At 39.4% G+C, this 72,089-nt stretch overlaps 1 protein-coding gene across 2 annotated transcripts; it reads left to right on the top strand.

The window, feature by feature from the left end:
• Positions 1-36,185: 36,185 nt before the first annotated feature.
• LOC107799932 (uncharacterized) lies at positions 36,186-42,763 on the top strand. 2 transcript variants are annotated; one of them, XM_075222917.1, is made up of 5 exons: positions 36,186-37,128; positions 37,763-38,220; positions 41,886-42,058; positions 42,170-42,236; positions 42,314-42,763. In XM_075222917.1, exons 1-5 carry the CDS (start codon positions 36,435-36,437, stop codon positions 42,350-42,352), a joined length of 1,431 nt encoding a protein of 476 aa, XP_075079018.1. In that variant the 5' UTR covers positions 36,186-36,434; the 3' UTR covers positions 42,353-42,763. The 2 variants fall into 2 exon arrangements, with proteins under 2 accessions (XP_075079018.1, XP_075079017.1); XM_075222916.1 differs by having other exon boundaries at positions 41,886-42,073.
• Positions 42,764-72,089: the final 29,326 nt, after the last annotated feature.

Genomic DNA, 72,089 nt, shown 5'->3' with positions numbered 1-72,089 from the left:
AAGGGCATGAGTACACCACAATGGTACCCAGTAAGTGCCAAGCCTAACCTCGGTCGAGTAGTGACGAGAAAGGTCAGGGCTCTACTAGTATATATATATATATAAAAAAACGAGGTAAAACAGTATGAACTGCGATAGTATAATTAAAGACACTAACAATCGAATAAGAGTAAAATCACAGACTGAATATACTAGTACATGAGATAGCAACAGGGGATTTCCCAGGATATCGTCCCGTAGTCCCAAATGTAAATGTATAGAGGATCTCCTGGGATATCGTCCCGTAGTCCAAATAATAAATATGCAGGGGAAACTCCCGGAATACCAATCCGTAGTCCCAAAGTAAATATTTGGTACGGGGGAATCTCTCGGGTGTCGTCCTGTAGTCCCAACGTAAAAGTGCAGAGGGATCTCCTGCAATACCGATCAGTAATCCCAAATTAAACACACAACAGTCTCAGAAAGAATTTACAGTTCTATTCGAGAATTAAACAGGAAATTCTACTCTAACATGCTGCATAGAGTATAAGTAAGCAATTAAAGTAGGTAAGACAATTAAATCACATAAGCATGTTTTTCCTAAACTAAAAAAGATATTTCAAGTACAATTATTGCTCAATTACAAGAAAACATAGGTATTTACTTAATGAAAAAGGGGTTTTTCAACAATTATCACGTGTACGCACTCGTCACCTCACGTACACGACACTCATATAACATCAGTACCAAAATTCTAAGGGGAGTTCCCCCCACACAAGGTTAGGAAAGTCACTTACCTCGAACCGGCTCAAAATCAACCCAAAATCACGCTCTTTCCATGAGTATACAACTTCGAGTGGCCCAAATCTAATCAAATAAATTTCATAATATAAATATAACTACAAACAATGAATTTAGCTAAAGGAATCGAAGCTAAGCTAAGAAAATAGAAAAACGTCCAAAAATCCTCCCCGGGCCCACATCTCGATTCGGCTAAAAATTACGGATTATGAACACCCATTTACTCACGAGTCTAACCATACCAAAATTACTCCAATCCGATACCAAAATCTTGATCAAAACCCCAAAATTAGGCCTAAGAACTTTTCTCAAATTTTCTCCAATTTCTCACCCCAAATCCGAAATTAGATGATGAATTCATGTTTAGATTAATGGGTTATAAGCAAAAAGGAGTTAGGAATCATTACCCAAAAACTTCCTCCGAAAATCTCTCCAAAATTTGCCTCCTACCGAGCTCCCAATTCAATTTTGTGATATGAACTCAAAACCCTCGATTTTGGAATTTATGTTCTGCCCAGACGCGTTCTTCTTCGCGAACGCGAGTCCATTGTCACGAACCCGATGCACAAAAATCCACTGGCTAGTTTTCAACTTCGCGAACGCGAGGGTCCACTCGCGAATGCGTAGGTTACACTGGCGGGCCCTACGCAAACGCGAGGACCATGTCGCGAACGCAAAGGCTAAAAGGTCCACTGTCACGACCCCAATCTGGACCCGGTCATGATGGCGCCTCTCGTGAAGATAAGCCCAACCAACACAATATCCAAATTCATTTCCATAATTTTAATAAGTCAATTTAAGACTTTTTAATTAATTAGATATTGCATAATTAAGTTTAAAAGAACAGTGCGAAAATAGATACAGCCTGACATCGGGGTGTCACAAGTCATGAGCATCTACTAAGGTTTAAATACAATGGAAAGTCTAAAAATGTACTAAATATAGTCTAATGACATCAAGAGGGTGAAATGCAGTGCTGGGAACGTCGGGCAGCTACCTTGCTAAACTCCAATGATTCTGTCTCTGGTCAACTAATACCTGCTACCGGATGCCGAAATACCTGAATCTGCACCCAAGGTGCAGGGAGTAATGTGAGAACTCCGACTCTGTGAGTAATAATCATAAATAAAGGCTGAGAAGTAAGAAATCACGTAAGGCACATAACCGGATATAAGGAAGCAGTAAAAGCCAGTAAAAACAGTGAAGCAGTAAAGATGTGTAAAATCACTGAGTTCCGTTTAAACTTCATAAAATGACTTTTTAACAAATAAGCAAACAAATGACAGGCAAATAGGAAAGATAAACACATAAAGGATCGCCCCTCGGGTACAATGTCAACGAATCCGCCCCTCAGGCAATATCTTAGAAACAAAACCAGCCCCTCGGGCTATATCTCACATCACAATGGGTACCCATGCTCACTGGGGGTGTGTAAACTCCTGGAGGAGCCCCTTACGGCCAAGCGCAATATCAAGCCATCTCGTGGCATCATCACTAGGCTCTCGGCCTCATATCAACAAGCCACCTCGTGGCGTACAAATCTCAGGCCCTCGACCTTATAATAACAATCAGTGTATCACTGTTGCGGCGTGCAGCCCATCCCACAAGTATTCTCATAACACAGGCCCTCGACCTTCTTCAGTCAAAATCTCATAAGCTACTCGGGCAACAGTAAAACATGACGCTCAGCCCAAAATATTATTTGAAATATCATTTAATATGTTAAAACAGAGTAAACATGGTTGAGTTATGAAAACAATAGAATATAGCACGACTGAGTACAAGTTTAAAGTCAAAACAGTGAGGAAATATCAGTAAAAATCTCATAAGGGTTCAAATAGTTGGCACTAGGCCCAAATATGGTGTTGATACTCAATTTTTCCCTATATATTTTCAATATGCAAAATATCTTAAAAATAGCATATATATGCATATATAAGCATATCCAAATGTTTTATTATTTTTTCATAATTTTTAAAGATTTAAATTGATTTATTTTTCCCTCTTTTATCCACAAAATCTCAATAATTATTTCCAAAATTATTATTTTTGATGATTCATTTATTGGATTCTTATATTTATGCCAAAAATATGGCTAAGTTAGTTTTTATATATTTTTACAATTTTATTTAGTATTTTTTAAAGCTAATTGCATATAATTACAATATTAACCATTTTAAGGTTTAATTGCGTTTTATATTCATAAAATCAAGTCTTGTATTTTTGAATTATTATTTAGGTGTTATAAATCATTTTAGTTCTTTCAATTTATCTCAAAAATTTATTTACTATTTTTATAATTTAAAAAGGGGAAAATTGGCTATTTAAATAATAGCCCAATTGTATTTAATTTTTAGCCTAAAATCAACCCCAAATCAGACCCAATTTCCCTGGCCCAATTTCAATTATTAACCCGACCCCTAACCTAATTTAACCAGCCCAAACCCGATTACATAAACTGGCCCACCTACCCTCTTAATCTAGGTCGTCGATCATTCAAATCAACGACCACCATTTCTCCTACCATTTTAAAACCCAAATGACCCCCTAACCTAAATTATTTCACACCAGTTAGCCGCCCTTGAATCCCCTTCCTCTCAAACTCTCTCTGAAACCTAAAGAAAACCCAAGCTGCCGCCACCCAAATCCACCCTAATCCCTTTCAATCCCTACCCAATCCATGGACTCCCATGGCTATTTGAGATGTGTACTCGTCTCCTATGTCTCCTTGTGGCCTGTTTTCGTATTTCCATGGAAAGATATCAAAGAAATCTAATCCAGTTCCTGCTCGACTTCTATCTATGGTCTTTTTCCGGCTATCCATGGCCGATCGAGTCAGATTCATGGCTTTTCCGGCGAGATGGCAACTTTTCGAAGTTTTTATCACTTTTTTGGGTTCTCTGAAACCCTACCTTTCAAGATCTTTCGATTTTCTTTCAGATATATCTTAGATCTGTGTATGTTATGAACCTCGTGGTGTTTTCTCAAAGGTTTTTCGATTTCTTTCAAAGTGACTCTTCGTTTTTAACGACTAGAGTTTTCTTAAACTCTCTTAAAAGATTTCTTCTCGATTTTTTAGTGTTAGCTTATGATTTTACTGTGTTTAGACGGTTTGCTTATGTTTTTCTTCCAACTGGTTCATCGTGCTGAAAGCCCTAAGTGTTTTGGTTCTATCTAGGGTTCTGAACTCTCTTTGTTTATTTTATACGCATGCTTGGTTCGATTAAGTTCTCTGTTTCTGACTCTCTTCTCCTTGTTTGACTTATCTGATTTGAGTTCTTATCATCTCTTAAACTTGACTACTGTCGAAGCCCTAATTTCTTAAAAGTGGTTTTCCTCACTTATTACTACTATGAGACCTATACTTGTTTCTGACTCTCTTATATGTTACTATGTTCTTCTTCACTGTTGATTCTATGTGACTACTTGACCTACTTGACTACTGTGCTTCGAATATTTTTCTTACTGCTGAATCCTAACATATCCCTACTGCTACTGTATGTTTGTGTTGCTTCTTTTTGTCAACATGTCTGTTCATTCCTTGTTATTTATATGATGAGGTGTAGAATCATGGCCCTTTCTTGATTGATTCTGACTCCCTCAAACTTACGACTGATTGCAAAGGGTTCCCTTATAAACCTTAATTTTTTACTCATTGATTTAAAATTAATTGATTCCTTTCCTTTACTGTGATGTTTGATCTTGCTGAATCCTCTCCCAAAACTAAGCATATTTTGAACTTAGACTTGATTATTTACTTCATGCTTTTACTGCCCCTTATATGACAATAATCAATCTGTCTCAAGCTGATTTCTTGCCTTAATTAAACCTGTTAGTATCCGTTAAGCAGTGATTCCTTAATTAAAGGGAATCACTTATGTTAATTGATTCTGATTGTAATTATTTCCATGTTTGTGTTAAGACTTTATTTATTACCTTATTTTTCACTCGTTTTCAAAACTATAAATACCCTCACTCTCTTCTTTCAAAGACACGAACAATTTGAGTTCATAACACACACTTACACTCAAAACTCTCTCTTTTCTCTACTACTACTTGTGCTACTGCTTTGTCTAGCCGGCTGAAAACCAAGGCTAGACCATGGAATCGTGCTTACTTTTCCTTTCTACACTTTGCTTCTCTGCTGGTATGTCCTAGTTAATTTTCAAGCCTCAACAAAAACATGTTTTCTTTAGTTGCTCCAATTTCTTTCATTCTTGTCTCCTCTTGCTTATGTTTCTGCAGTCAAGTTACATTACTAGCATGCTTTAATATGCTCCCTTCCCTTTTAAATTAATGCTTTCCTATGTGTACTCTATCAGTCACTTGTTATGTGTTTGGTGACTTATGAATCCCAAACCCCCATATCCCCTCTATGTGTTTGTGTTCTCTGGCTGGTTTGTGGGCATGCCAGCATCAGCTATTGTTGTGCATGACCAAACCTGACCCCTACTGGGGTCATATGCTTCATGCAATGTATCCCCAAAACCCTTTGACCCCTTTGTGTGACTACTGATTCTGTGTGTTTGAGTTTTGTTCATTACCCCAACTGATTTCAAACACTTCTACTCCTGATTACTTTCAAAATGGACTTGCCAATCCAGTTTTAAACAAACTCCTTTTTTCAACTATGTTCTGCACTTCCACTATATTCTTAGAACCTAAGTTCTGCCCCTCTTGTGTGAGCCTTGCCTTGGGACCCTTGAGCTTCCTCTGAACTTGGACACATAAGGGCTGGCCCTTCCACACTGCACTCATTTCTGTCTGGTTATGCAAACCTGTGTGTAAGCACTGCCCGGGATCCCATGAGGTCCTTAGGGAACTTTGACACACCCAGGTATGAGAAAGGCTTTGAAATTATGGTACTGAAGTGGTTCATTACATAACTCAGAGAGGAAGTCAAGATTAGGCTTTCCTTTGGTTGTAATTTTCGTATTCTTGCATTTCTTTTGTAATTCAATCGTTTGGGCTGTAATAATTTGTAAAAAATATTGGGGCTGGCTAGTGAAAAGGGATGGGATGATTATGCATGCTTTAGCTATTAGAAGGGTAGATAACATGCCTATAGGGTGTATTTCGATGTGATCTGTTAGAGAACATGCCTATAGGATCTGCTTTGGTTAAACAAAATTCTGCATGCTTTACTTTTACATAATTAGAAATCATGCCTATAGAAACTTTGCTTTGATCAAATAAATCCTGCCTACTCCACTTCATGTTCAAATTAGATACCATGCCTATAGGACTAAAATTATCTTTTAATACTTAGATACCATGTCTGTAGGAATTAAAATCAGCTATACTAGAGATCATGCCTATAGGATCTAAAACCAGTTTAGATTAAAAAACTCTGTTTGACTCGTGCCTGTCTGAATCAGATTAATTAACCTACTCTTTTCGTGTTAGTCAATATCATTAGAAAGCATGCCTATAGGACCCAAATCACCTGTTTAAAATTAATCACTGCTTTACTAATCGATATAAACATCCTGCTCATAGGACATCACCATTACGCCTAGGCAAGCCTTAGGTAATTACTTAATAACAACTGGAATTGCCTTTGTTAATTACCAACTGCTACAACTAGCAGGTAGGCCTGATTCAGACTTCTTTTCTGAGTTATATAATGAATCTGGTTCTGACTCAAACTTTACTTTAGGATTTTAAAATTCAGACCTTAACTGTGTTTAAGCCGTGCTATTTATGTGAATTGTTTGCGGAGGTATACATGAGCCTTATAACTTCCTACATGTTTCCCTCTAAATGCAGTCCTACGTGTTTTGCATGTCGCCTTAGCCTTTTTACCTTTAAACCTAAGAGTCAGCCTAAAACCCTCCCTCTTATAGGGATAGTAGTCCTAAATTTCTCCGAGACTGACAGGAATGAGACGGGTAATAGCATGCAATAGAGGTCGAGACTAATCCGCGCTTTAATACCTTAACGGGGTAGGAAGGGTATATATGGATATGATGATCGGTGCGCTAATACCACGTGTATCCCCTCTTCTGAGGAGTGTCATATCGGGTATTACATTGAGGTGATCCATATTATAAACAAACCTAGGACCCCCTTTATTTTTTTACAAGCATGTTTAGCTCATAACTCTTTCAAAACCTTGCCTTTCAATAATTGTTTTCAAATGCTTGTGTGTTTAACTTAAATCCCTTCTTACTTGAGCCTTCATTTGTTTACTTGCTAATTGTACAAATTTACAAATGAACTATCTGGTCGGGAACCACAGTAGTGGATCCTGAGGGGTGCCTAACACCTTCCCCTCGGGATAATTTCAAGCCCTTACCCAATCTCTGGTTATCAAACCTAGTTGTAAATAAACTCTATAGGTGTCCTAATGCTCCTTAAACTATTAGATGACAACTCTTCAAAATACCCAATTCCCAAAAAGGGGAAATGAGTCACTACACCTCATGAATGTCGAAACCCGGAAACTCCTCTCCTAACGGAAGACTGGGAAAAGGGGGCGCGACAGCATGGCGACTCTGCTGGGGATCTTTAGGCTTTTACCATTTCAGACTGTTCTTCTGAATTTGTACCTCCCTTATGTGCAATTACTTGTTTAAATTTCTTTAAGCATTTAATTTCTTTTCAAGATGCGAAACTGACATATCTTCTTTTTCCTTCCTTTATTGTTGCTTTAAATTATGAAACTACTGTATTTATTACTTTCTTAATGTGAAAATACATGTCAACATGTTTTTAATTATTGCATAATCATGCTCAACATCATACTCCACTCGTGCCAAACAAATACTATAGCAACGCTTATAATGAGTGGTTGCGCTCTTCCTATATCATTACTCTTTAAATTCGGAAAGGCATATTTGCGGTAAAACTAGTCGATCAACGGTGCAGTCGACAGTTCCGTGCCTTCCCGCTTGAGTTGTCCGCTCAAGGGTACCAGTCTAAAACCCCATAGAAACCTTACTCTGTTTAAATTGTGCATGCATTATGGTCAAACCTAACTGGGTCAGTTATGTAGTCCACATAATGATCCTTTAAGATAGCCTTGTCCAAAGTCCACCAGGTTTCACTGAACCCAAACGGACACCACCACGTTCTATGCATTTATTTGGAGAACTAAATGCTTCATGCTAATTGTTGGTATTAAATAGTCGAGTCTTGTGGAGGTAAGAGCCTAACCTTATTTGTCTTGCAGAAATATGAGGCACGAATTCCCTAGATTCGGCATGGTCACCAACATCCACCCAAGATTGCTAAGCTGGTGGAGAGATTTACCATCCAGTGACCAAACTCTCGTCCGAAAATATTTGGAAAATCTACCATCCTCCTGGAGATCCAACCCAACAACATGATCATAGAAGCTGCTACACTGTTCTAGGATTGTGAAAGGGCCGTGTTCTACTTTGGGGACATTGAAATGACGCCCTTGCTAGAGGAGATAGGAGGACTGGCCGGTCTAGTATAGGAAACTCTACGCTTGCTAATGTCTGAGAACCGCAAAGGCAGGGGTTTCCTCAAAATAATGGGTCTGAAGAAGAACACAAAATTGACATGATTGAAGGAGTCATACATCCCTTTTGACTACTTGTATGAAAGGTACGGGCACAACAAATCCTACTGCACCTACCTTGACGAGTTTGCCATCACATCCTTGGGGCACATCCATCGAAGGGTTTTCGTCTTCATGTTTTGTTTCCTAGGGTTGATCGTGTTTTCGATGAAGAAAGGGAGAATCCATACCAGGATGGCTAAGGTAACTAAGACCCTAATGGACGGGATTGGTGGGCAGCCATTCAACATCGTGCCCATGATCATTTCAGATATATACCGAGCCTTGGAGAAGTGTCAACGAGGAGCAAAACACTTTGAAGGTTGCAATTTATTACTCCAACTCTGGCTAATGGAACATCTTCAAAAGGGCGAATAACGGCAAGAGATTCAGCGAAGGGACTGGGATGATCACATCGCTTTTCATTATCCAAAGCGAATGAACTGCATCCCCGATATGTTCGCTCAGCCTGAGAATGCCAACGGATGGGTTGAACTTTTTGATAATCTGACTGAAGACAGGTTCAATGGATGTTTGAGTGGTTTCCAACTGAGGAATTCATTGCCCGATCCAGAGATGTACCTTTTCTGATACTAATCGGTCTGAGAGGAACCTACCCTTACGTCCCTCTCTGAGCTATGAGGCAAGCTGGTAGAAAGCAAGTCATACCCATGGTCGACAAGATGAGTCATTTCCAAGCCGACTTCCATAATGATGATAGTCCGTACAAGTGCCAAGCTCAGCATATGTGGTACTACAAGATCATAATGGGGAGAGATACCATCGAACCAAATAGGTATCATGCTGGTTATGCTCCTTTCTACTCAGGTTGGTTAGAAGACAATCATGATGGTCTAGGCCAGTCAGGGTTTGCCCGAAGTCACAGGATTATAGATAAAAAGGTCAAGGCGCAGGTCAAGTACAACCAACTGCACAAAAGGATCCGTGAGTACGAAAGCAAACATCGCAAAATACAAGAGTCCAGCCATAAGCTGATTGAGGAATGGAAGGACATGGCTGTCAGTGCCAACAAGCGGCTGGGATACTTGGAGCGAGGCATAGTGGAATTGGAGAGAAAATTTCTCAAGAGGGTCGAAGATTGTCAAAATACTGAATGGACCGAAGACGGACATCTAGCTAGAGCATACCTACTGCTAGGACTCCGCGAGTTGGGGAAGCTGTTCGACGGAGCCAAGGATGTTGAATCTGGGGAAGGTCCTTCTAGGACCAAGTAGATAAGAGTTTATCTTTCCGCTTTATAAATGTAATAAGGCCAATGGCCATTAGTGACTTTTTATGTAGTGTCAATTTGGGATTCGTACTATTTTCTATCAATAAAATGAGGCATTTAACATTTAATTTCTCCAAAACAATTTGTCGCTAGGCCTACCTAGGGCACAAAGAGGTCCCCAAATTAGGACACGATTTACCCTCCCGCACTATATGTTTAAATATTGAAATACTTTTTATGATCCTCGCTAACTTGGTTACCCTTTTTTATTATATGTTTTTATTTTTATTATTCCCTTCCCCAAAGGTTAGTTCGTGCACTCTGGTATCATTATCCTATTCCACGAGATTTAGGGGGCCTCCACCCACTCCTCATCTCAGTCCTGTCAGAAAAAATAACAAAACCAAGATGGAAGATTCGAACAACGTCAGGAAGGAGAACCCAACTGAACGTGTTGAGGCCACTAATGACCATGATACTCAGGAGAATGTATCCCAACTTGAACAGAAACTGCTGAAATTCCAAGAAGAGCTTGATCAGGTTCAGAATCTGGCAAGCCTATCATTTTCCCTCAGCACACAAGACATCCACTTCCCCAACACTCAAAACCCTACACCTTCTCAAAATATCCCAAAGCAACAGAATCATCTCGCAACTCATCACCATACTGTTCCACCAAATACCCAATGCAACACCTGTCATATCCCAAACAACACTCCACTACTCATCCCAGAACCTCAAAACTCCACAAATGACCATTTCTACACCTATACACCAGGCCACCATAGCACTCCTATCTACGTGGAGACCATGCCACACTCCATCCAGCCTATCTCAAGCACACCTGAGTCTGATGAAAAAGACCTGCTTATTAGGAACATGGCTGAGGAACTTAAGAAATTGACTAGCCAGATTCAGGGCATTGAGGGAAGCAAGGGAATTGGAAGGATGAACTATGAAGATCTTTGCATACAGCCTGATGTCGAACTACCCGAGGGGTACAAACCTCCTAAGTTCGAAATGTTTGATCGTACAGGTGATCCAAGGGTCCATCTGAGGACATACTGTGACAAGCTGGTTGGAGAAGGAAAAAACGAGAGAATCCGCATGAAGCTATTCATGAGGAGTTTGAAAGGAGATGCATTATCTTGGTACATCAGCCAAGATCCCAAGAAGTGGTCAAGTTGGGTAGGCATGGCATCCGACTTTATGGACAGGTTCAGGTTTAACATAGAGAAAATGCGCCATATGTATTCTATATACAGAATCTAAAGAAGAAGCCCACAGAGACATTTGGCAAGTATGCTACTCGCTGGAGGTCCGAAGCTGCTAAGGTCATACCTGCCTTAGAAGAGGAACAAATGAACAAGTTCTTTGTCCGGGCTCAGGACCCGCATTATTATAAACGACTGATGATGATCGAGAACCATCAATTCTCCGACATTATCAAACTGGGTGAAAGAATTGAAGAAGGTATCAAAAGCAGTATGGTTACAAACGTCGAGGCTTTGCAAGCTACAAATAAGGCCCTACAGTCCGGTGGTGTGTCCAAAAAGAGGGATGTAGGGGTTGTGATGGTTGCACAGAGGACCAAATCTCCCCTCAAATACCAAACTTACCCAACACCTCCACTCATATACCAGCCAACCCCAAATTACCAAGCATCTTCACCCCCATACCAAGCTCCGCCACCAACTTATCAGTCACCTCCACCTCCAACATATCAACCTACTTCACCTCGATACTCCCAACCCGCTCATGTCTACCAAACCTATAATTCTCAACCAACCCACTATCAATCACCTCCTTCATGCCAAAACTTCCGTAGACCTCGACCAAATTTTGATCACAAACCTCCAAACAATATACAGCCATTGCTGAACACATTGACCAGTTGTATGAGAGACTCAAAGCTGCTAGTTATGTCACCCTCGTCCCTGCTGCAACCCCTGAGAATCCTTCTCAGTGGGTTAACCCAAACAAATCCCATGCATACCACTCTGGCATGAAAGGGTACACCATCGATGAATGTCGTTCTTTGAAAGACAATATCTAGTCCTTGATTGATAACAAGATTATTGTGGCAAAGGAACTCACTCTAAATGTCCGCAACAACCCTCTACCAGACCATAAGGGTGGGGGTATCCACATGATTGAAATAGAAGATGGCTGGGATCCCCGAGGGATCAATTGGGTTGATCGCAGAAGGCGATGATCCAAAGAAGCCAATAGTTACTCTCAATCCAATCATAGTCTAGATTCAACCATCTGAGGACGCTGAGGTGAAGATGTCTATGCCACTTGAGTTTAAAGCAATGTCATCTGCAAAGGCACTGGTGCCAATTGAGGTCAAATTCGTGTGTCCAGCAAATGCACCCGCACCATTTAAGATTGCAGTTTTGCTACCCAAGGCACATGATCCATTCGGAGTAAGGATAGTCATGGCAATCCCAGTGGCAATGTCGACCATGACACCATTCCATGCAAAGGTTGTACCCTGGGACTATACAACCGAGGCGAGGAGAAAATGCAAGGTTAGGTTCGAAGAGACTATTGCAGCACAGGGTATGATAAGAACTGGTAAAGTCTATACCCCTGAACATCTAGCTGAGTCAAGCAAGCAGGCCTCCAATCGGCCACCCCTCATTGAGACAGGCCCAGACGATCTTTAGAGAAAGATACAGGCCAAGGAATACTCAGTCATCGACCAGTTGAACAAAACACCAGCGCAAATCTCCATTCTTGCTTTGCTACAAAATTATGAGGCACACAAGAATGCTCTGTTAAGAGTGCTGAGTGAATCATACGTACTAGGTAACATCACTGGCAGGGAAATGGCTAACATGGTAGGACAATTTCTTGAAAGCCATAAGATCACCTTTCATGAGGACGAACTGCCACCTGAAGGGTTGGGGCACAACAAAGCACTACACATCACCGTGCAATGCGAAGACTCTTTTATCACCAGAATCCTGATCGATGGAGGTTCCAGTCTCAATATTTGTCCGCTAGTAACACTCAAGAAGCTTGGTAAAGGACTGCATGAGATAAAAGATGGAGCAATCAATGCGAAAACCTTCGATGGTTCGCAGAGGTCCACCATTGGTGAGATTGTCCTATGCTTGCAGATGGGACCAACATGGTTCGATGTCGATTTCTAGGTAATAGATGTGCCAGTATCTTACAACTTACTGTTGGGACGACCGTGGATTCATGCTGCTAGGGCCGTAGCATCAATGCTGCACTAGGCAGTAAAATTTGAATGGAATCATCAAGAGGTAATCATTCACGGTGACAGTAACAACCCTATATACAATCGCCAGACCATTCTGGCAATCGAAGGGAGAAGGAAGCAAGGGGGACAGACATACCATCACATTGAACGGGTAAATGCTGTTAACAAAGACAAGTGGTGGGATAACAAGATCGAGAGTATACTGAATTGGAGTGGGTACGAACCTAGCAAGGGGCTCGGCAAGAACCTCCAAGGAATCGCTAAGCCTATAAAACTCAAGAAGCATGGCACTACCTTCGGTTTGGGATATGATTACACCTGGGAAGAATTCAACAACTGGTCGCCACCATGGCGTGGTCCTTATTATCCGCTAGAGAAGCCAATACCATGTATGGAGTAGACTTTCCAATAGGCTGACATTGTTTATGGGTTAGATGAAGAAGAAGCACTTGCATCGGTGAAGAATTTGTTCCTAGAAGACAATGATACACACTTTTGTGTTGTTCTCAAGGAGGACGGGGAGGAAGGCCCTTCCATACAGGTTGTGAGAAGAGGAGCACACATCAACAATTGGACCATCAGGACAACCAGAGCGAGATGAACCTCGGGCATTACTATTACTTATCTTGATGAACCAATGACTGTGACATGCAATGAGACAACGCAACAAACGGACATTGATTTAGAGGAAGATGACATACCAGATGGGATTGTCAAAGAAGTTGAGAAATTTGAGAACAGACCTAAGTCCAACCTAGATGAAACCAAAATTGTTAACCTGGGAGATGCAGAAAACATCAAGGAAACACGAATCAACGTTCACCTATCGCCATCAGAAAAGGAAGAATACACTAAATTTCTAAAGGAATTTGAGGACATATTCTCCTGGTCGTATAATGACATGACTGGGCTGAGTACGTCTATTATGGCTCATAAACTGCCAACCGACTCGACGTGCCCACCGGTAAAACAGAAGCTCAAAAAGTTCAAACCCGATATGAGTCTGAAAATCAAGGAAGAAGTTACCAAGCAGGTCAAAGCTAAGGTTCTCAAGGTAGTAGAATACCCGACATGGTTAGCCAATATTGTGCCAGTGCCAAAGAAGGACGGGAAGGTCAGAGTCTGTGTCGAGTACCGGGATCTCAACCGGGCCAGTCCAAAAGACGACTTCCCTTTGCCAAATATACACATCCTGATTGACAATTGCGCCAAGCATGAGCTATAGTCATTTGTAGATTGCTTCGCTGGTTATCATCAGATCTGGATGGATGAAGAAGATACTGAATGGACTGATGACTGTCAAAAGGCCTTCAACAGAATCAAGGAGTACCTGTCAACACCACCAGTCTTAGTCCCGCCCGAGCCAGGCCCTAGGATTGCTAAATCATCAAACATACTATATACCCATGGGACAAATAGAACCGTTGCACTTACCAACATTTGCTATCCGCACACACCAGTGATTTTCCATCCGAGACAATGCTCTCAATATGCTACCAGCTAAGAAAGCTCTATTATCATTCGTTATTTCGTTTTGCATAAGGCTACCTTTCTGCCTTCCGAGACTAAACGTTGTCTCCATCTGCATTCCTGCATAAGGCTACCTTTCTGCCTTCCGAGACTAAACGGTGTCTCCATCTACATTTCTACATAAGGCTACCTTTCTGCCTTCCGAGACTAAACATTGTATCCACCTACATTTCTGCATAAGACTACCTTTCTGCCTTCCGAGACTAAACGTTGTCTCCACCTACATTTCTGCATAAGGCTACCTTTCTGCCTTCCAAGACTAAACACTGTCTCCATCTGCATTTGCATTTCTGTACCTTTCCACCTTCCGAGACTCAACGCTGTCTCCATTTGCATCCTGCATAAGGCTACCATTCTTCCTTCCGAGGTTAAGCTCTAGCTCTCTCTGCATTTGAATCTTGCATAAGGCTATCATTCTGCCTTCCGAGGCTAAGCTCTACCTCCCGTTTTCTTCAAAACTAAGCACTATCCCAAGCACTATTTATTTCGTTTTTCTTACGGGCTAAGCTTTGCCCTTCAAATCGCAAGACTAAGCTCTGTCTTGTCTGCATCATGCTACTGCATCCTTCATGGACTGAAATATCACCAACTCATCCAAAGGCGTCATCATTTGGAGGCACCATCTTCATAGCCTGAGAACACCATGTCATGTCCTGAGGATCCCTTTCAATCTTTTGCATATCATTATTCAAAGGCATCATAGTTCGGAGGCACCATCCTCATAGCCCGAGAGCATCATTTCATGGCCTACGAATCCTTTATCATACGCTTTATGGCCCAGAACTTCATGGTCTAAGGACGTCACCCAAAATGTCCAAAGACAACATTCATGGTCTAACGAGAATTTGCATCATGTTTAAATTTATGCACAGTATACGCTTGTATTGTTTCATTGCAGGTAAACCAGCAAGCAACAGCCATCCCGGTAGGAGCAATCCCGCTCCAGTTCCTGCAGCCATATCAAACCTTAACCATTTCCACAAGCCGTCCACCCACCCCGCCCTGGATATTGCGTCCGTTCTTGAAAAAGTCTCCATCGGTATACTCTGTCGACGGATCCTGAACTACATACGGCCTGATTCCTGTAAAACCAAGGATATGTAAGCAGCTCAAAAGCCATGGTGCGGCCTAAAATCTTCTTCAAACCATTTCACTCGGTCAAAATTGGCCATCATTTCTTTACCCGAAAACTCCTTCATCCTTCCCCGGTAAAGAGAGGCAGTTGTTGATACCCAATTTTTCCCTATATATTTTTAATATGCAAAATATCTTCAAAATAGCATATATATATATAAAATATCTTAAAAATAGCATATATATGCATATATAAGCATATCCAAATGTTTTATTATTTTTTCATAATTTTTAAAGATTTAAATTGATTTATTTTTCCCTCTTTTATCCACAAAATCTCAATAATTATTTCCAAAATTATTATTTTTGATGATTCATTTATTGGATTCTTATATTTATGCCAAAAATATGGCTAAGTTAGTTTTTATATATTTTTACAATTTTATTTAGTATTTTTTAAAGCTAATTGCATATAATTACAATATTAGCCATTTTAAGGTTTAATTGTGTTTTATATTTATAAAATCGAGTCTTGTATTTTTGAATTATTATTTAGGTGTTATAAATCATTTTAGTGCTTTCAACTTATTCTCAAAATTTTACTTACTATTTTTATAATTTAAAAAGGGGAAAATTGGCTATTTAAATAATAGCGCAATTGTATTTAATTTTTAGCCTAAAATCAACCCCAAATCAGACCCAATTTCCCCGGTCCAATTTCAATTTTTAACCCGACCCCTAACCTAATTTAACCAGCCCAAACCCGATTACATAAACTGGCCCACCTACCCTTTTAATCTAGGCCGTTGATCATTCTAAAGATCAACGGCCACCATTTCACCTACCATTTTAAAACCCAAACGACCCCCTAAACTAAATCATTTCTCACTAGTCAGCCGCTCTTGAATCTCCTTCTTCTTAAACTCTCTCTGAAACCTAAAGCAAACCCTAGCCGCCGCCAGCCAAATTCACCCTAATCCCTTTCAATCCCTACCCAATCCATAGACTCCCATGGCAGTTTGAGATGTGTACTCGTCTCCTATGTCTCCTTGTGTCCTGTTTTCGTGATTCCATGGAAAGATGTCAAAGAGATCCAATCCAGATCCTGCTCGACCTTTATCTATGGTCTTTTTCCGCCTATCCATGGCCGATCGAGTCAGATCCATGGCTTTTCCGGCTAGATCGGTAACTTTTCAAAGTTTTTATCACTTTTCTGGGTTCTCTGAAACCCTAACTTTCAAGATCTTTTGATTTTCTTTTAGATCTATCTTAGATCTGTGTATGTTATGAATCTCGTATTGTTTTCTGAAAGGTTTTTCGATTTCTTTCCAAGTGACTCTTCGTCTTTAACGACTAGAGTTTTCTTAAACTCTCTTAAAAGATTTATTCTCGATTTTTTAGTGTTAGCTTATGATTTTTCTGTGTTTAAACGGTTTGCTTATGTTTTTCTTCTACCTGGTTCATCGTGCTGAAAGCCGTAAGTGTTTTGGTTCTATCTAAGGTTCTGAACTCTCTTTGTTTATTTTATATGCATGCTTGGTTCGATTAAGTTCTCTGTTTATGACTCTCTTCTCCTTGTTTGACTTATCTAATTTGAGTTCTTATCATCTCTTAAACTTGACTACTGTCGAAGCCATAATTTCTTAAAAGGGGGTTTCCTCACTTATTACTACTGTGAGACCTATACTTATTTCTGTCTCTCTAACATGTTACTATGTTCTTCTTCACTGTTGATTCTATGTGACTACTTGACCTACTTGACTACTGTGCTTCGAATATTTTTCTTACTGCTGAATCCTAACTTACCCCTACTGCTACTGTATGTTTGTGTTGCTTCTTTTTGTCAACATGCATGTTCATTCCTTGCTATTTGTATGATGAGGTGTAGAATCATGGCCCTTTCTTGATTGATTCCGACTCTCTTAAACTTACGACTGATTGTAAAGGGTTCCCTTAAAAACCCTAATGTTTTACTCATTGATTTAAAATTAATTGATTCCTTTCCTTTACTGTGATGTTTGATCTTGCTGAATCCTCTCCCAAAACTAAGCATATTTTGTACTTAGACTTGATTATTTACTTCATACTTATACTGTCCCTTATATGGTAATAATCAATCTGTCTCAAGCTGATTTCTTGCCTTAATTAAACCTGTTAGTATCCGTTGAGAAGTGATTACTTAATTAAAGGGAATCACTTATGTTAATTAATTCTGATTGTAATTATTTCCATGTTTGTATTAAGACTTTATTTATTACCTTATTTTTCACTCGTTTTCAAAACTATAAATACCCTCACTCTCTTCTTTCAAAGACACGAACAATTTGAGTTCATAACACACACTTACACTCAAAACTCTCTCTTTTCTCTACTACTACTTGTGCTACTGCTTTGTCTAGCCGGCTGAAAACCAAGGCTAGACCATGGAATCTTGCTTACTTTTCCTTTCTGCACTTTGCTTCTTTGCTGGTATGTCCTAGTTAATTTTCAAGCCTCACCAAAAACATGTTTTCTTTAGTTGCTCCAATTTCTTTCATTCTTGTCTCCTCTTGCTTATGTTTCTGCAGTCAAGTTACATTACTAGCATGCTTTAATATGCTCCCTTCCCTTTTAAATTAATGTTTTCCTATGTGTACTCTATCAGTCACTTGTTATGTGTTTGGTGACTTATGAATCCCAAACCCCCATATCCCCTCTATGTGTTTGTGTTCTCTGGCTGGTTTGTGGGCATGCCAGCTTCAGTTATTGCTGTGCATGACCAAACCTAGCCCCTACTGGGGTCATATGCTTCATGCAATATATCACCAAAACCCCTTGACCCCTTTGTGTGACTACTGATTCTGTGTGTTTGAGTTTTTTTCATTACCCCAACTGATTTCAAACACTTCTACTCCTGATTACTTTCAAAATGGACTTGCCAGTCCAGTTTTAAACAAACTCCTTTTTTTCAACTATGTTCTGCACTTCCACTATATTCTTAGAACCTAAGTTCTGCCCCTCTTGTGTGAGCCTTGCCTTGGGACCCTTGAGCTTCCTCTGAACTTGGACATATAAGGGCTGGCCCTTCCACACTGCACTCATTTCTGTCTGGTTATGCAAACCTGGGTGTAAGCACTGCCCGGGATCCCATGAGATCCTTAGGGAACTTTGACACACCCAGGTATGAGAAAGGCTTTGAAATTCTGGTGCTGAAGTGGTTCATTACATAACTCAGAGAGGAAGTCAAGATCAGGTTTTCCTTTGGTTGTAATTTTTGTATTCTTGCATTTCTTTTGTAATTCAATCATTTGGGCTGTAATAATTTGTAAAAAATATTGGGGCTGGCTAGTGAAAAGGGATGAGATGATTATGCATGTTTTAGCTATTAGAAGGATAGATAAAATGTCTATAGGGTGTATTTCGATGTGATCTGTTAGAGAACATGCCTATATGATCTGCTTTGGTTTAACAAAATTCTGCATGCTTTACTTTTACATAATTAGAAATCATGCCTATAGAAACTTTGCTTTGATCAAATAAATCCTGCCTACTCCATTTCATGTTCAAATTAGATACCATGCCTATAGGACTAAAATCATCCTTTAATACTTAGATACCATGTCTGTAGGAATTAAAATCAGCTATAACAGAGATCATGCCAATAGGATCTAAAACTAGTTTAGTTTTTTTTTAAAAATCTGTTTGACTCGTGCCTGTCTGAATCAGATTAATTAACATACTCTTTTTGTATTAATCAATATCATTAGAAAGCATGCCTATAGGACCCAAATCACCTGTTTAAAATTAATCACTATTTTACTAATCGATATAGACATACTACTCATAGGACATCACCATTACACCTAGGCAAGACTTAGGTAATTACTTAATAACAACTAGAATTGCCTTTGTTAATTACCAACTGCTACAACCAGCAGGCAGGCCTGATTCGGACTTCTTTTCTGAGTTATATAATGAATCTGGTTTTGACTCAAACTCTGCTTTAGGATTTTGAAATTCAGACCTTAACTGTGTTTAAGTCGTGCTATTTATGTGAATTATTTGCGGAGGTATACATGAGCCTTATAACTGCTTACATGTTTCCCTCTAAATGCAGTCCTACGTGTTTTGCATGTCGCCTTAGCCTTTTTACCTTTAAACCTAAGAGTCAGCCTAAAACCCTCCCTCTTATAGGAATAATAGTCCTAAATTCCTCTGGGACTGACAGGAATGGGACGGGTAATAGCATACAATAGAGGTCGAGACTAATCCGCGCTTTAATACCTTAACGGGGTGGGAAGGGTAGATATGGATATGATGACCGGTGCACTAATACCATGTGTATCCCCTCTTCTGAGGAGTGTCATACCGGGTATTACGTTGAGATGATCCATATTATAAACGAACCTAGGACCCCCTTTATTTTTTTTACAAGCATGTTTAGCTCATAACTATTTCAAAACCTTGCCTTTCAATAATTGTTTTCAAACGCTTGTGTGTTTAACTTAAAACCCCTCTTACTTGAGCCTTCATTTGTTTACTTGCTAATTGTACAAATTCGCAAAAGAACTATCTGGCCGGGAACCACAGTAGTGGATCCTGAGGGGTGCCTAACACCTTCCCCTCGGGATAATTTCAAGCCTTTACCCAATTTCTGGTTATCAAACCTAGTTGTAAATAAACTCTATAGGTGTCCTAATGCTCCTTAAACCATTAAGTGGTGACTCTTCAAAATACCCAATTCCCAAAAAGGGGAAATGAGTCACTACACCCCATGAATATCGAAACTCGGAAACTCCTCTCCTAACGGAAGAGGGGAAAAAAGGGGCGTGACATATGGCATTCAGCCCAAAACATGATGATAGCAAATCGTTTTCAATCAAATATGCGGTAAAACAATCATTCGAGATGGACTAGGTCACCATCCCCAATAGTACACGACCCCACACTCGTCATCTAGCATGTGCGTCACCTCAATATAGTAAAACGATATGCAATCTGGGGTTTCATACCCTCAGGACAACGTTTACAATCATTACTCACCTCGATCCAGTCCAAACTCTAGCCCGTGATGCCTTTGCCCTCACGAATCGACCTCCGGATGCTCCAAATCTAGCCACAATCAGTACATAACCATTAAAATATGCTAAGGGAACAAAGCCCACTCGAAAATATCCAATTTACATCAAAAATCCGAAATTGCTCAAACTCGGCCCCCGGGCCCACGCCTCCGATAAAAGTCACATCAATCGAATCCTCATCCTCTCAAGAGTCTATACATACCAAGAACATCAAAATCGGACCTCAAATTCCCAATATACACTCTCTAAATTTAAGCCCTAATTCCCCAATTTTAGGCTTTAATTTCCATATATTTCATGATTAAACAAGTAAGAATCAACATAGGATCGAGTATAGAGTTCAAAAATCTTACCTCCAAGTGTTTCCCTTCGATTCCCTTTTCAATCCTTCTCAAATGCTCCAAAAAACGTTCAACAATGGAGAAAATAGACCAAAAATCGCGAAACTCACTTTTAAACATTCTGCCCTAGGTAAATTTCCTTCTTCGCGAATGCGACCGCCCTCTCGCGTTTGCGTAGACCAAATTCAAAGCCTCTCCACTTTTTCCTTCGCGAACGCGGACAATTCCACGCAAACGTGATGCTTCTCCATACCAGGCTTTCACGAACGCGATACAACTCTTGCGAACGCATAGCACATGGGCCTGGGGTGCCCAACGACCTTATTCCTCTTCGCGAACGCGACCCCCGTCTCGCGTCCGCGATGCACATGAAGACTCCACCTTCGCGTTCGCGTCCTCTTCCTCGCGAACACGTAGAACAAAAATATCGTCATATAAAAACACCCTTCGCGAATGCGAGTCCCTGATAGCGAACGCGAAGAACAATTCGTCTGCAACAAAAACCAGCAAAAACTGTCAAGTCCAAAGTCCAAAATTGATCCGTTTAACCACCCGAAACTCACCCGAGGCCCTCGGGACCTCAACCAAACATGCCGACATATCCCATAACCTTATTCAAACTTGTTCCAACCTTTGGAACGCTCAAAGCAACATCAAAACACCAAAATCACATCAAATTCAACCCTAAGACTTTCAAGAACTTCCAAATTACGCTTTTGATAAAAAACCCAACCAAACCACGTCTGAATGACCTAAAATTTTGCACACTCATCCCAAATGACACAACGGAACTACTGCAACTTCCAGAATTCCATTCTGACCCCTATTTCAAAATCTCACCTATCGAACGGATAACGCCAAAATCTCACTTTCGCCAATTCAAGCCTGAACCTTCCACGGACCTCCAAAATGTATTCCGATCATGCTCCTAAGTCCTAAATCACCTAACGGAGCTAACCAAATCATAAAAATTTCAATCCGAGATCATATACAAACAAGTCAAAATTTGGTCAAACCTTTCAAATTTCAAGCTTCGAACTGAGAACTGTCCTTCCAAATTCATTCTGATTACCCTGAAAACCAAAACCAACGATTTACATAAGTCATAATAAATCACACGGGGCAAGTCATGCCCGAGAACTGGCGAGCAAAGTGCAAAAGCTTAAAATGATCGGTCAGGTCATTACATCTCCCCCACTTAAGCATACATTCGTCCTCGAACGTGCCTAGAGTTGTTCCAAAAACCATCAAATCGATGTGTAACCTTACCATGCACATACCCGGGGGTGATCCCATGTCACCCTATCTCATATAGATCCGATAACATAATGTAACTGAAATTTTCACAATCCAACCTAGCCCATAAACCTTAGAACCACATTTTCACTCCTGAAATCATCCACAAGATCAGAATCTCACATCTATACTCTGAATAAGCCCGAACAAGCTGTAATAACCCATACCTGCAGCCTCAGGTGCAATTACATGATATACCACATAACTCAAACACTTGTAGCGATAACTTCTAATCACAACAACTACACACAACACCCGAATACTGATAGAAAACCTCTTATCAACTAAAGTCTCCTTCCAACACTTTCATATACTGCTAATGATAAATGAAACATGCATTAAGCCATACCTATTTCTCAGATCAACCATTTATGAAGCCATTTCTCCTTTGGCAAAGACCATAGCAAATTTCTGAGCCGAACCTCGATATTATCCTTCCAACATACTGAAATCAAATCCGTTCGTATCCATTAAAGATCCCAACGATCTCATCTAATCTAACACAACTACTCTTGTGACATGACATATCAATACAGGCTAAAGCCACAACTTGTGCAATCCGCGTACCAATAAGCAACAATCTGAACATACTCAAATCATGAAAATGACTAAAATGAAAGAGTTGTACCACAAGCTCACCAGTACCACCACAACACAAGGATGAAACCCGTCACACAATGTAGAAACAGAATACTCGAATCTAACTCGAAAGGTCATACCTCCACATAACTTCGCTGCAATGCGCGACCCGATCCAAACACTGGTCTATATGAAACACCTCAAGTCACTCTGCTCGAAATTGATGACCATGCACAATTGATGTTTAGAACCAAAGCAAATCATCATAACCACGGTGAAGCAAATACATAACACCACACAAACCTGAAAGGACATAACCGATACGCCATCCGCTGAGCAATATCCAATACTCCTCCCTCTCGAGTTCCACTAGGAGACCCCAATAACACCGCACTACATATGCCTATAACCAACAAATCCCAATGCCTTGCAACACGGAAAGGTAACTCATAGATCTCCTCAGAACACTAATAGGTTCAATAACAATCGAATCACACATCCCTCAGCAATACAACTTGGAGCCAACCAAGCTGACTCAAGTTAGAACACACATGCACATTGGCCTGCCAACGAACTCCTTATCAAGGAAACCCTGAAGCTGCTCCTTCAACTCCTTTATCTCTGCCAGTGCCATACGATACGGTGCCCGGTATCAAATTAATACCAAAATCAACAACCTTGATTGGCAACATGCCCGACCACAAGAAACACATCTGAAAAGTCCCTCACCACTGGACCTGAATTACTGGGAGGAGTCTCTGCACTGACATCCATCACGAAAGCCCAGATAAGAAAGACAATCCTTCCTAGCCATCCGCTGGGTCTTCGAAATATAAAACCACCCTACTAGAACATAATCCGTCGAACCTCGCCACTCAATCCGTGGCATTCCCGGCATAGCCAACAACGTCGCCTTAACGTAATAGTCCAGAATAATACGACACGGAGACAACCAGTCTGTACCCAATATTACATCATAATCTAACATACCAAGCAGCAAAAGATCCACTCGGGTTTCCAAACCCCCAATAGTCACTATATAGTGCCGATATACGTGACCCACAACCACAACATAACCTATATATGAGAACTCCCAGTCTCCAACTCCATATAGCACATGAATCACCATATCCGATCCCAATTCCACCTGAATATGCAACACACCTCTAATACCCAAACATCCATGAGAGGTACTTCTATAATTCTTCTGTACCACCAAGCAAACTTAAATATCAGCAGTTGATCCAATAAGAGAGTGCTGCAATACTAATGAAGTACCGTCAACCGCAATTACATTGCCCTTTTTCTGAAACATATACCCCCGCCAGGTCACACCAATTAGTAATACCATTTCCTTAATCATCTGAAACTGCCCGTGCTGCCTAAGAATTTTATGACCTTCCTTTCAGAACCGAACCGTAACCTTACACATGTAAATATCAATCCTCCACAACATATCGCATATACCATAACATGAGAACTTCATATCCCTTCCGAGCCACAATCAACTATGTACTTAACTAGCCAAGAACTTTCCATTGATCCCATTCAAAAGAAAATCACTACACATCCCATGCTTCTCACACTCGTAGAAAATATGTATCTCTAACCGTGGTAGAAACCATCAAAAACTCTCTGAATTCCACTCACACAAGACTAAACCGTCAGGACTGAATCCTTCTAACTTAACTAAGCTACGCATGTCACTAAAACCCAAGGGCATCGCCGCGAAACACTTGTATAAACTCATTACCTCATAAGCATCCAAAGAGCTAATCCCATCCTTACCATACCGATCCAACCTACTACCAAGCTACCCCATCTATCCGAGTTCCTTCTAATTTACCTTCAACTTGATACTTCTTCTTGCTATAACACCACCATTCCTCAACCCAGATTCACCAGATGCGACCCAAGCATAAAACCATACCATCTAAGGCTCATAAGCCGATGAGTAATCTCTTAAATGTTTCCAAAAGCACCACGTTCAAAATACCTACCCCGAAGAGATTTCCTGCGAATCTTTAACCATTACCTTCCTAATACTGATATATAGAATCCCATAATTGATATAGAAATGACACAAGTTTTTGACACCCTCCAATGCAAACCTCAGTTTCTAGCCAATTATACAACTTGAAAATCTCCAATTATTGCACGCAAAATCTTAAACACCTTAGAACCATTCCCGAGAGTCATTCACTCTACTCAAACTGCAATTAACCTGATCAAACAAACCAAACAACATGTACCTCATTAGCACTCCGGCACCACAGAATGTGACCTCACCTTAATGCAACCCAACAATTTCCTACCCTATGCACCGAGCATCCTTTACCAATAACTACTTAAGACATTCCGCGATTCTCATACACCTATGAAGCATAACATAACCTTTGCCAAAATTTTCCTTTATTCGAGCCATCCTCGGTCTCAATCTCCATAAGCCATAATTGATTCACCCGTATGCCTAAAACTAGAACCAACATAGCACATAACCGTGCAATCAACTAATCAATAGCAGACTCCCCCACTTGGCTCAAAGCCATAGATCAAATCATACAATAACTCATAATGTATATACTCTATTACTGCCATAATACCGTAGTGAGATTAAATTCAATCCTTCATAATCTCGTGAAACACAGACCATCTGGTACTTTAAATCTTATGCAAATCTCGCATTCACCCTCGTAACAGTTAAACCCACTCTCTTAAGTGACCCAAATTTAAATTTCAACACATATAATTCACTTGTAAATGAGATCTTCTAACAGATAACATAAGGATCACACAACTTCAGAACATTCCGCAGGAGATAACCCCACCTACTTCGCCTCAAACTAACAGTTCTGTATACCTTCCACCGTCATAAACATTACGCAGTCACTTAATCTTCTTGAGTCTGAACTCATACCGCAACATGAAATTTACTTCACTCCCAGCTAGAAAACATGAAAAGATTCTTCACACACCCATAACTCGGGGCTATACCTCAAATCAAGATGAAAATCAAGTACCTAATAGTTCTTCCATCCTCCAGCAGACCCTTCTCGTCATTTCCAAATCATATGAATACACCTCGCAGTCATAACATACTCATCACGTAGCTATCCGGTCATTATTACCCTTAATAAGGACACAACAAAATATGTAGATCTAGAAGCACGTGCTCACGCAATCAACAACTCAGGGCTCAAGCTATAGGCAATATCTGGCCCCAAGTCCTCCAGACTAGCCCAACATCAACACACAAAGATCATATCTCGCCCCTTGATCGGGGAAATCACAAGCCATCGATGCACATCTGATACTGAGGGCTCATGTGCACATACGAACCTGTGGAAGGAATTCAAAGGGTTATATTTCAAGCTGAATCAATGACGCACGATAATAATTCAAGAATGTAAAGTTTTTCCTAAAGGTTCTGTAGCCTTCCGAGGATAAGTACAGATGTCTCTATACCGATCCGCGAGACTCTACCAAACCCGCTCATGACTTATGAGACCTATATAACCTAGGCTTTGGTACTAACTTGTCACGACCCCAACCGGACCCTGTCGTGATGGCGCCTCTCGTGAAGATAAGGCCAGCCGACACAATCCCCAAATTCATTTCAATAGTTTTAATAAGTCAATTTAAGCCTTTTTAATTAATCATATATTGCATAATGTAAGTTTAAAAGAATAGTGTAGAAATAGATACAGCACGTCATCGGGGTGTCACAAGTCACGAGCATCTACTAAGGTTTAAATACAACAGAAAGTCTAAAAATGTACTAAATACAGTCTAATGACATCAAGAGGGAGAAAAGCAGTGTTGCGGACGTCGGAAGCTACCTTGCTAAAATCCAATGACTCTGTCTCTGGTCAACCAATACCCACTACCGGGTGCCGAAATACCTGAATCTGCACCCAAGGTGCAGGGAGTAATGTGAGTACTCCGACTCAGTGAGTAATAATCATAAATAAAGGCTAAGAAGTAAGAAATCACGTAAGGCACATAACCGGCAATAAGGAAGCAGTAAAATCCAGTAAAAATAGTGAAGTAGTAAAGATGTGTAAAATCATTGAGTTCCGTTTAAACTTCATAAAATGCCTTTTTAACAATTAATCAAACAAATGAAAGGCAAATAGGAAAGATAAACACATAAAGGATCGCCCCACAGGCACAATGTCAACAAATCTACCCCTAAGGTAATATCTCAGAAACAAAACCAGCCCATCGGGCTATATCTCACATCACAATAGGTACCCGCGCTCACTGGGGGTGTGCAGACTCCTGAAGGGGCCCCTTACGGCCCAACCGCAATATCAAACCATCTCGTGGCATCATCACTAGGCTCTCGGCCTCATATCAACAAGCCACCTTGTGGCATACAAATCTCAGGCCCTCGGCCTCATAATCATAATCAATGTATCATTACTACGGCGTGCAGCCTGTCCCAAAGTATCCTCACAACACAGGCCCTCGGCCTTACTCAGTCAAAATCTCATAAGCCACTCGGGCAACAGTAAAACATGATGCTCAGCCCAAAATATTATTTGAAATATCATTTAATATGTTAAAACAGAGTAAACATGGCTGAGTTATGAAAATAGTAGAATATAGCATGACTGAGTACAAGTTTAAAGTCAAAACAATGAGGAAATATCAGTAAAAATTCCATAAGGGTTCAAATAGTTGGCACTAGGTCCAAATATGCATTCATCACAAAACATGATGATAACAAACAGTTTTCAATCAAATATGCGGTAAAACAATCATTCGGGATGGACTAAGTCACGATCCCCAACTGTGCACGACCCCACGCTCGTCATCTAGCATGTGCGTCACCTCAATATAGCACAACGATGTGCAATCCGGGGTTTCATACCCTCAGGACAACATTTACAATCATTACTCACCTCGATCCGGTCCAAACTCTAGCTCGCGATACCTTTTCCCTCACGAATCGACCTCCGGATGCTCCAAATCTAGCCACAATCAGTACATAACCATTAAAATATGCTAAGAGAACAAAGCCCACTCGAAAATATCCAATTTACATCAAAAAATCCCGAAATTACTCAAACCCGTCCCCCTTGCCCACGTCTCAGAATCCTATAAAAGTAACATCAATAGAATCCTCATCCTCTCACGAGTCTATGCATACCAAGAACATCAAAATTGGACCTCAATTGCCCCCTCAAATTCCCAATTTACACTCTCTAAATTCAAGCCATAATTTCCCAATTTTTGTCTTAAATTTTCACATATTTCATGATTAAACAAGTAAGAATCAACATAGGATCGAGTATAGAGTTAAAAAATCTTACCTCCAAATGTTTCCCTCCAATTCCCTCTTCAACCCTTCTCAAAAGCTCCAAAAATTGTTCCACAATGGAGAAAATAGACCAAAAATCACGAAACTCACTTTTAAACATTCTGCTCCAGGTAAATTTCCTTCTTCGCGAACGCGACCGCCCTCTCGCGTTCGCGTAGACCAAATTCATTGCCTCTCCACTTTTCCCTTCGTGAACGCGGACAATTCCACGTGAACGCGGACAATTCCACGTGAACGCGGACAATTCCACGTGAACGCGATGCTTCGCCATACCAGGCTTTCGCGAACGCGATACAACTCTCGTGAATGCATATCATATGGGCCTGGGGTGCCCAACGACCTTACTCCTCTTCGCGAACGCGACCCCCGTCTCGCGTCCGCGATGCACATGAAGCCTCCACCTTCACGTTCGCGTCCTCTTCCTCGCAAACGCATAGAAAAAAATATCATCACACAAAAACACCCTTCACGAACGCGGGTCCCTAACCGCGAACGTGAAGAACAATTAGACTGCAACAAAAACCAGCAAAAACTGCCAAGTCCAAAGTCCAAAATTGATCCGTTTAACCACCCAAAACTCACTCGAGGCCCTCGGAACCTCAACCAAACATGCCAACATATCCCATAACCTCATTCAAACTTGTTCCAACCTTCAGAACGCTCAAAACAACATCAAAACACCAAAATCACATCAGATTCAAGCCTAAGAATTTCAAGAACTTCAAAATTATGCTTTTGATCAAAAACCCAGCCAAACCACGTCCGAATGACCTGAAATTTTGCACACACATCCCAAATGACACAATGGAGCTACCGCAACTTCTGGAATTCCATTCCGACCCCTATTTCAAAATCTCACCTATCGACCGGAAAATGCCAAAATCTCACTTTCGCCAATTCAAGCCTAAACCTTCCACGGACCTCCAAAATGCATTTTGATCATGCTTCTAAGTCCCAAATCACCTAATGGAGCTAACCAAATCATAAAAATTTCAATCCTAGATCATATACAAACAAGTCAAAATTTGGTCAAACCTTTCAAATTTCAAGCTTCGAACTGAGAACTGTCCTTCCAAATTTATTCTGATTACCCTTAAAACCAAAACCAAAGATTTACATAAGTCATAATATATCACACAGGGCAAGTCATTCCCGAGAACTAGCGAGCAAAGTGCAAAAGCTCAAAACGACTGATCGGGTCGCTACATCCACACCTTCGCGAACGCGGGAGCATCATCGCGACCGCGAAGCACAACTCAGTTGCTTCACCTAGATGCTCTACGCGAACGTGAGACACCTCTCGCGAACGCGATGAAGGTTTTCTCTACAACACAACAGCAGAAAATCTACAACTTCTCTAAGTCCAAAAATGACCCTTTGAGCATCCAAAACACTCGAGGCCCACGAGACCTCAACCAAACATGCCAACCAATCCTAAAACATCATACGAACTTAGTCCAACCCTGGAATCACATCAAACAACGCTAAAACCATGAATCACCCTCCAATCCAAACCTAAAGAACTTGAAATTTCAAAAATCCTACAACGATGCCGAAACCAACCAAACCAAGTCCGGTTGACCCGAAATTTTGCATACAAGTCATATTCAACACTACGGAGCTATTTCAACTTTTGAAATTGGATTCCAACCCTGATATCAAAATCTCACTATCGATCTGGAAACTTCAAAAATTCAACTTTCGGCATTTTAAGCCTAAATAAGCTACAGACCTCCAAAATACAATCCGGACACACCCTTATGCCCAAAATCACCCAACGGAGCTAACAGAACAGACGGAATTCCATTACGAGGCCATCTTCACACTGCTCCAACTATGGTCCAAATTCTAAAACTTAAACTCTCATTTGGGGACTAAGTATCCCAAAACACTCCGAAACTCAATACGAATCCTCTCGGCAACTCACAATAGTAGAAACAAATACGAGAAACGTAGTTAATAGGGGATTGAGGCGTTAATTCTTAAAACAACCGACCGATTCGTTACAACACAACATCAAATGGGAAAACCTCTTTGAATTTTGTTTTTGGAACATCTGCCTAACTGAGAACAATAAATTGTTTAATAAAATATAGATCCTATTTCATCCCACATTACCATTAACAAAGTTGTTGAATACTACTATGTGATAGAAAAAATATAATGGAGCCTAGAGAACTACTATCCAATTGAAGTGTGATCCTCATGGTACAGGAATGTTAAAGTTGAATACGAATGATTCCACTCTAGGCAATATAGGAGTAGGATTATATCATGGTGGGTTATATGAGAAACATTCCTCACACAACAATGAGAATTATTTCATGGTGGGTTATACGAAAAGCATTCCTCACACAACGAACACCCAAACAACATTACTAGCTCTCATGCATGGTTTGGAGCTTGCTTTAGACCAAAATCTAGTACCCATAGAATTGTTTCTGACTCATTAGAGGTTATCAAAATAATTAGTAATGGACATTTCCCTTATAACACCATTATTTTTTAATGCAGATCATTGATGGCACATATGAAAAATCCAAATGTCAGCAATAGATACAAGGAGCAGAATTTGGAGGTAGATCTCCTCGTTAAAAAAAGCTGAACAATTATATATATATATATATATATATATATATATATATATATATATATATATATATATATATATATATATATATATTCAGTTGTTTGAAGTCTAGAGTAGCTTCATATGATGTATTATGACTTGTATGAATTGTTAGTTTTGGTTTTCAGGTGATATATATATATATATATATATACACACACACACATACACACACATATAAAAAAACTTACTGGTTTTGTAACGATCGAATCAATTGTGCTCGTTCAGCTGTTTGAAGTCTTGAGTAGCTTCATATGATGTATTATGACTTGTGTGAATTGTTGGTTTTGGTTTTCAGGTGATTCAGGATCGATTCGAAAAAAGGATTCTCATGTTAGAAGCTTTGAGTTGGAAGAGTTAACCAAGTTTGACTTTTGCGTATTTGACCTCGAATTAGAGTTTTGATGGTTCCGTTAGGTCAGAGTGGTGATTTTGGACTTGGGCATATGCCCGGATTTATATTTGTATGTTTCTTGAAGGTTTGGGTGTTAATAGGCGAAAGTTGGAAACTTGGAGTTTTGAAATGTTCATAAGTTTGACCGGAAGTTGACTTTAATGATATCGGGTTCAAATTTTGGTTTTGAGAGTTGGAATAGCTTCGTTATGTTATTTGGAACTTGTGTGCAAAATATAGGTCATTCCTAGTTAATTTGGTATGGTTCGGCACAAAATTTGAAAGTTAAAAGTTCAAAAGTTTAGTAAGTTCGATTTGAGGTGCGATTCATAGTATTGATGTTGTTATGCATGAATTGAAATCTAGAGTAAGTTTGTATTATCTTATGGGACTTGTTGCTATATTCGGGTGGGGTCCCAAGAGGCTTAGGTGAGTTTTGGTACCAGATTTGCTTTTGGGCAGCTATGGTGGTAAGCAATTATTGTTATGAGTATCTGAGTGATGTGGTATATCACATGATTATATCTTGGGTCATGGTTATGGTTTAACACATCTTGTTCGTACTTATACAGTGTGTAGATATTAGATTCGGGTCTTTTAATGAATTTCGGGTGTTAGAAACCGGGTTCTAAGGTGTACAGACTAAGGTTGAAGTAAGGATATCTAGTTAGGTTGTGTTGGAATGCTTATATGGAGCGGGGTGACTTGGGATCACCCCTAGGTATGTGCATGATAAGGTTACACAGTGATTTGATGGCCTTAGAATAACTCCTAGCACGTTCGAGGACAAACATATGTTTAAGTGGGGGAGGATGTAATGATCTGACCAGCCGTTTTGAGCATTTGCATTCCGTTCAACTGTTTTGAGGTCTCGAGTATCTTCATATAACGTATTATAACTTGTGTGAATCGTTGGTTTTGGTTTCAAGTGATTCGGGAGAAAGATTCTCATGTTAGAAGCTTTGAGTTGGAAGAGTTGACCAAGTTTGACTTTTGCATATTTGACCCCATATCAGAGTTTTGATAGTTCCATTAGATCTAGGTGGCGATTTTGGACTTGGGCGTATGCCGAATTTGCATTTGGATGTTTCTTGAAGGTTTTGGCATTAAATGGAGAAAGTTGGCGACTTGGAGTTTTGGGATGTTCATAAGTTTGACCGAAAGTTGAATTTGATGATATCGGGTTTGGATTTTGGTTCCAAGAGTTGGAATAGCTTCATTAAGTCATTTGGAACTTGTGTGAAAAATTTGAGGTCATTCCGAGTTAATTTAATATTGTTCGGCATGAGATTTGAAAGTTGAAAGTTCAAAAGTTTAGTAAGTTTGATTTGAGGTGTGATTCGTAGTTTTAATATTGTTATACGTGATTTGAAGCCTCGAGTAAGTCCGTGTTATGTTGTGGGACTTGTTGGTATATTCGGACGAGGTTTTGAGAGACTCGGTTGAATTTCGAATTGATTTCGGATCCTTCTCCTCATGTTTGGCTAGTTGATTCTCTACTTGTTCTAGTGTTCTAGGCCTTCTTCGCGATTGCGAAGGAAAGGACGTGATCACGTAGGGTATTGGGGAGTTGTTGGTTGTTTCTTCATCATGTTTGCGAGAGGTGAAGAGCATTCACAAAAGGCTGAAGGGTTGTTACATCGCGTTCACATGTGAAGGTTCGCGATCGGGGAACAACTGGGAGCTAGGGACTTCCTTCTTCACGTTTGCGTGGTTGCAGATGTGTTCGCGTAGTGTTGGTGCCTGTGTTCATCGAGTTCGCAATGGTAGTGCCGCGAACACGAAGCATATTTTTGGCTGAGTTCTTTTCTGTGCATCGGGATCGCGTGGGTGCAACTGTGATCACGTAGAGTACCATTGGACAGAGCACATAAGTACTCTATTTCAGACCTTTGAGTTATTTTATCACATTTTGAGTTGGGGAGCTCAGAGTTGGGCGATTTTCACCACAAGGATTGGGGTAAATGTTCTCTACTTGGTTTTGATTATATTTTATGAATCTATCTTCGATTTTGGTATCTGGATTATGATTTTTAAAGAGAAATTAGGGGGGAGGGGGAGGGGGGTTTGTCTAAACTTTCCTAAAGTGAAGTTTTGGATTTTGAATATCAATTCGGAGTCGGATTTGAGTAAAATTAGTATGGTTGGACTCGTAATTGAATGAGTTGTCAGATTTTGTGAGTTTTGTCAGGTTTCATGGTGAGGGCCCGGGTTTGAGTTTTTCGTTGACTTTGAGTAAATGTGTAAAGATTCAACCTTTATCGATTGGGTTTGCTTCCGATAGCATTATTTGATGATTTTGAGTTGCTTTTGGCTAGTTTCGAGCCATTCGGAGAATGATTTGGGCGGGATGCACTTTTAGTGTATCGATTTGGCTTGTTTGAGGTAAGTGTCTTGACTAACTTTGTTGGATGAATTTTTTCTACTAATTGCTATTATTTGCTATATGTGGGGGTGTTACATATGAGGCGACGAGCGTATATGCATGTGTCAGGGTTAATCATGCTCGGGGGATAAATTATACGATCAATTGTGCCTTGTAGAATTACGTGACCTTCTTATTTTATGTCTTACTTGACTTCTAGATTATCAAGAATATGAAATTAAATGCTAGAAATCAAGTTTTAGCTTATAATAACTTAATTAAAATTTGACGAATTTTGTGAGACTATTGATGTGTTTAATTCGGTCATCACTATGCTTAATCACTAATACATCGCTACGACTGTTATTCTTGAGCTATTAGATTCTATACTTGAGTTGAAGATTATTTTTGAGACTTGTTGAAATACTTGGACAATAAAGTCCTTGAGGTTTATTGAATTGTTATTGGCTTGAAAGTTGGGATTGATGTTCATTTGGAATATTCGTTTAATCACTCTCCTTGATGTTATTCATGCTTCCTACCTTACTTGTCATTGTTATACATATAATTGGTGAGGAAGAGTGTAAAGCATGGAGGGTGATGCCGTGCAAGTGCATATACATTATCATGTGAGGAAAAGTATAAAGCATGAAGGATGATGCCGTGCCATTTTAGTTATATTATCATGTGAGGATGAGAGTAAAAGCGCGAAGGGTGATGCTGTGCCATTTTATTTACATGATCATGATCTCATTTACATTATCATGTGAGGATGAGAGTAAAAGCACGAAGGGTGATGCCGAGCTATTTCATTTACATTATCATGTGAGGATGAGAGTAAGAGCACGAAGGGTGATGCCGTGCCATTTCATTTACATTATCATGTGTTCATGGCACGGAGGATTTTTTCATGCAGGAGAGGACGAGGGGCATGCATTATGTTGTGATATCTTTTCTTTGTGTATACATTCATGCCTTTACCTTGAGCTGATATTGTTGCACCTATGTTTTCTATGTGACTTGTCGTTGCTGTTATGTCTTTGTCCTCTATCTCAATTATTGTTGTGTTGTCCATGCCTTCCATCTGTTTAACTTGCAAATATCAGGTTTTTCTTCTTGTTGTTCATTCATGTCATTTCTCATTTGTTGCACTTTCGTATAAGCCTTCTACCATATTAGTTATTTATACCTTCTATTTGTTAGCTCATGAAGATCATGCTTTCCCTCTTGTTTGTTATATCCATATTTAGGCCTTCTACCATGTTAGTTAGTGAAATTTATTTTCTTCTTTCCTAATTGATGTCATTACTTTTATGCCTTCTACCTAGTCTATTACCGTTGTCCATATGTACTTCCGTGTTCGTTAATTGCTACCTGTGTATTTCCCTCTTAGTCATTACTGTTATTAGCATTCTTTCACCTGGTTGGCACTGTTATACGCATATTTAGTAAGGATAAGATAAGTGCACGAAGGGTGTTTCCGTGCCATTCGATTTGATATCTTGAGTACATTTCTCACACTATGAAAGTTATGGATTTACTATCGTGGTTTGTTGGTTATCGTTCTAAGAAAAGGATCGGTCATGATATTGAGGATATTAAATCGTGGTTTCTTGTAGTAATCATTTACTGCTTCGCATAATTGTTTCTTGTATTCTTTTCTGTTATGTTCTAGCATTGTTCTATAGCTAATCTACTGCACATATTATATAAATGAATATCTTTTAACTAAAATTCCTCGTCACTACTTAATCGAGGTTAGTCAAGATACTTATTGAGTACATGAGGTCGGTTGTATTCATACTGCACTTCTGCACCATGCGTGCAAATTTTTGGAGCTGGAGTCAATGTATATGGGGTGCTGGCATTGAAGATATACTTGCGTTCCGGTTATAGCTGCCACTTGTCCTTGGTAGCTTTAGATTTTGCTAATCTGTTTATATAAACTTCAAACAGATGATGTATTTATTTGTACTAGTTTTTGTAAATTCTAAGTTTTAGAAGCTCATGATTTGTATTACCGGTCCTTGGGTTATTTGTAAATTCTTATAAATCTCATTTGGATTGTATTGACTGTTAGTTGGCTTACCTAGCAGATCGAGTCAGGTGACATCACGACTAGTGAATTTTGGGTCATGACACGTTTAGAGCAAGATATCGCCTAAATTTAGAATCTATAACATATTCTTTGGACAAATGGGTAATTTATGCGTTTCCTCGTGACATACATTAAGAGCCTGTTTGGAAAGCCACCTACGAATTGGATTTGAGTATGATTGGGTGTAATTACACAGTTTGGCATGTTTGTTTGACCAAGTAATTACTTTGTCAGCAGGAATTGAATGTAATTGAAGGGGTGTAATTACACTCGCCAATTCTCAAGTGGAGGTGAGAATTTGTGGTAATTACATTGTGTAATTACAAGGTTACTTTTTAATTTCTTTCCCTTTTGTTTTTATTTTAATTTATTTTATTTATAACTTTTTATTTCCATTATTTTAATTTCTTTTATTTGTTTTTTATTTCTCTACCTTTACTTTTTGTGTAACATGTAATTGTTAATATTTTATTATTTATATATTTATTTATTTATTTATTCTATTTTTTTGAAATGACACGTCCTAATATTAAAAATAATGAGTCATTAACAAACTTGACATATAATTGTTGAATGTGGTTATAAACTTATTAAATCAGTGATTAATAATTAAAAAATCAGTGATTAATGTTTGACACATATTGGTTTGTGTCTTTGTGATAATGCCAAGTCAATTGAAAAAGTGGCACTTGAAATAGTAATTTGTAAAACTTTCCCGTTAACTTCGAACCGGCGGGCACGTAACTGAATCCTCACTCGAGAAACCCTAGAATTTCCGTTTTCATTCTGGAATTTTCTGCCCTTGCCCGCTCGCCATTGCAGTCAAGCATTCAACAATTTACCGCGTGTCAAAAGTTTAGTTTAGAATTCTGGTGTAGTTCTAATCCCTTAAAATAACCCTTTCATTGAATTAACAGTTAGTTGAAAAAAAAAAATTAATTGTTGGGGTTTTATTTCATGTTTTACCAATGGATATGGACATATCACGTTGGATTTTGGAGTTTATTCTTTGGCAACCTCTCGAAGACACCATCTTTAACGCTCTAATTGGCGTTCTTCCTCTTCCTAACGAAGATTCTCGGCTCAAGAAGGCCCTAATCCTCCGAAAAATACAGTCCGAGATTTCGAATGGGTCCGTTTCTGAGAAAATCCTCGAATTTTTCGAGGTAATGGAAGAACTGTATACTCAAGAAGGAATTGAATCTTCAGAAGCAATGAAAGCCGCTTATTGTGCGGTGGCAGTGGATTGTACAGTGAGGTTTTTGAATAATAAAAGTGAAAAAGTGAATTACTTTGAAGCAGTAAAGAGGATATGGAAACAGAGGATCAATAAATTGGAGAAAGTGGAGAATGTGGGCGTGGTATCGGAAGAATTATGGAAGTGGAGGGATGAGATTGAAGCTGCGTTATGGGAAGACAGGCGTTGCCAAAATGTGATAATGCGGAGTAAAAGCATTTCAGCTGTTGTGGCAGTGAAGGTTTTTGTTAAAGAAGCTAAGGAGAGAATTGGGCCTCCTTTTCTCGAGGTTGTAGCGGAGACTTTGAGGCGCGATGATGCAGTGAAGGCTTATTTAGGTTTGGAAAACAAAGAAGAGCGTGGTGAGAGGATAGAGAGTTTATCAATCGCGGGTCAGGACTTGACTTGTTGTAACCATGATAAAGGTAATCTTGACACTATGGATGTATATGGCAAATATGTTGGGGGTTGCTCTTCTAAAAAAGTGTTGGAGGTTGATATGTTACATTGTTTTATTACAGTATCTATGGACATGCATATATGTGTGTCTTAGGTTGTTATATGACTAAATGTTTCTGTACAGTATGACAACACCTACGCTTGGATTATAAACCAGTTGGGCTTGGTTATACGAATTTTCTATACACATTCTGCTTTGTTTGGGTCCATTTCGTTCAATTTGTCAGCAATATGATGCAAAAATACTTTGCCTGCCCACACCATATGTAATTTCCTGTACTTTGATTGCTGCTCTACTTCAGTGGGTGGTTGTAACTTCCAGATTCTGGTGTTAAAAGCTATGTTGCTCGGACTCTCCAAAAATTGTCGCCGGATGTGTGTCGGATCCTTCAAAAGTAGTGCATTTTTGGAGGATCGCACACGGGTGTGACAACAACTTTGGAGAGCCCCTGCTAAAAGGTTGAATTTTGTTGTATCTTAATTATTGTGTAGTCCATATGGTCACCCTTATGGAGGGAAAGACAATACAATTCTAAACATTTTGTATGTTGGACTTGGACATATATTAAATCAATTAGGTTATGTATCTACTCCTTGCAGAGGCAAACAAGAGAAATGCATTGCGTAAGCGCAAGCATGTTGCTTTCAAGCGCACAAGAGGAACAACACCAGCTGGAGTTTGCAAAGGTGTCAAAATTGCTGATTCTGCTGAGCCGGGAGTTGAGGCATCACGTGTAGAGGAAGATTTACTGCATACTCCGAAAATTGACATAGCACAGGAAGCACTAAAGTTGAGTTCCTTGGAGTTGCGTGCAGGGGTGAAGGACCCTCTCCCTGAGGCACTGGAACTAGCTGAGGCTCTGATGTCCTTGGGCAGGGATAGTAGTGCTCAGCAACCTGCAGAAAATGAAAACGGAAGAGCCCCTCATCTTGTGGTTGATAGTAATGGAGTGGTTCAAGCTAATGGCGGGAATGAAGATGACCAGCTCATTGGTCTTCAAAATGCTGCACCCAAGCCAAGCATAATGGCTCGAAACAGCACTGCTCATACATTTGAGGTATATACTAACGTTTTTTTTTTTGTCTTTTGTGGCGTAGAATTAATTGATTAGAATGTGTTTCCTATCCCATTTAATGCATGATCTCTTATGTAGGCTATTAAATGTGTATACGTGATTGTAGAATACAATATGGATATATTTAGTATCACCCTGTACTGAAATATCTTGAAGATGACTTATGCAAAATGTTAAGGAAGACATTTTTGTACATATGATGCAAGATGGTCTGGTATAAATCGATCAACTACGTCTCTATCCTGAATTAGTTGGGTATGAGTTTTCTATATTCATCCTGCTATAATCAGATCAAATATTCAAAGGAGTCACTATTATTAGATCTGTACTGGCTGTCAACCTACTCAATCCTCATTTTTACTAGGCCAAAGTGGAATTATTATTTATTAATGAATTTATTTATAGTGATAAAGAAAATCCTTCGAGATTTCATGAATGTGACAATTGATAGCAGGGCCTTTATTTAGACTTGTGCTAGGCTACATTCCGATAAAGCGTTGTTGATTGATGTATCCATGAAGTGTGTTAGCTTTATTTTTCCCTGGACAAAGTTTTAGAATAGGATTTGCTTAAATGGAAACTTAAGGACATATGTTACCATATCCTTGGTTAAAGTTCAAGGAAGAGAAAGAAATAGAAGAAAAGCAGACTCCTAGTGATAACCCCTACCGATTTATAAGGTAGGGGTAAGGTCTACGTATACACTACGCTCTCCAGATCCCATTTATGGGATTACATTAGGTTTGTTGTTGTTGTTGTAGTAGTTGTCTGATGAACTCTGTATTAAACAAATACTAGCTGGAAATAGTAGTGTTTTCATGTATGATGCTGCTTATGACAAGAATTCTTCATATCCTCATAATGAAGATGGAAACTAAAAACAAATATCCTTCGTTTACTTACAGCTGTTAATCAGACTTGTCTTTTAATATCGTTCTCCTCTTTACATCATGCAAGGAGAACATTACTTTTACTCTCTCCGGTCTACAATTAGTGACCAATTTGCTTTTGGCACACCCATTATTCGGTTAAGAGTCTAATTTGCGCATCTACTATCATAAATAGGTCTTATTTATCCTCCGTTTAAGTTTTCTATCAAAAATATCCCTACAGTTATACATTAGGGTCATATTTACTCTTACACGTTAAAAACACCATCCCTTCTTTTAAAATCCACTCGGCATCTCCCTATTGGACTAACTGACCCACCCCATTTTTTTAATTTAGACCCGCCCGATCCCAGCAACAAACTACACCCATCTATTGGTTTGGTTTTGGTTTTGTATTTTAAAAATCCAATCAAATTTGGTTTGGTTTTGGTTTTAATAAAAAAATAACCGAAAAAATCGAACCAAACCAATTATAAAAGTAGTTATTAGAATTTATTATTACACGTATATATATGTATATTTTTATATAATGTTTCTAAAATTTTATGGTACATATTAGTCCGCCCCATTTTAGTCTAGTTCTTTATTGTTTGTTACTATAATAATCTAATTATTTGCCTTTACATTCTAGAAAAAAAAAAAGAACTGGACTAAAATGGGGCGGGTGAATCGATTTTTAATTACGCCAATGTTAATGAAATGTCAGGGAGAAACGTAAGTTTATCAGCCAAAAGTGAAAAATAAAAAGAGAATTGTTGTCCATTTTAGCAGTCAGATTTGGCATTTGTCTTCTTACGGAGACATATCTCAGTGTCATGAGTCAAATAATTAGATTGTTATAACAACAAAGAACTAGACTAAAATGAGGCGGACTAATATGCACCATAAAAATTTAGAAACTTTATATAAATATTATATATATATATATATATATATATATATATATATATATATATATATAGATTAATAAATTTAAATAGGTATTTCTATAATCAGTTTGTTCGATTTATTTCGGTTATTTTTTTATTAAAACCAAAACCAAACCAAATTTGATCGGATTTTTAAAATACAAAACCAAAACCAAACCAATGGATGGGTGTAGTTTTGTTGCTGGGATCGGGCGGGTTTGAATTAAAAAAATGGGGCGGGTCAGTTGGTCCAATAAGGGGATGCCAAGTGGATTTTAAAAGAAGGGATGGTGTTTTTAACGTGTAAGGGTAAATATGACCCTAATGTATAACTGTAGGAATATTTTTGATAGAAAACTTAAACGGAGGATAAATAAGACCTATTTATGATAGTAGAGGGGCAAATCAGACCCTTAACCGTTAAGGAAATACAAAATTCTAGACAAGAATAGTTAGTGTGACTAAACTACCCTTAATTAAATGTTGCAGCATAGTTAATGTGAGGAGTAAAAGATTTTTAGGGATACATACATAAGGGTAATGTTGGAAAAATAAATTGAATTTTTTCTTGATTATATAAATGAATACTTATTTTGGACCAAAATAAAAAAGCAAATTGGTCACTTATTGTGGACCGGAGGGAGTAGTAAATAAGCATGCAGGAAAGTTTTGGATAGTTCATGCGACATTATCAACCAGTTACTAACCAAGGGGGAAAGTAGTCTTTAAGTCTCATCTCCAAGTGAGTTTGGAGCGAAATCTCTTATTATTAAGCTAAACAATCTGTAAATTGATTACGTAATCCCTTGAACTTTTTCTTTTTAATTATGTAACCCTTCAACCTTCCAGATTTTCCTTGTAATGGCACTTGATCAAGCTAACAAGAACCTCATCCAACTCTTTAACTTGTTAACTTCTTCTCATTCTACCTCCTATAATCTGTATTGTATCTTCCTTGATTCTGCCCCAAACTAGCTTTGATGCATGAAACTCTGATTTATCCCTAGCTGCATGCTATAATTCATCATGGTGACTGAGGAACTGTAAGCATGATAACAACCTTTTTATTGTTCATTTTTTTGTCAATTCCTAGTATTTTCTATTGGGCTGGGAGAAGTTGGGCGGTGGGGTGGAGGGGGGGGGGGTTCTGAATCATTTAAATATTAGTGCATGATATTAGTATTTTATTTTAGCAAGGATTATTCCACCTTATCTTGAATTATCATTTTGCTCATGAATATCTTTGCTACTTGTACTATTTGTGACGCTTGGTACTGTTGATGATACCATAGTAATGCTATAAATGTTTCAGACAGAGAACCCAAACAGGCTCCGTTGGCATAGCCTAGAAACTAAATGGCTCTTTTTTTTTTAATAACGGTGATCTCCGAGCTAGCTTACGCTCATCTCGACTATTCCACAAGGTACCTGTTGTCTCCTACCATACAAGTACCGGATAACTCTGCCTATCAAGGCTTAGGTGAATTGGAAGAAATCACGGCTTGTTTTTTGCATCGGGTGAGAAGAAACTAAATGGATCTTTTGTCAAATCATAAGTTAGATCAGAGGTTTCTGTAGCTTTTGTTTTGGCAAAGGATCTGTGCCGTAATTAGGTAGAGATATGATTTTTTGCCGTTCATTTGACAATGTACAAATTTCTTGAACTGTGTTATTGAGGTCCTTAGAAGAGAATCCTGGTAGATTATCTGGAGTCATTTGGATATGAGAACTAGAAATGTTTGGAATTTATTGCTGAAAAAGTTTGTTCTTGTTTTGGAAATTATTATAAAATGATACAGGATTGGCAGTTTAATTTTTACTTATGAGAACAATTTCTTAAATGTAACAGTGGAACGATTCAATCGATAACTTAAGCGAAGGATCACCAAGTAGTGGGAGGAGGTTTATGTTACCTACCCCCAGGAGGACGAAGGTTTTCCCCTTGAAGAAGTATGAATTTAAAAAAGTTACAAAGAGGAGGAAATCCAAGAGATGGAGTACGATTGAAGAAGAAACTTTGAGGTCTGGTGTGCAGAAGTATGTATTTACTTGAATCTATTCTATAGAAGTTTTTCATGGTATAGAAATATGGGCACAAGTTTATCTCTTAATTTATGTGTTTTTCTCTTGAAGGTATGGTGTCGGAAACTGGAGGCTGATCTTTGATACTTATCATGAAATATTCGAAGATAGGACTCCGGTAAGTGCATTTCATATTAATCTTATAACACAATATATAATACTCCTACATATGAAGCCTCGGACATTTTTGTTCAGGGTGACTTGAAGGACAAATGGAGAAACTTGACATCCTAGCGAGAAATTTGAAGAGATCTGGTAATGTATGGACGTCCCTTTTTTCTTAGGATGTAAATTAACTTTTTCATCGTGTAAATGCAAGCTGCGTTGAGGGATCTTGCTTGATGTATTGTATACTATAGATGAACTTTGATGTTTGACATGTTGTCCCTCTAGACAAAGCTGTGGAACATGTTTGTATTAGTGGATATGATGTAAATAGAGTTGTCATATTTAGGGTAATCAGTAGAAGAGCTTTGAGAAAATAGCTGATAGATGTGGCTCACAATTTTGTCATGGACCTCAAAATACTCTTCTACATTTCAGATGACTGCGTTGTCAACTACACGTTGCACTTTGATGTAATCAACTTGTTTTATGAATTCGAAAACACACCAGGGCTCCTCTGTTGTCTTCATTTTTAAGGCATTATTAATTGTGTTTTTGGTATGTGGTATCGCAGTATTTGTTTAGTAAATAATTCATTAGTTGCAATTTAGACTTCATGTTTGAGAATCAAATTATTTGTCCTTTGGTCATTGACTGTGAGCTGCAACTGGAACACTTGCCTTGCAGTGCTTATCTGTCCCAATATTTTAAAAGGCGGGGACGTGAGGCGAGACGTAAGCCCTGAGACATGGGGCGTAAGTCCCACGGATCTTTAAATATTATTAATTCTAAGAATTTTAAGATAGCATAAAATAAAAAATAATTATGAAAATTACATTAAAATCACAAAATTATAACAAATAATCTATTTAATTATTTATGAATTATAATTCAACTATGAATAATAGGAAAACTATAACATATATCATAATATGCAAATTAGCTACAAAGTCGTTACAACTCAAACATCAAAATTAATGCATTCGATACGAAATCTTATATCTTATATGTATCTTTTAAGGAGTAATGAATCTTGAAAGAATTTCGATATTATAATTTGATTTTTTTAAATACTCCTCTTATTTAATATGCTTTTTATTTGAAAGAGAATTTATATAAAAACATAATTCACAATTTAAATATGATTCTCTAGCATCATATTAAATATGATTCTCTAGCATCATTTAGCTTTATAATTAAAGTTAGAAAGATGTGAGAGTCTCTCTAGAAAACCAATACAACTTCCTCCAATACAACTTCCTTCAAACTCTTCACCAACCTCACCAACCTTTGTAACTAATACAAACGTATATACCAGCCAAACCTCTGTAACTAATACAAACGTATATACCAGCCATGAATAACTCCATAAACACAGACTCCTTTGATGAAACCTCTCAAGAACCTCCTGATATAGGTGCTATGCAAATTGAGGACAAAAAAATAAATACTCCACCACCATCCTTTCTCTAAACTTTAATATCTAACAAACATCCATCCACAATTCCTTATATACAACAGAGCATGGAACTTGAACTAGACTTGTCTGATGAAAGTCTCCGGTGCAATCAAGATGACGACATCTTTATACCAATTACTACTGAAGATAAATGCCGCTTATACAGTCCTTGGAAATACTCAATAATAGTTAAAATATTTGGTAGGAAAATAGCACACAACATACTGCAAACTAAACTCCTTGCCTTATGGAATCCATCAGAAGACCTACCTCTCATTGATCTAGGATCTGATTTCTTCCTCATAAAATTTCAGAAGGAAGAAAACATGCTTAAGGCTTTACATGGAGGGCCATGGTTTGTTCTGAATCACTTCCTATCGGTTAGACAATAGGAGCCAAAGTTCATTGCCTCATCCACACAACTTACATATTCAGCAATATGGGTTCGTTTACCAGAGCTTCCAACTGAATTCTATGATGAGCAAATACTATATAACGTGGGATCAAAATTGGGACAGCTACTAAAGGTTGATGCTTGCACCTCCTCTACAACGAGGGGCAAGTATGTGAGGATATGTATTGAGGTTCCACTGGAAAAAACACTAAAGTCATATGTCTTCATAGGACATCACAAACAAATATTACTATATGGTCTGAACCTATTGTGCACAAGTTGTGGACGATTTGATCATACAAAGCTAGGTTGTCTCTTTACACCAGAGAAGCTAGTAAATCAACCAGCTTTGAATCCTTCTGCATCTACACAGACTGATTCAACACAACAAACAGAGTGGAAAACAGTGAGTTTTCCAAGGAAATCCAAGCAGCGCAAAGCAATGGTGGAAACACAGCCTATATTAGGGCGGCGCAGATGGCGGTGAAGACAGGGCAACACAAACAAGCTGGTACATCACCTACTGAGATTGGGCCTTCTAAGGCCCAGAAACATTCAAAGAAACAGCCTGCAAACGACCTGCTTGGTAACAAATTTAAGAAATTGGCTGACTTAGACAAAATGGACTTGGACAATACAAAATGAAAAGGCCCTATCACGGAAGACACTTCGACTAAGGCCCTTCCTTTACCCGACCAGCCCAACATAAATAAGTTCTCTTCAATACAGTTTGGGAAATATCAGCCACTAACACCCAATAAACTTTCTTCAGCACCAACTAACAATACTTACTCCCCTATATCTCCCCTAAGCATAAATGACCATACCATACCTATTAACACGCTAATACAGCTATATCCTCCATGTCATACTACCTTAGACCCATCACATAATATCTCCTCTGACCAACAGATTAAGGACAAATCCACTTCTTCACATGGCCTTGTAGAGCCATCTAGGATCCACGTACGTAGTAGCTACAGTGATTTGCATGCTACAGTAGGCTACACTGCTAGCCAACCTCAATTCCAAGATAAACAAAATAATGACTATCCATGTGCTACACACAAGGATCTGTTAACTGAGATACAACAGACTACTAATCATCCAAACGACTTCTCTTTGAATCACTCTACTACTGATCAAAAGGCTCCTGCTCTTGACACTACTAAAACAGCTTCCTCTACTTCAATAACTCAAAATGCAAAGACCAACATTCCCAACAAACTACAACCCTACTTATCCGAGTAACATGGACAACAATCAATTTTTTCATCTTCCTCGTCTGCATATGTAGGGCCCCCAACTTCCACACATAAACACACCCCTGATATACACATCTCAAGCGAACACAATGGATCTCCCTCTTCAGTCTTGGTTAGAGATGGGATTACAGGGGTATGCTCTTGTGTTTACGATGAAACTCAACAACCAGGAGGTTGTGCTACTTGTACAAAACCTCACTCACCTGGCAGAGATAGTACAGAAGGAATGTGATTGGGGATGGAGGGGTACACTCAGCATCAATGGTACAACACACAAACCCCCTACTTTTGGAGCATCAAGCCTTAACCTCAAATCCCCACCAATGGAGTTACCCAATGAAGTCGCAAATCCCTGTTCCAACAACGACCAACCTGCTACCATTTTACCCACCACACCACATGGGGCAGATTTATGCACCATGGTTTCAACATCTAACCTCTTCAATCCTCTCTCCCCATACTCCAGTCCAATCAGTCCATTCAAGACACACTCTCCACCAGGCAGTCCACCACCACCTCCACCTCCATCTCCCAACGAACTAGACATGCAAACAAGAGAGAAACTAGCAGAAATATTGGCGGAAATAAGGGAGACAAGGATAGAGTTCTTATGGTTAAAAGGGATTCATCACTACAATCTAAAGGAAGAGTATGCAAAAAAATTCATACTCAAGTGTCCACCAGAGATGATCTCATGCAGCCTGAATTTCCGGGTAACAACAAATCGAGAAGTAGGGAAATACTCGATGGCGATCATTCCGACCCTTCGTCAACTTCCTCCTCCATTGGAGTCTCAGGTTCAGATAACATCAACAATGGTCAACCCGTTGATGCCTACTCCAACAGTCACACAAAACATGATTAATATCATGAATCTTATCGTCTGGAACTGTAGGGGTTCTCATAGTCCTGAGTTTAGGCGTCAGTTTAGATCATTACTAGATAATTATAGACCAGTGCTAGTAATCCTTCTAGAAACACACATGCAGGACCATGAACAACTCCGACAAGCTTTTGAATTCACTAACATGGCCTAAGTTTCTGCTAATGGCCTAGTAGGAGGTTTAGTGGTACTATGGAATGAGGCTTTGATTGGGGTGGAGGAAATGAGGATATCTGAGCAAGAAATTCACTGTCTTGTCCAGGTATGTCCCTCTAAACCTAAATGGTTGTTATCTGCTATGTATGCTAGTAATTCATACCGGTCACGTAATTTACTTTGGTAAAGTTTAATGGATATGCATGATAATTTTAATTATCCTTGGCTAATAGGAGGTGACTTTAATGATATTTTATATTCTAATGAAAAATTTGGAGGACTACCTGTTAATGTTACTAGGGCAGATAGATTCTTAAATTGCATTAACTATTGCAATTTAATAAACTTAGGATTTAAAGGTAGTCGTTTTACATGGACTAATAAAAGAAAATATGGTCATACAATTCTAGAAAGGCTAGATCGGTTTTTAGCTAATTATGAATGGATTAATATGTACCCTGAGGCTACAATGCAGCATCTACCTAGAACATACTCCGATCACTGTCCTTTGTTAATAAATTTAGAAAATAGGAAATATACTCCTAGGAATATATTTAGGTTTGAAACTATGTGGGTATCGCATCCGCAATTTCAACAGTTGGTTCATAATATTTGGACTAATACACCTCCTCTTTTGGAAACCACCTCTATTTTTCAGAAAATAGTCACACTTTGGAATCATAATACTTTTGGGAACATTTTCAGTCGTAAAAGAAAAATACTAGCTAGATTAGCAGGCATTCAATCTTCTATTCACTACCCAACTAGTTCATTCCTTCAAAACTTAGAAACTCAATTGAATAATGAATTTAGTAGTATACTCAAAATGGAGGAGGACTTTTGGAAGCTTAAATCAAGAGTATCTTGGCTTAATGAAGGTGATGCTAATACGAAATTTTTTCATATGTCTACTTTACAAAGGCGCAAGAGAAATAGAATTTCCTCACTAAAAGATTCTGTAGGTAATTGGTTTTATGACCAGCAAACTATTCAAGAACACATACTCTCTTACTACAAGAATCTTTTTACGACTGAGCAAAATCAGTCAACAAATATTAGCTTCAGTTCGACTTTTAATCTACAAAATAATATTAACAACGATATTCTGCTAGCACCTCTTCAAGACACTGAAATTGATCATGCCATGTTTAGCTTTGGTCCTTATAAAGCACCTGGACCAGGTGGATTTCATCCTTTCTTTTATCAAAAATTTTGGCCTGATGTTGGTAACAAGGTTAGGCATTTTTGCCATGACATTTTTAATACTGGAGTTATACCCCCGTTACTCAATCAAACATATATATGCCTTGTTCCAAAAGTAAGGCATGCTCAAACTATACAACAATATCGACCTATACGTCTGTGTAACACAACTTATAAAATAATTACCAAGATCATTGTCAATCGTCTTAAGCCAATTATTTCTGTAATAATAGGACCAACACAAACTAGTTTTCAGCAAGGCAAATGTGTTGCTGACAATGCAATTATAGTCCAGGAAGCTATAAATCATTTAGCAAAAATAAAGGGTAAAAAGAGTTATATGATGCTGAAATTAGATCTTGAAAAAGCGTTTGATCGACTCGAATGGTCATTCGTTAGGAAAACTCTTCAATATTTCAATATCCCTCCACCTATGATTAAGTTGATCATGTCTTGTGTTACTACAACTACTACTTCAATCCTTATAAATGGATCACGTACAACATATTTTTCTCCATCGAGAGGCATTAGACAGGGTGATCCATTATCGCCTTATTTGTTTATAATGTGTATGGAATTGCTTTCACGCAACATTACCTTATCTGTTGAATATCTACAATGGCAACCTATCAATATTGCTAACACAGGTCCACAGTTATCACATCTATTTTTTGCGGAAGATATTATACTATTTTCAAGAATTACTAATAAAAGTTGCAATGCTATTATAGATGTGATAAATCATTTTAACAAACACTCAGGCCAAAGAATAAATTTTGAAAAATCAAAGTTATTCTTTTCTAAAAACAGTTCGACAAATGCTAAAGAATTGGCAATGGAATGTTTCCAAATGAAGGAAGCCACAAATTTTGGACGTTATTTAGGTTATCCTATGTTTCATACACGACTAAAAAAGGGCGACTTTCAATTTCTCTTGGACAATTTCAAAATTAAGCTGGCAGGATAGAAAACAAAATTTCTCATAATGGCGGGACGAGCTACACTTATTAAATCAACTTTGAATAACTTGCCAAATCATATTATGCAATATATTCATATTCCTGCATTGATTATAAAAAGGATGGAACAGTACCAGCGTAATTTTCTATGGGGATCTACCACAACAAGAAGAAAGCCTCATCTTATTAAATGGGGAAAAATTACACAACCAACCAAAGTGGGAGGCTTAGGGATACAGAGTCTTCATCATAAAAATAATGCTTTGCTTGGAAGTCTGGCATGGAGAGCCTTCCATTCACATCAAAGCCTTTGGTCAAAAATTTTAATTAATAAATATGTTCCTGGTTCTTCTGCTGCAAATTGTTCCACTATTTGGCGTAACATACTAAAAAGATGGAAGTTTTGCCAAATAGGCCTACAGTGGTAAATTGGTACAGGTAAGTATATTAATTTTTGTAATGACGCATGGCTAAAACCAGGGCTGACTGTTCGATCTTTAATAAGTGGTCTGTTACCTATGTCGCAACAAAATATTAATATTAATTCAATATACGGCCACAATAATTGGAACTGGAACATCCTCCCTTTTCAATTCCCTGATGACTTAAAAAATTGGTTTGCAACTACTTATATCTCCACGTACAAGTATAAGGCTGATAAAATATTTTGGGCCTTAACAAAGGATGAACATTTTTCGGTCAACTCTATGTACAAAGCTTTGCAAAATCAAGATGCTAATGGACATAATACATCACTCTATTTCAAATGGATATGGGAGCTACCAGTACATCCTAAAATCAAATATTTCATTTGGTTGCTCAACCATAATAGGCTACCAACTTTTCAATACCTATAATGTCTTAACATCACTGCTAATGCTGAATGCACATACTGTCATGAAGAGGATGAATCTTTAAATCATCTCTTTCTTACCTGTGCGAATGCAAAAAATTATTGGAATACTTTGGGTATGGGTAGATATATAAATAGCCTTCTTATTTTCACTACACCTCAACAATGGCTACTGCCGTTGCTAAATTATAAAGATAACAAATTTTCTTATAATTTAAATAGGCGCACTTATTTACCGATAAGTTTATGGAATATTTGGAATACTAGAAATAAAAATGTTTATGAGGGCAGGCATGATCCAATACACAAAGATATTACTACTCAACAAGCGACTGAATTTTGTTATCTAGTCGCCTCGTCACATAGAATACAAACTCGGACCAAAGTTCCTCTAAAATGGATACCTCCAAAACCTAACATATATAAATTAAACACTGATGGAACACACTCACCAGCCTCAAATAAAAATGGTATTGGAGAAATAATTAGAGATCAGAAAGGAAACTAGATTCTGGGCTTCTCAGGTACAGTGCTTTCTCATTCGCCTATTACTACATAAATATTTGCTCTATTACAGGGGCTTACACTTGCAGTCCAATACAATCTAACACCACTTCAAGTGAAAATTGACGCTAAAGAGGTACTAAGGCTACTGGAAAATAATAATATACTATATGCTAATCTCCTAGATGACTGCAGGCACCTGCTGAGGCAGCTACATGATCCACTGGTAACCCATGCGTACAGAGAGCAGAGCAGAATAGATTAGCTGATCAACTAGCAAAATCAGGCAGATTTTTGGACGGAAACTCTACTATGCAGATTTTTGATAAGCCACCACTTTTTGTTAGTAGGATATGTGATGAAGACAGGCGTGGGTTCTCTACTACACGCTTACTGCCATTTGGTCCATCAGATCGGCATGCAGTGTATGCAAATGGAAGCTATATTAGAAGACAAAAGGGTTTTGAATGTTTTAAGGATAAATCACTTGTTGTATCTACAAACAATATAGCTAGTACTAGTAATGAGTTCTCTTGTATAGTGCTACCTGAGCACAAAGACCTCTATACGCTTAAGTTTGTTTAATATAATATTATCTTTACTACAAAAAAGAATCATTTATTTTTAAGTTTTAAGAAGTTAATAAAGTGACACATAATTCACCATACAATACCATGATAACTAATTATTTTTCAATAATTACTAGCTAATATTGAGCTATTAAATTAATAAATATTGTGTCTCGTAAACGTGAAAAAAATAATATTTAGAAAAATAATTATATTAAAAATTATGAACTATTATATAATAGAGACATAACAAAAGTTAATAAATAAATACTTTTTAAATGAAAGATTTATTTAAAATTTACTATCATGCAGTCTTAGTGCTACGTGCAATAATTTTTATTTTAATTATGACATAAAAAACTAAGAATTTTTTTGCATAACGTGCAAAAATAGTCAATGATTTATTAAGAAAATTTGAGGATTAACAAGGTTAGTTATACACAATTGCATAAAGTTCTATTACGCGAGCCCAGTGTATACTGGGCGTTGGGCGTGTCCGGGGCGTAAGCCCCGACGACCGAGGTGTAAGTCTCATGGAACTAAACCCTACACATAAGCCCATGAACATTTTACGAGTGCTCCGCCCGGAGCTCGCCCCAATTCTGCCTTTTAAAACAGAGATCTGTCCTCATCGTACTTGGTTGTTATTAAAGTACTTGGTTGGCATCACTAACATCAAATTTGGAATTATGTTACTTTAGAATAAGGTTATGTAATGTTCACATGGATATATTAAAAAGTTTCCGATTCCACGTCTACCATTGTTCTTGTCATTCCGTTCTTGCATAAACAAGATGCTAATACTCAACATAGTATTTGAATGCTCAACTTCTATATATGCAGTAGAAAGATGATCAGTGTTCACTTTAATTGTTTTTGCAATTGATCTCTCGTTTTACATGCATGCCAAACTCTGTTGCTTACCTGAAAGGCTTATCAGGACTAGTTTGTGGGAGAAACATAGGCGTAGGCATGGACTTTTTTTAAAGTACAGTGTGAGAATATCGAAGCAGAGGAATTGGCCAATACTTGCATATATTAATCTGACCACGGATTTCTCTAATCCCGAATTTTAGGTCTGATGTATATATAGGTTGCAATGAATATGTTCATTGCTTTATTATATCAACAACAACAACCTAGTAGAATTCTACTAGTGGGGTCCTGGGAGAATAGAGTGTATACCGACCTTATCCCTAAGATACTTAAACAATGAACTGCGTCAACTATTTTTGCTTCCAGTTCAGTTTGTTTTTATCCAAACCTGTTTGTTAGTACTTGTTCTAGCTACCCGACCAAAAGACAAAATGCAAGACTTGAGTCGAACTGTTATTAATGATCTGATTAAATCTGAAATCACACCACACAAGTGATATGAAGAACAATCAACTAGTTTAATCAATATTTCTTATTAACATTACCATCTATCACCAGCCTACTTTCTGCTTAGCTCTTAATTGAGTAATAAAAAAAGAAAAGAATATATAGGTAACTTCAGCTTCGAGTCGACAGGTGTGCATCATGCATGTCTGTTTGTGGAGCTCAACGTTTTTATTTATTTATACAATCCTTTTGTTTAGTGCGGAAAATTCCAATATGATATGATTCAGGATTTAAATTGTTTTCTTCATGCGAACAGTGTTATTTCCCCAAGTAATAAAGTGACTTGAAAGTCGAATGTCTAATCCACAAAGACTTAGAATAATTATTAACTAAGCAAACTAAAATCAATTTACTGTCCAAGGTAATCAAAAGTGTTAGTTTTTCTATTACAACTACTATTGCGAAATTTAAACACTAAACTAAACTAATAAGAAGCGATTGTGGTTGGATTTTAATCAAAGGAGATAAAGATTCCAGGGTTGTGGTCGGTTTATCACTCTGTTGGCAGCAACATTGTCTTTAGCATTAGAGTCTGCGCGCGCGGTGCTATTGGCATCTGCTTGCGGGCTTGGAGCTGGAGAGAGCTATCGGTGGGGCGACATAGGTGCGCGCTTGTCACTTGTCACGACGAAGACCACAGGGCCGTCCATGGCGCTAGGCGTTGGGAGGCTTGCCAAGACGCCATGGGGCTCGTCCAAGGGGTCATGGAGCATGGCTAAAAAACCGTCCATGACATTCTCCCCCACCTGAGTTGGCGACGTCCTCGTCGCCTTACTTGCAAGAGAATAACTTCTACCTGCCTTTTTCCCATTGAATTAGGACCTCAAATACTGGGTATTGTAAGTTGGCTCCGCGAAGGATATTCCATGTCTTCCCGAAAAGGTTTCAGAAGGCTGACATGAAAGACTGGATAAATCTTCCACCATGCTAGGTATCCACCCAGTATGCAACTTTCCAATGCTCTTCTCAATGAATAAGGGTGCAGTGTACTTTTGCAATAGGAGAGGGTCATGGACCCCTGAAAACAAGTACCTCTTTGGGATTTTTACCATCACTTTGTCTCCTACTTGATATTCAACAAAGCGACGATTTTGATCAGCATGTTGTTTCATTCGCTTCTGGGCTTTGACAAGATAGCTCCGCATTATCTCCAAATTTCGCTTTCATTCCTTCGAGAAGCTAGCAACTCGAGGAGATTTCGACATGTTTGGGGAGTTCATAGTATGTGGGAGTAGCAGTTGCTGTCCGGTAACAATTTCAAAAATGCTTTTGTTTGTACTAGCGCTCTTTTGTGAATTGAAACATAGTTGAACAACATCCAGAAGCTTCACCCAATTCTTCTGCGATCCGGTAACAAAATGGCGGAGATATTCCCCTAGCATGCCATTGAACTGCTCCATCTGGTCATCAGATTGCGAATGGAAACTTGAACTATGGCTCTATTTGGACCCAAGGCACTTAAAAAGCTGAGTCCAAAAGTTTCTAGTGAAGCGAGAGTCACGATCATAGGGGACCCGTAAGGGGACTTAGAGGGTACAATGATCCCTGTGTCTAGCATTTCCGTCAACTATCTCCGAAGTTCGGTGAGTTCGGGTAGTGGCATTCTGTAAGGCGTCCGGGCAGGTGGCTTCGCACCCGGCACAAACTCAATCTCATAGTCCACAGTGCGCCTAGGCGGGAGTCGCCTTGGCATATCTTGTGGCATGACGCCTTCAAACTCCTTTAGCAGCTCTTTCACGGGTGCAAGAATGAGACCCAAAGCGCGTTCTATATCTTCAATACAGAGGGTAGCCAGGAATGTAGATTTATGTCTTTTGATTCCCTTCTTCAACTGCAGGGCCGAGCCGTTCTCAGCGGCCATCTTTATGGGTGTGCATGGGATAATACAGGGCATAGCCCTGTTTTCTCCCACCATGAATAGCATATTGGCATAAGGAACAGAAATGGTGTTGGTTTACCGCATAAATTCTAACCTAACTATCAGCTCGAAGTCATCTATGATCACTATGCGTAAGTTGAATTTTCCTTCATAAGGACCAAGCTTCATTGGAATTCCTTTGGCTATTCCATCCACTGGCTGAGGTGGTGAGTTAATAGCCTTAACATGACCTCTGCCCTTTCCCAAAACTAGACCAAGGCACTCTACTTAAATTGAGGTGAAGTAGTTGTGAGTAGCACCCGTGTGTATCATCGCTCAAATAGGCTTACCATTAACTTTCATCTCGACAAGCATCAAGGTATTCTCTTGGTTAAAAGGTGGCCCCTCATCCGCTTTCTTTTTCCCTTTCTTGGTCGTTGGGCAGGGGTCCTTCTTCTTACGAATACCAGCACTGGTTCTCGCTAAGGCCTCAAAAATAGAACAAACAAGTGCGTTGAAGTCACCTATTAGTTCTGTCTGGTCAGCATCATTTGTGTCGTCATCCGTCCCATCATTAATAGTTTGATGGGCATTCATCTATGAATGTGCGCATTAATTATTCCAATGTGGACCACCGCAATGAGGATATCCTGAGGGGAGCTTCCTCCCCTGATTATTATTGTTAGATGCAACACTATTGCTACCTGAGGAAGGAGCCTTAGATTTGGTTGCACTCCAATCTCCTCCACTTCTGCTAGGGCCACCATTGCTAGGCTAGCTCCGTTTGTATCCCCCTCAACCAGGCGGCTGAGGCCTATCCTTCCGAGCTTCCACTTGATAGTCCCCAAGGCATTCCGCTGCTTGGTCGCCTTGGGTAAAGTATTTACCCTTTGCCTTTGCAGCTCCATACGGGCATAAGGTTTCAAACCTTCCAGGAATGTGAAGATTTTGTCTTTGTCCCCCATATCTCGTATGTTCAGCATAAGCATGGAGAATTCTCGCACTGACTTGGTCTAGCAGAGCTCCCGTAGCTTTCTTCGTGCATTGTACTCAATATTTTTAGGGAAGAACTGTAGGCGTATGGATGCCTTCAGTTCTACCCATGTCTCGAGAGTATCTTCACCGGCCCTGATGGATTCGTATTTCATCTGCCACCAGAGTTTAGTAAAACCCTGAAGATATATGGCAGCGGTTGCTACCTTTCTAACTCCCCCATGGAATCGAAGTATGGTTTGATGTTGAATATGAAGTTCTCCACTTCTTTGGCATTTTCAGCCCCATTGTATGGTTTTGGCTCAGGAATCTTCAGATTTTGTGGCACAGGGGAAAGGTTCACAGCACCCTCGATCTGGTTTCCGCCTCCTCATAATAGGCCTTGTAGTGCAACATTGATAACGTTGAACTGGTTTGGCAAGTTGTCTATGGTTTTGCTGCATGGAAGTCACCCTGTCTGCCTCCTGTGCCCTATAGACTAAATCCTCGGTGTGCTCCTATTGGAGGTCCTCGAATTTGCCAAAAATTTTGGCTGCCTCTGTGGCTGTTGTTTTCCGGTCTCCTTCAGAGTCGCGATTGATATTTGCAATGTCACCTTTCGGCCTGCCACATCCTATAGTCCAGATCATCTAAGCTTTTCACTAGGCTAGTTATTAGATCAAGAACCTTGTTCACGATGGGTCGTAATACGTTAACCGTCTCTTCAAGGGCCGCAATGCAGTCCCCATGATTCACTATGGTCAGAAATAGTGGTAATGGCAATGTGTTCCCTCGTTCGATGTCGAGTCTAGGCTCTGATACCAACTGTTATGCAGTGCCTTCCTGAGATTCCTTTGAAGGGTGATGTAAGGCTAAGCAACCAATGTCCGTGTAGTTACTATCCGCCAACTGGTTTCCCCTCCGTACGCTAGACGAAATTGTTAGTGCCATACGGGAAAAAGTCAAGAGTAATTGAGAGAACAGAAAAGAGAATTAAGAATGAAAGAAAATTTGATTGCATTAATGAAAGCTATGACAGTGAAGCAACACGATATCGAGGGAGAGAGACACCAGTACAGAGAATTGTTTACTTGCTAGAAAGTTTGATTTCTTGATCCTCCCTAATAGTACTTAAAAAAATAAACCAAAGTTACAGGACTTGACATAACTAAGCTAGAAAGACATAATGGAAATACATGAAGTAAAACTACTCTATATTTACATTAGAAATGATTTAGATTCCTACAAAGCAAGAGTAGGTCCGGTGGCAACAACCTTATCTTTCGCATAAGAGTCTGTGTGCACGGGATGTTGGCATCTGCCTGCGGCTGGGCACTGGTGAGGGCTATCAGTGAGGCAACATAAGCACATGCACGCTTGTCACTTGACGCAGCCAAGACTAGGGGACTTCCATGGCGCTAGGTGTTGGGAGGCTTGCCAGGACGCCATGGGGCGCGTGTAAGGGGTCATGGGGCATGGCTGGAAAGCCGCCCATGACATTACACATGTTAATCTGAATTATCTATGGTTTCTAGTTGACCGGATCATTTATATAAATAGCTTTTTCCCACATTATTAACCGTCTATCCACAATATATTAACCTTATATTCATATGGTATTGAATCTATTATGAACGAAGAAAATACGACATTCAATTAAGCAGGACCATTAGGTATATTCCTATCATCACCGCGAAATCCTTCCCCGAGCCACGAGTTTAAAAACAAGCTCTCTCTAATTTCTATATCTCTAATCTAAAATGACTTTTTCAAGCATAGCAAATTAAGATAGTAGGAAAAATTGGTGGCCACACAATTCACAAATTGAAACTAGAATTAGAGAAACAACCAAAGATGATAATTAGAATCAATAAAGATGTAGTTAATAAACGTCAATATTGATGACAACCACAACCCTAGAACGCAAAGTTTAGCTTCACATAGATATGGTATCCAAACAACATATCATCCGAAGAAATATAAAAAATATTAAGTTTGATGGAAGAAAGTTTGACGGTGGTTCTGTGCTCTCCCTTGGTCGAAAGTTATGTAAAATCGTGATTAATGATTATTTATAGGTGTAGGGAAAACTCCTAGATGAAATAACCAAGTCAAAGACCAAAAAGGAGACAAATAACTTCGAACTCGAACCGAACCCAAACCCACGCATCGCACATGAAGTTTGTCGTGTTGTATACGGGTAAAACCAGAGCTAATGAGCACCCTGATTTCCGGTGGGGCAAACAAAGTAAGGACGTAACTATAAGGAATCGAAATCGAAGTTGGGAACCTCTCGCATCAAGGCCCGATCAAAACAACTGCCCTCGGAGTCATCGAGACAATGCCTTTCGGATCTGGTTCGAGCTCCGAGACCTCGGGAGGCATAAACAAATAGTTGTACTCAACTAACGAAGGACCATGATATTTGTGCTTGAATAGATATCACTGTGCGAATCTCGGTTGGTGTCGACAACATATCAGTGATTAACAAAAAGAAGATTTTTACCTTTCTTAGAGTTGTGGTCCTTCGTTAGTCGAGTACAACTATTTGTTTATGCCTCCCAAGGTCTCGGAGCTCAAACCGGATATTCGCGCTCGAATAGATATAACTATGCGAATCTCGGTTGGTGTCGACAGCATATCACTGATTAACAAAAAAGAAGATTTTTACCTTTCTTAGAGTTGTACTTAGGATGAAACTCTCCTACTATATAAAGGAGATAATTTTTATTCAAAAAATAGGTAATAACACACGTACCAAGGCAATATACATTTGTTTTATCTGCTTTTAGAACTTATTCAAAGTTCATATTATTGCTCATAGTTCTTCATAAGTGTTTGGCTCCGAATCAAAGGCAGACTGAATGTTAAGCTCATAACCGAGCCCATACTCAATACTATTACTGGTTTGGTTGTTTATTATATCTTTACATTACTCATCTAACGCTATTAATTACTTGTATTGAATAAGTCCACATATCCTTAAAAACTCGTATAAATTCAATTGTTATCCATTTTAAAGCATAAATAGTTTGGTGCCCACCATGGGGCTAAGGATAATAGTAGTAGTTTGATACAAATTTCCATAACATACGCTATTTTATGCTTGTTCTTTGAGATTTTAATTTTAGATCTACCTAAGAATGTCAAACTCTTAGTTTGCTCACTTGAACGTTGATGCTGAGTCTGACCATCATAGCGAACAGAACAATATAATACTTAGAAATAAGGTGTTCCTTGCTAATCCTAACGGAGTCCCAATTGTAGACCCAATCGATGCCAACTCACATATGGCCATCGACGCCAACCTGCCGACTGACCCTGAGAATTATGCAACCAACGACTCGATGTACACCCGAAGGTAAAGGCGATGGTATAAATCTGTGGATGATCTTCGAAATGTTATAGGCCTAACAGGCAGCGATAGCACAATTATAGAATAAAAGCTTCACCCCCAGCAGAGTTTAGCCCGCACCATCCCGGGAAAACACCCGAAGAAACAAGCAAGTAATAGAAAGTCCAGGTGAAGCTAAGCCTGGGACCAACCCCGAAATAATAAAAATGCTTGAGGAACTAACAAACTAGGTGGAATCGAGGGAGAAGAAAATTGAGGCCAACGACAAAAAAGTGGAGACCTATAACTCCAGGGTTGATCAAATCTAGGAGCAACCCCGATATTGAAAGGCCTGGACTCCAAGAAATTTGTCCAAAAGCCTTTTTCTCTGAGCGCGACACCGAAGCCAATCCTGAAGAAGTTTTGTATTCTCGATATTCTGAAGTATAATGGAACCACATATTCAAATGAGTACGTGACCTCGTACACGTGTGCCATCAAGGGAAATGACCTAAAGTTGACGAAATCGAGTCGGTTTTGTTAAAATAGTTCGGAGAAACCATGTCGAAGGGGGCAATGATATTGTATCACAACTTACCCCCAAATTCTATTGATTCATTTTCTATGCTTGCAGATGCCTTTGTGAAAGCGCATGCCAGAGCCCTTTGTGAAAGCGCATGCCAGAGCCATCAAGGTCGAGACCAGAAAATCGGACCTTTTCAAGGTAAAACAAAGAGATAATGTAATGCTTAGGGAATTCGTATCGAGGTTCCAAATAGAATGGTTGGACCTGCCTCTGGTTATGGATGATTAGACCGTTCAAGCGTTCACTCAAGGACTCCTTGGCTTCACAGTAGTTGAAATAGAATCTGATAGAGTATTAAGCGGTAACTTGGGCCGATGTCCATAACACGTACCAATCAAAAATCACAGTCGAGGATGATCAGATTGGGGTCGCCTCTAGGTCCTTTTATCCTATTAGAGATAATGAAAGGTCTGAGAGAGTCATTGATCATGAACCAAGACTGAACATAGACCGATATCAACCATATAACAAAAATCGAAGGGGTAACGGATCTAGGCGCAATACTGCGAGTAAGGAAAAGAGAAACGATCGAGGTCACAGTTGCTACGGAATCATATGCAAAACCAATTTCGATAGGACACTCGGGGCTAGGGAGGCACCAGGGTTATCTGAATATAACTTCAATGTCGATGTTGTCCCATCGTATCTGCCATCGGGCGCATCAAGGATACCAAGTGGCCTCTTACCATTGCAGTCGGATCCTACCTATAGAGATCCTAACTTGATATGTAAGTATCATGGCACTCATCACCATAGAACCGAGGATTGTCGGTAGTTAAGAAAGAAGCTGTCCGGTTTGTTCAATAACGGGTATCTACGTGAATTTTTCAGTGATCGAGCCAAAAATCACTTCAGGAATAGGGACTCCAACAAACAAACTGAACAAGAGGAACCTCAGCACGTCATCAACATGATCATTAGAGTAGTTGACGTCCCCGAGGGACCAATGCTAAACCGCACTAAGATGTCCATCACAAGGGAAAAATGAACCCGAGATTATATCTCGAAGGGAACCATTTCGTTCAACGATGAGGACGCCGAAGGCATCGTACAACCGCATAATGATGCATTGGTAATATCTATACTTATAAATAAATCTCGAGTTCATCATGTGTTGATTGATCCAGGTAGATCGGCCAACATCATCAGATCGAGGGTCGTGGAGCAGTTGGGTCTACAAGACCAAATAGTACCAATAGTCCAGGTGTTGAACGGATTTAACATGGCATGTGAAACTACTAAAGGGGATATAATTGTTGATACCCAATTTTTCCCTCATATATATATATATATCCAAAATAGTGCACATGCATTTACAAACATGCACAAGTATTTCTATAATTTCTCTATAATTTTAAAGGCTTTAAATCAATTTATTATACAAATATCCAATAATTATCCCTTATATCATTTTTATGATGATTTAATAATCTAAATTTATCATTTATGCCCATATAATGCTTAAATATTTTAGTTGCGTTTTGTATAATTATATTTGCATTTTAAGGCTAGAATTGCATATTTTGCAATAATAGCCCATATATATGCACAATTATATCATCTATACAGAAAATGACTTTTTATATTTTTATAATGTTAAGTAATTATTTTAAGTCATTTTCATGCACATATGACATTTTTATTATTTATTAATTATTTTTATAAATTATTTTACTGATTTAATTGGGTATTTAAAATCTAGCCCTTTCTAATTTTGGACCTAGCCTACCCATCACCCCAGCCCAATACAACCTAACCCATTAGCCAGCCCAATCCCTACACCCGTCTATTATAACCCGACCCAAAACCCTTGAATCAGGACCATTGATCTCAGAAATCAATGGTCCACATCACCCCAACCCTTTTAAATTAACCTAACCCTAATTATTTCACCCCACCCTCCGTCTCTATACACTCCCTCTCATCTTCTCCTCTTAAAACCCTAGCGCCGTCACCCTTAACCCCTTTCGATTCTAGCCAAATATGGAATCAATCGGGGATTTTCTTACCCTATTAATCCTTTCTCGTTGTTGGTTACTCGTTTATGGCATAACATAATTGCTTGCCTAACATAGAAAGCCGATTTTCCTTATTCCGAACCAAATCTGGTTCGAACCTTCATTCTTTCTTATCTATGTTCATTCTTCGTATTTTGGTGTGAATCTTTGAGATTTGGTTCGATTTTTCATTTACCCTAAAGCTAGGGTTCGAATCTTTTCAAAATCTGTTATAGTTCCTCTATTTATTTTCCTTTAATGTTTTCGTATATCTATTCTGTGCATCTTTATTATAGCTTTCCTTTGGTTATTTACGCTGATTTTTACTTACCATAAAATTAGGGTTTAGATCTTTCTAGATCTAAAATAATTTTTTATTCTTTTGTATTTTTCCTTTAATGTTCCATATCTATCTATGTGATTATAATTTCTTTACCATTTCTGACCAATTTTATTTACCCTAAAATTAGGGTTTTGATTTTCAAAAAAACCAAATATGTTGTTTCATCTGTGTGTATCCATTATAGTTCCTTTATTACTTCTGATTGATTTCACTTACCCTAATTATTTCTTTCTATATGTCTTTGTATTTCTACCTATTTTTCTAGGTTTTTTATTATTTAATTATTTCTCTTAATGTTTCTGTCTATTTGTCCTTAACTCTGGCGTTGATTGCTGACTAATTTTATTTACCCCAAATTAGGGTTTTTGAAAATCTTTACTGAAATTTCAGTCCTTCCTTTCTTGTATGGTACTGATATTTCCTTATTTTGTTCAATTTACCTGTTCTCATTACTCCCTACCTTATTTGATCCGGCATTTTGAATATCGAATGATTCTGTATAATACCCTTCCTAATTTCAGTAATACCCGCCTGATATTATGCTATTATGTTCTGTTAATTGATTGAAGCTGACTTAAATTGATTATGGAATTATTTTCATTCCTTGTTTATGTATGATTGACTTATTACCTTATTTGTGCACTCTAGTTCAGTGCTATTTAAACCCTTCCTCACTTCCTCTAGACAGGACTCAAACTCTCTGATTCTCACTAAAAAAAACTTAACCTCTCTCTTGCTCTCTTGTTCTGATTTTTGTGTTAAGTATCTCTTGATTTTGGTCGGCTGAAAGCCAAGGCCAAAATTATTCTGAAACCTCATTATTGTAGTATACTCACGACCCTAAACCGGACCCGGTCAGGATGGATGACCACCAGTACCACCAACTGGGGCCACAAGAGGCCGAGGACGCGGTCGAGGCTGTGGTAGGGGTAGGGGTGTAGCCCGCACATTAGCTAGGGCAGCACCTGCAAATCCACCAGCCGCTCTAGTTCATAATCAGGTCCTAGTTGTAGACGCTCCAGCAACACCAGCTCAGGCACCAACTGTGCCCATTGTGATTCTAGGTCTTCAGGAGGCCCTGACCCAAATTCTATCAGTATGCACTGGCCTAGCTTAGGCGATCTCAGTTACTACAGCCGCAGCTACTTCTCAGGCCGGGGGAGGTACTCAGACTCCCGCCGCTCGCACACCTGAGCAGGTCATGTAGGGACATCAGACACCGGGGGCACCTCCAGCCCAGCCGATTGTAGTTGTTCAGGACTATGTAGCTCCTTTTATGCCAGAGGACGAGCAACACAGGTTGGAGAGGTTTGGTAGACTTCAGTCTCCGACTTTCAGTGGTACAGAGGGCGATGATGCCTAAGATTTCTTGGATAAGTGTCAGAGGATTCTTCATACAGCGGGTATTCTGGAGACCAGCGGGGTCGCATTTACTACTTTTCAGTTTTCTGAATCTGCCTTCACTTGGTGGGAGGCTTATGAGAGATGTAGTCCTGCTGGTGCAGCATCCCGTACCTGGCAGCAGTTCTCCGTTCTCTTTTTGGAGAAGTGTGTGCCATAGTCTCACAGAGAGGAGCTGCGTAGGTAGTTCGAGCAGTTGCGTCAGGGAGGTATGACTGTGACGCAGTATAAGATGAGGTTTTCGGAGTTAGCTCGTCATGATGTTTGGTTAGTTCCTACAGATAGATAGAGGATCAGGAGGTTCGTTGATGGCCTCACATATCAGCTTCAGATTCTCATGACAAGGGAGAGGGTGTCTAGTGCTACTTTTGAGGAGGTTGTTGACATTGCTCGTGAGATTGAGTCAGTTCATCGCCAGGAGCGAGATGAGAGGAAGGCCAAGAGGCCTCAGGGATCTGGTAGTTATGGTGGTGCTTTTTTGAGAGGACAGTTTCAGCACGACAGAGGCTATCCATTCAGACATGCTCAATGAGCTTGCCCAGGTTATCGTGGGGCCTCATCGGGTCATGGTTCTCACAGTTCTCATCAGGGCCATTCATCACTCAGTGCCCTTCCAGCCCAGAGTTTGTCCTGTGCTCCATCAATTCAGGGCCCTTCTATGCCAGGTGCATCGGCTAGTCATTCCGGTTCTAGGGGTTCCCTTCAATCCCTGTCTCCAACACCAGGGTGTTGTTATGAGTGTGAAGAGTTGGGTCACATATGGAGGCAGTGTCCTTGTCATCTTGGGGGTTCGTCTTAGCAGAGGGGTCAGCCATTGGCTTCTACACCAGTTACTTAATCACCACCCACCCAGCTAGCTAGGGGTCTCCCCAGAGGGGGGGTCGATCAGGTGGTGGTCAAGCCTGTTTCTATGAACTCCTAGCTAGACATGATGCTATTGCTTCAGATGTTGTGATTACAGGTATTATCTCAGTCTGTCACAAAGATGCCTCTGTGTTATTTGATCCCGATTCCACTTTTTCATATGTGTTATCATATTTTGCTTGTTATTTGGATACACCCCGTGAGTCTCTTATTTCATCTGTTCATGTATGTACTCCGGTGGGCGATACTATTGTTGTGGACCTTGTGTACGGAGTGAACCTGTTATTGCTTTGTATGGTGGACTTCGATGTGATATTGGGCATGGATTAGCTATCTCTGTATCATGCTATTTTGAACTGTCATGCTAAGATAGTGACATTGGCTATGCCGGGTGTGCCATGGATTGAGTGGCGAGGTTCAACTGATTTTGTCCCTAGTAGGATGATTTCGTTCTTAAAGTCCCAGCGGATGATTGGGAAAGGTTGTCTTTCATACTTAGCCTTTGTAAGGGATGTCGGTGTAGAGACTTCTAGTATTGATTCTGTTCCTGTTGTGAGGGATTTTCTCAATGTGTTTCCTGCAGACCTTCCGAGCATGCCACCGGACATGGATATTGATTTTGGTATCTGGTGCCAGGCACTCAGCCCATTTCTATTCCACCGTATCGTATGGCACCAGCGGAGTTGAATGAGCAACTTTAGGAACTCCTTGATAAGGGGTTTATTCGGCCTAGTGTTTCGCCTTGGGGTGCGGCTGTTCTATTTGTGAAGAAAAAGGATGGCACGATGAGGATGTGCATTGATTACAAGCAGTTGAACAAAGTAACAATTAAGAACAAGTATCCTTTGCCTCGTATCGATGATTTGTTTGACCAGCTTCAGGGAGCGAGAGTGTTCTCCAAGATTGATCTCCATTCAGGTTATCACCAGTTGAAGATCAGGGACTCGAATATTCTTAAGACAGCTTTCAAGATCCGATATGGTCATTATGAGTTCTTGGTGATGTCTTTTGGGTTGACCAATGCCCCAACAACATTCATGTATTTAATGAACAACGTGTTTCGGCCTTATCTTGACTTGTTTGTCATAGTTTTCATTGATGATATTCTGGTGTATTTGCATAGTCAGGAGGAGCACGCGGAGCATTTGAGAGTTGTGTTATAGAAATTGAGGAAGGAGAAGCTTTATGCAAAGTTCTCCAAGTGTAAGTTTTGGCTCAGTTCAGTGACTTTTTTGGGGCACGTGGTGTCCATCGAGGATATTCAGGTTGATCCAAAGAAGATAGAGGCGGTTCAGAGTTGGCCCAGATCGTCCTCGGTCACAGAGATTCGCAGCTTTCTTGGTTTGGTGGGTTATTACTACCGGTTTGTTCAGTTTTTTTATCTATTGTATCATCATTGACCAAGTTGACTCAAAAGGGAGCTCCATTCAGGTGGTCGGATGAGTGTGAGGAGAGCTTTCAGAAGCTCAAGACTTCCTTGACCACAACTCCAGTGTTAGTTTTGCCTTCAGCTTCAGGTTCATATACAGTGTATTGTGATTCTTAGAGAGTTGGTATTGGGTATGTGTTGATGTAGGAGGGTAGAGTTATTGCTTATGCTTCTCGTCAGTTGAAGCCCCACGAGAAGAACTACCATGTTCATGATTTGGAGTTGGCTGCCATTGTTCACGCACTGAAGATTTGGAAGCATTATTTGTATGGTGTGTCTTGTGAGGTGTTTACTGATCATTGTAGCCTCCAACACTTGTTCAAGTAGAAGGATCTCAATTTGAGGCATTGGAGATGGTTGGAGCTGTTAAATGACTATGATATCACTATTTTGTACCATCCCGAGAAGGCCAATATGGTGGCCGATGCCTTGAGTAGGAAGGTGGTGAGTATGGAGAGTTTGGCGTATATTCCTGTTGGGGAGAGACCTTTTGCAGTTGATGATTAGGCCTTGTCTAATCGGTTCATGAGGTTGGATATTTCGGAGCCCAGTTGGGTATTGGCTTGTGTGATTTCTCGGTCTTCCTTATTTGATCACATCAGAGAGCGCCAGTATGATGATCCTCATTTGCTTGTCGTTAAGGATAGAGTTCAGCACAACGATTCCAGAGATGTGACTATTGGTGATGATGGGGTATTGGGGATGCAGGGCTGGATATACGTGCCCAATATAGATGGGCTTCGGAAGTTGATTCTAGAGGAGGCCCATAGCTCACGGTATTCCATCCATCCAGGTGCCGCGAAGATGTATTAGGATCTGAGACAACATTATTGGTGGAGGAGAATGAAGAAGGACATTGTGGGATTTATAGCTCCGTGTCTCAATTGTCAGCAGGTGAAATATGAGCATCAGAGACTGGGTGGCTTGCTTCAGCAGATGGATATTCCAGAGTGGAAGTGGGAGTGGATCACCATGGACTTTGTAGTTGGGCTCCCACAGACTTCGAAGAAGTTCGATGATATTTGGGTGATTGTGGAACGGCCGACCAAGTCTGCACACTTCATTCCTGTGTGTACTACCTATTTTTCAGTGCGGTTGGTAGAGATCTATATCCGAGAGATTGTTCGTTTGCATGGTGTCCCAGTTTCCATCATTTCAGATAGAGGTACTCAATTTACTTCACAGTTTTGGAGGTCTGTGCAGCGAGAGTTGGGTACTCAAGTTGAGTTGAGCACCACTTTTCAACCTCAGACGGACGGGCATTCTGAGCGCACTATTCAAATATTGGAGGACATGTTGCGTGCTTGTGTTATTAATTTTGGAGGGTCATGGGATCAGTTTCTACCGCTTGTAGAGTTTTCTTATAATAACAATTATCAGTCGAGTATTCAGATGGCTTCATATGAAGCTTTGTATCGCCGACGGTGTAGGTCTCCAGTCGGTTGGTTTAAGCCGGGTGAGGCTAGGCTATTAGGTATAGACTTGGTGCAGTATGCTTTAGACAAGGTGAAGGTGATTCAGGAGAGGCTTCGTATAGTGCAGTCGAGACAAAAGAGTTATGCTGATAGGAAGGTTCGAGATGTGTCCTACATGGTCGGTGAGAAAGTTCTATTGAAGGTTTCACCCATGAAGGGTGTTATGAGATTTGGGAAGAAGGGTAAATGGTCCTCGGTTCATTGGGCCTTTTGAGGTGCTTCGGAGGATTGGGGAGGTGCCTTATGAGCTTGCTTTGCCACCTAGCTTATCAAGTGTGCATCTGGTATTTCATGTTTTTATGCTCCGGAAGTATATTGGCGATTCGTCTGATGTTTTGGAGTTTAGCACGATTTAGTTAGATGATGATTTGACTTATGATGTGGAGCCAGTAGCTATTTTGGAGCGTCAGGTTCGAAAGTTGAGGTCAAAGTATATAGCTTCAGTAAAAGTGCAGTGGAGAGGTCGGCCCATAGAGTAGGCTACCTGGGAGACCGAGCGGGAGATGCAGAGTAGATATCCTCACCTATTTGAGGCGTCAGGTATGTTTCTTGACTCATTCAAGGATGAACATTTGTTTAAGAGGGGGAGGATGTAATGACTCGGCTGGTCGTTTCATGAGTTACCACTCTGTTTCCCTCATTTATGCTTCTTATTGTCTTGTTCAAATGTATTATGTGTTATCGGGTTGGTTGGCTTGGGTTTGGAGAGATTTTGGTAAGGTTTGAGACACTTAGTCTCTTTTGAGTAAGCTTAAGTTGGAAAAATCAACTGGATGTTGACTTATGTGAAGAAGTGCTTGGATGTGAATTTTGATGGTTCGGATAGCCTCGGGAGGTGATTTGGGACTTAGGAGCATGATCGGAATGTGTTTTGGAGGTCTGGAGTAGATTTAGGCTTGAATTGGCGAAATTAGAATTTTGGCGTTTTCCGGTTGACCGGTGATATTTTGATATATGGGTCGGAATGGAATTTCAAAAGTTGGAGTAGGTCCGTTGTGTCATTTGTGATGTGTATGCAAAATTTCAGGTCATTCAGATGAGGTTTGATAGACTTTTTGATCGAAAGCAAAATTTGTAAGTTTTTGGAATTCTTAGGTTTGAATTCGATGTCAATTTGGTGTTTTGATGTTGTTTGAGCGTTCCGAAGATTGGAAAAAGTTTGAATGAGGTTATGGGATATTTTTTCATGTTTGGTTGAGGTCCCGAGGGCCTCAGGTGAGTTTCAGGTGGTTGAACGGATCATTTCATGTTGGAAAAACTTGCAGAAAAACTGTTGTTAGTGTTGCAGGCTTTTGGCCTTCGCGTTCGCGAAGGGTTAGATGTTAGGCAGTAGAGTTGGCCTTCGCATTCACGAAGGTGGTATCGCGTTCGCGAAGGGCTGAGGTCAGTGGTCATCATGTTCGTGAGGGTTTTTCCGCGTTCGCGTAGAGGAAAGGTGAGCAGCTGGGGTCCTGGAGAATTGTGCTTCGTGTTCGCGAGAGGGTCGTCAAGTTCGCGATGCTTTGATGAGCTGAAGCTTCACGTTCGCGTTAAGTGTGTCTTGTTCCCGATGAAGTAATAAGTGGTCAACGTAAGTTTGTGCTTCTTGAACGCGAGGCATTGACCGTGTTCTCGAAGAAGGAACGTGAATAGCCGGGCACAATGTGTAGAAGACCATTTCCGCGATTTTGGGTCTAAGTTTCACCATTGTTGAGAGATTTTGGAGCTTTTTGAGGAGGATTGAAGAGGGAATCAAGGGGAAACACTTGGAGCTAAGAATTATGGACTTAATACTCGATCCAAATGTAATTTCTACCTAATTAAATATGGAATTTGTGAAATCTAAAGCCTAAAATTGGAAGTTAGGGCTTGGAAATTGGAGACCTAAATCTTGGGATTTGATGGGTCATTTGTGGTCAGATTTTGATATTCTTGATATGTATGAACTCGTGAGAGTGTAAGGATTCTAGTTTTGTAATTTTTGTCAGAATTCGAGACGTGGGCCCGGGGGTAAAATTTGGCCAATTTCAGGATTTTGATGTAAATTGGTTATTTTCGAGTGGGCTTTGTTCCCTTAGCATATTTTGATGGTATAAATCTATTTTTGGATAGATTTGGAGCATTCTGAGGCCAATTCGAGGGGCAAAGGCATCGCGGGCTAGAGTTTGGACCGAATAGAGGTAAATAATGATTGTAAGTGCTGTCCTGACGGTATGAAACCCCGGATTTCACATTGTTGTGCTACTTTGAGGTGACGCACACGCTAGATGACGAGCGTGGGGTCGTGCACCGTCGGGGATTATGACTTAGTCCGTCTTGTATGACTATTAAACTGCGTGTTTGATTGAAAACTGTTTGTTATCATTGTGTTTTGGAAAGTATCATCATGTTTTGGCTGAATGACATATTTGGGCCTCGTGCCAACTGTTTTGGACCCTTAGGGGATTTTCTCTATTATTCCTCACTGTTTTGACTTCATATTTGTACTCAGTCATGCTGTATTCTACTGTTTTCATAACTCAGCCATATTTACTCATTTTGACATTTTAAATGATATTTTTGGCTGAGCATCATGTTTTACTATGCCCAAGTGGCTTGAGAGATTTTCTGACTGAGTGAGGTCGAGGGCCTGTGTTGTGAGGATATTATGGGATCGGGCTGCGCGCCAAAACGGTATTGTACTGATTCATGATTATGAGGCCGAGGGCCAGTTTGATTATGCCACGAGATGGCTTGATATAATGTTTGGGCTGTAGGAGCCCCTCTAAAGTCTGCACACCCCCAATAAGTGCGGGTACCCAGTGTGAGATGTGATATTTCCCAAGGGGCTATTGTTGTTTTATATTATTGCCCGAGGGGTTGATATGAGTGATTGTGAGATAGTTTGAGGGGCTGGTTCTGTTGGTATTTTGCCTAAGGGGTTGATTTATGATTCTATCCTTATCTCCCTATTTTGTTCACTCGTTTGAACTACTAAAAGATGTTTTTAAAGAGGTTTTTATTGAGCTAAGGTGTTTTTAAGAGTTTTTACTGTTTTATTGCATTGTTCTAGTTTTATACTATTTTGTTGTAGCATTATGCCGTGTTTTACGTGTTTTCTTATCGCTCAGCTGCCTTTACTTTTATTACTTACTGAGTTGGCGTACTCACATTACTCCCTGCACCCTGTGTGCAGATCCAGGAGTCTTAGGTCACGTTGGCGAGTGCTGATTTGCTTTCACAGCAAGTGTGTTCGGAGTTGACTAGGTAGCTGCTCGGCGTCCGCAGCCCAGTGCTTCTCCTTCCTATCTTTATTTCCCTTTGTACTAGCATTGTATTAGACTATGTAGACTTTTCATACTATTAGACGGATTTTAGATGCTCATGACTGGTGACACCCCGATATCGGATTGTGTTTGTTTCCGCGTTGTTCCATTCTACTCTATATTTTGGGATTTATAGCTTATTAATGACTTAAAATGAATTATTATAACTATTTAGTTGGTTTGGAGGTTTGTGTCGACTGGCCTTGTTTCATGATAGGCGCCCTCACGACCGTGTCCGATTTAGGGTCGTGACACTTACTTGCTTTCTCACTTAACTGTATGCCCTAACATTTGCAAATTCCATTCTCTATGCTTTGCTTGACTAACCTATTTCAATTCTCAGTATGATTCTGTCCTTCACATGATTGTGTGATTTCATTTAGTAACATTGTTAACCTAGGACTAATTAGTTTCGAATAATGTGAATCTTCTTAGGAGTTAGCCTAAGGTTTAACTTGTTTCATGTATTACTTGTTAATCATCTACCTGTTCTGAACTTTGCACTATAGACATGTAATCAGTTAGCCTATTGCTTTACTCATATGTCATGTTTGTTCAACTCAAATGTTTCTGCCTAAGTGTTGCTGTGATTAAACCATAACTGTTTTGACTACTAGCATGAGTATTTAGCTTAACTAGACTTCAACCTATTTGAACTATGTGTTTAAGCATGAATTTTGTATGTTTCCTTGGTGCAGTTCTGCCTGCAATTCTATGTTTTGAATCTTGTTTCTTCTGAAATCCAACTATCTTTTAAAACCTGCCCTTTATTCCTTTTTATGTACTGATTTTCAAAACCCCTACTCTTAGTCCCTTAGGTTCTCAACCACACCAGTGTGAGCACTGCCTAGGGTTCTTGAGACTCCTTTGAACTCTGACACACTGGGGCTGGTTTTCCAATCTTTTCTGAACTCTTTGTTGAATGTGTGGTTCTGGTGTGAGCATTTCCCAGGGTCCCTGAGCCTCTTTGGGAACTTTGACATACTGGAGGCCTAGTTTTAATGTGTTGTGGATGAATCACTGCTATGTTCCAAAGCTGTTATGTAGGAAGACCTGGTTCCCAAGTTCATTTGGGCCTATGAAGGCTCCCTATAGTGTACTGATACCATTATGTAATTCATTCGGCTATTATGTTCTGTAATAACTATGTAATAACATATTTGGGGATATTTAGTAAAGCTGGGGGTTTTTCTTATATCTTTTGTTAAAACTGGGTAGAAATCCTGCCTATAGGATTTAATTATGCTGATTGAACTATGTAAGTACTATATTGTGTTTAGAAATCCTTCCTATAGGACTTTCATGACCATTTTGATTCTGTATTTTACATTTGCATACTGGAGATCCTGCTTATATGACACTCGTTCAATTCTGTACATTAGAAATCCTATTCATAAGATCTATACATGTTTTCAACAACGGTGCATTAGCAAGCATGCCTATAGGATCTTGTTGTTTGAATTAACTATCCTTCCTGGCAATCTGTTTAATTTCTGTCCATACACAATCAATAGATATCATACCTATAGGGTTTAAATCAATCCAGCAATAGATATCATGCCTATAGGACTAAAATCAGTTTCAAACCTAGAAATCACGCCTATAGTGTTTAAATCAATAGATACCATGCCTATAGCACTAAAGTCAATTCAGCAATTAGAAATCATGCCTATAGGAAATAAAATCTATCTTTACGAGTTAAAATCAGTGCTACACCCAAAAACCATGTCTATAGGTGTGTAATTAATAAACTCGTAGAAATCATACCTATAGGATCTTGTTAATCGATTCTGAATTCAATCGTTATTGTCAGTCACTTAGGCAACGTTTCTGTAGGACTTAATAACGATTCTGGGTTTATGATTGTGAGATATTACTGCTTGAAGTGCCCAGATTCATGCTGAATAAAATCAGTAGGCAAACAAATAGGTCTTAATACTAGCCTTAATAAACTACTTTTATACTCTATTTTATCACGTAGATATCCTGCCTATAGGATTCCAAAGTTAACAAAGTTTGCTGATTCAATTGCTTGCTTTTGTTGCCTATGTGTGGAGGTCAATATGAGCCCATACTTGTTCTTTATCTGAAAGTCCTATTTGTTTTGTTTGTCACCTAGATTTCACATTTTAAGTAACATAGGTTGGTCTAGAACCATCCCAAATAGAGGTCCTAATACCTCTAGGGCCATAGGAAAGGGACAGGTAGTGCACGCATAAGGAACGAGCTAGAAACTGCTAGAACGCTTAAGTAACAACTTGAAGATAGTAATCGAGTAGTAAGGAGATGATAGCATGTGTGGTAATGCTATGAGTAACACCCCGACTTGAGGGAGTTACAAAGTATTGCATGGAATGATCCTATAGGCTAAAAAACTTAGGACCACCCCCTATCCTCCTGTTTAAAGTAAATTGAATATTGTATTCGTCCAAATTGTTTTCCTCCCCCTTTTAGACTAATTAGCTTAATTTAAGTTCATCCGGGACCCACCATTGTGGACCTAGAGGGGTGACTAACACCTTCCCCTCAAGGTAATTGCAAGCCCTTACCCGATCTCTAGTTATGTAAATTGGTTACATGAGTTATCTGCTCTAGGTGCCCTAACGCACCTTAATCCGTTAGGTAGCGACTCTTTCAAATCCAATTCCCTACCCTCTCAGAAAAGATTTGTCCCAGAAATGTCAAAACCCAATTT

This window comes from Nicotiana tabacum, chromosome 10 (genome assembly GCF_000715075.1).
Source record: "Nicotiana tabacum cultivar K326 chromosome 10, ASM71507v2, whole genome shotgun sequence".
Taxonomy (NCBI): domain Eukaryota; kingdom Viridiplantae; phylum Streptophyta; class Magnoliopsida; order Solanales; family Solanaceae; genus Nicotiana; species Nicotiana tabacum.
The sequence above is the reverse complement of the archived record's forward strand: the minus strand, read 5'-3'. Positions and strand labels throughout refer to the sequence as shown.

Coding starts and splice junctions, on each gene's coding strand:
- LOC107799932 (XM_075222916.1), top strand. CDS start 36,435: ATGGATATGGACATATCACGTTGGATTTTGGAGTTTATTCTTTGGCAA. Junction 38,221..41,885: donor GCACTGCTCATACATTTGAG/GTATATACTAAC, acceptor TAAATGTAACAG/TGGAACGATTCAATCGATAA. Junction 42,074..42,169: donor TTGAGGTCTGGTGTGCAGAA/GTATGTATTTAC, acceptor TTTCTCTTGAAG/GTATGGTGTCGGAAACTGGA.